This window comes from Pezoporus occidentalis, unplaced genomic scaffold, assembly GCF_034315485.1.
Source record: "Pezoporus occidentalis ecotype Australia unplaced genomic scaffold, CSIRO_AGI_Poc_V1 ctg27, whole genome shotgun sequence".
Lineage (NCBI taxonomy): Eukaryota > Metazoa > Chordata > Aves > Psittaciformes > Psittacidae > Pezoporus > Pezoporus occidentalis.
The window spans coordinates 13,260,639-13,331,966 of NW_026914611.1; the positions used below are offsets into that span (position 1 = coordinate 13,260,639).

Genomic DNA, 71,328 nt, shown 5'->3' on the forward strand with positions numbered 1-71,328 from the left:
TTTTTTTTTTGTTGTTGTTGTTGTTTTGTTGTTTGTTGTTGGGGTTTTTGTTTTTTTTTTTTGTTTTTTTTTATGAGACAGGTCTTAACATGGAAAGCAAGCATTTTATCAGGAAACCCAAATGTGTGAGTGTGGTCAGGAAACTCCAGGTATGTCTGCTTGTCCTTATCAGTTGTTTAAAACCTCACCAGCAAAGGAAGCCTTCTTAATATGCTAAACAGGTTCAACTGAGATGGAAATCTGGCTTCTTAACTCAACCCTGTTAATGCTGATGTGGAGTATTGAGTATTGAATCCCATGAGAGCAAGTTAAAGCAATTCCCAAATAGAATTTAAGATTTAGGTTTGATTTAGTAAGACACAGCTGCAGTGGGAGTACCTGTGTCAAGGCAAAGCTTTTCTATGTATCTTACCCCTGTGACTGGTCAGCAAAGGCACTAAGTTAGATCCCTGTTTAAAAAATACAATATTTAGACATCAGCAAGTTACTTACTTCAGTTTTAGAACTTTCCAGGGTATTTTTATTTAGAAACATGTTTAAATCGGTTGTCTCCAGAACAGGCTGTACTTTTCACTTATTAACCATATCTTCTGGGTAGTAAAGACTGACAAGAGCAGGTGGGGAATTTGCTGTACCCTTCCATTATTTTCTTTATTTTTTTTTTCCCAAGATGAGGAGAAGCTGTTATTGCATTTCTTATAAGATGCACTTGTTATTCATGGTTAAAAGGCAAAAGACTGAAAAATGTGCTAAAACTTTTGGAGATGAGGCCCACCTCCAGCATGTTTTTCTTGGGCTACAGTGCTATATCTTCACCCACTTGATATCTACTGCGAGGAATGCCCTTTTGAAAGTGGGTATCTATTTTGAGAGAATAGCCATGGTTACAAAAGCAGGCCAGAAATTTAGCATTCAGCACAGTAAAATGGTCTTCCTTCAACAGGAGAGATGCACAGCGACCCTCCTCCTGGAATACCACCTAGTCTTCTGGTTCAAACACTTTTTAAAAATGACAGTAGGTACTTCAAAAGGTGTCAAGCTATGGAGATTTTGTATCTCAAATTACCTGCTTATTCATATGGTGCAAATACACAAATTGTGCCAAAAAGGAGATTTCCTCTCAGTTTTGTTTATATTTAGATAAAGAATCAGCTTTATGAAATGAAGATGCCTACTGTGAAGTTCTGAATCAGGGACGTAGGTTTCTGTATAAGAAATACTGAACCCTTTTACAGAAATCCTTTACTGTTTACATAGTGAAGAACAAGTGCCTTGCTCAGACATGTGAAAGCAGTTTTCCCTCTCTCCCCACTGTTTTGAAAGCCTAGGCACTTCACCTTGACTTAGCTTGTTATGGCGAAGAGCCTTACCTTCAGTCCATTGCCACCCTTGCTTTAGGGGCCCAAAATATGTTCACAGATTCTGATCTTGAACATTTTCCCTCAGACAGCTTTCACACTAAAGATAATGTCTCTGTCAGCATTACAATCTTCATTACCCATCTGAAACCCATCTGAGTTTTTTGACTTTCTACAGGCTACAGCCCCCCCCCCCCCCCGTTTAATTCAGTATCTCTAGCATTTGTCTTACACTCCCTGCTTTTAATTTTAAGGCATTTGGTACTAAGAGATAAGCCTGTGGCAGATGTAATTATCCAGCAGGGTATTAGTCACTTGTTACTGCCTGCCTACCTGCCTTTGTCATACCAGAGTGTTTTGGCTAGGAAGGGAGAGCTTGGAAAGCCTTTCACCTTCCTTACAATTGTTTCTTCATAATAAATAGATAGACATACAAATCAGAAGTTTAAACCTTAAACTTGAGACTCATCAGTCCTGTAAATCCATAGATCTGACTTGCAGAACTTACCACATGCTTTATCTCTATTGCTGGCATCACCATGTTGACTTTTTAAACTGAAAAGAACAAATATGACTATCTAGTTTGTCCTTTGGTGTCTACTGTTTCTTTCAGACCTGTACCTTCAGACAGACCCTGGCATGTCTTTCACAAAAATGATCCACCTTGAAGTTAAAGCTTCAAAAAGTGGCAAATAACTGAAGTGTAAGCTTTATTGTGATATTTTTGCATCAGTTTTCCTAGTTTCACTTTGCAGCCTTGAGAGCTCTTTCGAAGGCTTGTTATCATCCTGCTGTAGGTGAAACTCACATTGAGTTTGGACAAATAGATGATGCACCTGAGAACCATACAGCTTTTCCATACAGGGTAATGGAATGGAGTAGGACAGACGTGTAAGCAAGCAGGTGAACCACCCCAGATCATAAGGATGCCAGGCAACATTGTACAGAAGCTTCCAAATAACTCTGTTTTATAAATTAAATAACTCAATTCACAATAATCACTGAATCACTGACTGGAAATGAAATTACTCTCACAGTGGCTTTCTTGCATCAGGCTTCAGGATTCACACAGGTTTACTAGGTCAAATACAGCAGTGCATCTCTGCTGGGCTCTATCCATTTTCCTCATTCTGCTCCTGAAATGGAAAATTCTTTTACCAAGACTGGTAGAGCCATACTTTACTGCTGAGAAGTGTTTCTTCAGAATTTTCCTCAGATACCTGGGACTTATTCATCCTGACCATACTGGATCTGCACTGGCTTTATGCATTATCACTTTGGGGCTCTGTGTCACTATCCTCCAAGCTGCCAGTAATGGAAATGAGTGTGGGGAAATCTGGGATTGGTTTGCATGCAGCAGTTCAAAAGCTCTTAAATGACACATTTACTGACTCAAGAGCCAAACTGTGCAGAAGTGACTACTTCTGGGCAAATATATCCAGATTCATAGGGGACTGCACTTGAGTTTAGAAGCCCAGCTTACGGAAATTGGGTCTGCACTGAGTTAGCTCACTGTCTTTGAAAGGATTAATGGAGTGATTAATCAGCAACTGGATAAACAACCCACAGATAATTCACAGTCAATTATAGTTTCTTTTATCTGACAGTGCTCCACGACTGAAATTTTATGTAATGCACAAGCCAAGAGTGTTTCAGCTAAATTTCTAGTGGGTATTTGCAATCGAGATACCACAACATGGCTTGATACAAATGCTAACTTTTGCTCAAGGGAGTATGGGAACGATGGGGTTATTGTAGGTCAGTATAAAATGAAAGGATGTCAGAGAAACAGCCCAGCTTCAGCCTAAGCTGACACTGACTCGTAAGATGTTGTTCAGTGAAGGAAAATCTTGCTCTTTTGGGGATTGCAGTTTGCAGAGGTTTGGTTTGTATTGGTTTGGTTTAAAAGGTTAGCCTTCAAAGGCAAAGAAGACAAAAATGTTTCTCCACTTTGCAATGGAAGCACATTGTCTGGGGAAGAAAGTTTCAGTTGTACAAAATTAATGGCACATAAGGATGGAGATGGCTTATGAAGAACCTTTGCTCTCAGGTGCCCCCACAACTCAGCTGCCTCTGCAGCTCTTGCTAGTTGGTACTCTGACACTAACTCAACCAAGAGGCCCTATGAGTCCTACCTTTGCCATGTTTGAGCAAAACTAGTAGCCAAAGATCATTTTGAGAATTCTAAAAATCTTAATTAGATGTTTCTGTTAAAAAAAAAAACCAACAAAACAACCCACAACCAAAACTTTCTTAAATTAACTGATTGTTTTGTGTATTTGCAATGACTATGTGGACTCCAAGAAGGTGGCTCAGTTAAAGACCCTGCTGTGCTGAACTAATATCACAAAGGGAACAACCTTTAGACATATTGTACTAAGGTAGTAAGAGAGGGCAAAAGGCCTTTACAGAATGAAAACTAACCCACAGAATTTCACAAAACAACTCAGGTTTTCAGCTGTGTGTTTGAGCTGCTCGACAACTACCTTTATTGCTTAATGACTCTTGTAGGTGGTAAGGTAGTAAGAGAGGGCAAAAGGCTTTAGAGACTGAAAACTGACCTACAAAATGTCACAAAATAACTCAGGTTTTCAGCTGTGTCTTTGAGCTGCTCAACAACTATCTTTATTGCTTAATGACTCTTGTAGGCATCCGAAATGCCATGGTAACTAAAATTTTATGGCTAAACTTACCCTACATATCTGCTACTAGCTTCACCCTGAATCAACTGCAACCTGAAAGCTGCTAGACATCTTGCTGATTCTAATTAGTCCTTAATCATACTGCCCCCCATCTTACCTCTAGAATCCAGTATGGAAGACTCTGTCAGAATTCACCTGCCCAATGGAATATAGAGTAGTTACACAGTGCGCATGGACACCCATGTGCAAAACCATACAAAACTAGGTCTGACAATGAAAGTGGGTATTTTGGTCCCTGTTTTTCATATATAGTCCCCATGACAGGAATTTGCAGTCCTGTGGTGGTTTCCTTCTTAAGGCGTAGGGAGAGAAAAACCCAAATCTGTCTGAAGTTGGTATATTCTGGATGCAGAGTATATATAAAGTGAAAGTGGAGACATACAGTGAATCCATCCCCAAACACCACAAGAAGGTATCTTTTCTACTCAGGATCCATACAGTTTCCTTTGTAAATATTTTCATCTTGTTGGCTGTATGAATTATGTGTACACACACACACACAATGGTTTAGGGATATTTCTGTAGGAACATTTAACAGGCCCAGTAGTTTTTGAATTTCAGCTTTGGGCAAGGTTAAGGCACAGCTCCATGTGTGCAGAAACATCACTCTCAGGCCTCTGCAACAGAGACTCCTGAGATTCAGCTCACCCCAGTCTCAGGCAGCAATGGAAAGAGGATTATCAGAATCACTAGTTTGTTTTTACCTACCCAAATTCCATTTATATCTTGTTCTAAAGTGCTTCATGTCTGTCTTTTATAAAGACAGACATGAGATTTATGGCTGAAAGAGATTTATGGCTGAAAACCACTCCGTAAGAGTTAGGATTATTTAAGTTATTTTGGGTAACACGTCTGTGTCTTGTCTATAACTGTCCCTGAAGATGTTAGTGCTTTAGTCATATGGCATAGAAATAGGAAGCTTTAAAAATAAAGAAGTAATACATACTCAATTTTCTAATCTACAGGCTTTCAACACATTTATAGCAGTAATTTTCTTGCCCATTCTACTCATGTTCTTATTAACTAAGCAGCAGTCTTGGAAGTAAATATTTTATTTTAATAGCACATACTACCACCTGCTGTAAGCAACTGAAATTGCCATTGCAGTTTCAAAGCTTTTAAAGCTGCAAAAGATAGCCAGCCTTAGATATAAAATACAGCTAGATTGTTGATCTCTCTCTCTGATGCTAGTTTAATTATATAGTAATTCAAATACTTTCTTACCTTAGTAGTTCATTAATTATATATGATTTGTAAGAGCTGGAGCTTGACTGTCTCTAAGATGCATGGAATTTTAGGAAACAGTTCTGTTGTAGATACGAAATTGATAGTATGATGATAGTATGATGAAAATTTAATTATTTTCAAATACAAAAAAAAAAATCATTTAAGAAATTAACAATTGCTCCAAGGTGAGCAGAAGCCTTTTAAATAAGTCAAGCCATGAGGGATAAAATATCAGAATATACAATCATAAACTCATAGAATGGTTAGGGTTGGAAAGGACCTTAAGATCATCAATCCCACTCCCCCTGCCATAGGCAGGGACACCACACACTAAACCATGTCACCCAAGACTCCATTCAACTTGGCCTTGAACACTGCGAGGGATGGAGCATTCACAAATTCCTTGGGCAACCTGTGCCAGTGCCCCAACACCCTCACAGTAAAGAACTTCTTCCTTATATCAATTATTAAAATAATTATTCTTTTAATCAGTTGCCCATTTGATGCAAAGGAAAGGTAAGAAATGGGAAATCTAGGCATCTCTTCATGACTTGTAGAACAAGAATACTGTAGGGGCAAGGGAAATGTTCTACATGGCTATTTTAATGTGTGCTTCTTTGTTTTCTTCCTGGTATGTTTGTCTGCCTCCAATTAAGAAGCTGAATTATGTGTAAACAACTCTTCTGCCAAATCCTCAGCAGGCATAAATTCATGCAAGTGTTATCAAGTCAGTGGCTTAGACTGTTTCTCACAATCTGGAAAATGGTCCTTATGTATACTCAAGATTTTGAAGGTAAAAAAGGGAATTGAGCTTAGGGGAGAAGAGAAATAAAGCAGGAAGAGATTTACGTTGTATTAATAAGTATGCTTGTGTATATGTAGTACTTACCACTGCATTAGAGAATAAAAGGACAAAAGGAGCTAATATGAAAAGGTAAGCTCATTGTCCTGCAGCAAATCCAGTTTCTGTTCTAGTTTATACAGGTTGCTTTTCATCAAGAAACCATCCCAAACATCTTGTCCCTGCTGCAATCTTTCCAGTACATGGCTGTCTTGCAGCGTCAATTTTCCGTCTTCTCAGTCCATGCAGGGAGCCTAACTTCACACCGGCCATGGGCTGCCAGGCAGTGATGCAGAACAGAGTTATCCCCTTGCTGAGCTGGACCTGGCTGAAGGCTTATTTTACTCTGATGTCTGGAGCTGAGAAAACACATTTCTGGTGTTTCCACAGTGTAGGAAACTGCTGTGGTGCAGCAGGAGCTAGCAGAGCCATAAGAACAAGAGAAGGCAATAGCAGCTCTCTCTAGACTCCCTTCTCCTCCTGCCCATGGCAGCAGCAGAGTAAAGCCCAGCAAGGAAAACTCTTTCCTAACAGATGATGTTTTTGGTGACATAACCACAGCTGAAGATTGGTAGGAACAGAGGAGCCTATGAAGTGAAGATCCAGCTACTTTCTCCTGTGCTGCTGGCCTTGCACCATACGTTTCACTGAGGTTTCATTGTAGGCCAGGCAGCAGGGAAATGGTTCTTCCACTCCAAGGATAGTCTGAGCATACCCACAAGGGAAATATGATTTTAACAGTAGTGCCAGGGCTGGGTACTTCCCTACATCTTCATCTCATCAATAAGGCAGCCCCACACAGCAGGACTAGGACACCAGTTCCCTCACAAGCCCATACAGGTATCCTGATAGGATGTTAACACTTGTTAGAGTGTAGCTAAGGCACAGCTAGCATTTGGCCAAAAACATGAAAAGGCTTTACCACCCTATTGCAACCAATCACTCAGGCCACTGTGTGCTTTTTCACAACCTATCCATGCAAACAACAGGAAAAATGTGTTTAGTTCTAAATGCTATTATCCACAACAACAATAAATAAATAAATCATAAAATTATTCATTTTCTTTGTTATTTATGACACTGGTCTTGCCACTTTACTTATTCTTTTCTTTAGCAACTTCAGTTGCTCACACTGTTTTACCCACTAACCCCATCAAAACTACTCCTCTCATTCTTTTCTCCATTTGTCCAGGCCAACATTTAAGGCAGCCTCTGGACATATTTTTTCTTGGTGACTTCAGGTGTCATTTCAGGCATAGCCTTTCCAGAATGCAATGCCTTTTCTTTTTCTCCTCTAATGTCTCTCTTCGTTTTTTCTTTTTTCTCCCACTGTATTTATAGACCAAATCTTTCATTCATAATCATTATCTTGCTAGACTTGATTGATTTCCTTATGGTTTAGTAACTCTCAAAGCTCCCCTTTTCTACTTGTTACAATGTCAAAACATTTTGCCATATGTTCATGCATTCTTTCAAAAGCTCCATTGCCTTCCTCCTTAGAGCAGAGCATCCCAAGCATTTTTGTCTGAGCATTACCACCACCAGTGGCAGTGCCAGCAGGTGTCATCCCTGGAAAGATGCTGGTACACAACTCACTTAGGACTTGTCTACCCTGAACATTGTAGGAAATGGTATGTGCTGCCTGGGATTCACTGCACCAGGAAATCTGGAGCTCTCTCCTTTCATCTGTTGGTGAATGAGGAAAGGAAAGGCTATCTGCTGGATTTACTTGCATACCCTCCTTAGTCAGGATTCCTTCAGTGTCACACTGTGAGTCACCTTTGAGTCAGAATTAGCTTAATAAACTGAAGAGAGATTCAAGAAAGACTACAAGCAAAGAGGTTGCTGGGGGACTCAAGTGATTTGTGCTCTTTGTCATTCTCTGAGATACTTCTGACAGTAAGACTTTTCTATGAGAGAAGAAATTATGGCTGAAAACTTTAGGTTACCAAACTGAGTAAAAGAAACTTCTTTGTAGCATACAAAGTAATGGAGCTGTTGGCCATGCCTCCTTTCCCTAGCCATTAATTACAGTAATTCTTACCTCAGTTTTTTCTGATCTTTTTGTGCAGTCTTTCCCCATTTCATTATTGATCTGTCTCTTCTCAATCTGTTGGTTCTACTGGTTTTGTCCCTAAATTGAGTTCCTTTCTTTGTCCACTCTGTCTTCCATATCTATTTTTAAAACAGTGATCCTTCTTATCTTAAACATGAACCCTAATACTGTCTGTTCACTTAAATACCTGTCCTATATTTTGACTACGATATATTTTTGGGAATACTGTGTTGTTCCATGATGCACAATGCTAGAAACTGCACTGCACTAAGAACAAACACAACAATTAGTTATTCACTCCTTTTGAACATGAAAAAGAAATATCCAGCTATTTTGGCGTAAGATGCTTCTTTTTCAGTTAAAAGAAAAAAGAAAAGAAAAGAAAAGAAAAGAAAAGAAAAGAAAAGAAAAGAAAAGAAAAGAAAAGAAAAGAAAAGAAAAGAAAAGAAAAGAAAAGAAAAGAAAAGAAAAGAAAAGAAAAGAAAAGAAAAGAAAAGAAAAGAAAAGAAAAGAGAAAGAAAAAAGGAAGAATGAAAGGAAGAATGACTGTAAAACAATGGCCCAGAAATACCAACATTTTCTTTGGGAGATGGAAGTTAAGCAAACTTCACTTCTACTTTAGTTCTACTTTTGTAATTGCCTCTGTCTTACTGTCTTACTCTTTGGATAGATGCCATATCTCTGAAATATCTAGGCCACTTTCTGTCATCTTGTTATCACTTAATAACCATAATGTTTGTTGAGACATGCCTCATCTTGAAGCATTTTCCTTCCCCTTCTATTCTCTCTATAGGTGTCTTATAATTTATGAAGCAGGTTTACATAGATGCCTCATAAATTAAATATTTTAATATTTATGAGTACATGTGTTTGATAGCACCTCTGTGGCAGTACATATTCTTTTAAAGCAAGTACACCTTCTTTCATTGTCAGACAAATATTAGTCAAGAGAATCTCTTTTAGTTAAAATCTTTCTATTTTTCCTTTTATTTTGCTTTGGTTTAGTCAAAACAGAGAGGAGAATAGATTACTTGCATTTCAGTTTTACTGCTGCTGTTTCTGTTCTGCTGAACTCTGCAGGTTGTCTCCAAAAATACTGCCTGACAAGGAAATTGTTTCCACACTGCTTTCTGCTTTTACCCACAAGGATCTGCCAACCAAATCCACCCAAATTTGACTGTGCCCTAAACTAAATAGTTTGATCACAGCTAGTGTGAGACAGTACCATTCAATCAAAGTCAATAGCCGGGCAAGCTTGACTGCTGTAAGTTAAAGGCTTGGTTTAAATATCGTGTGTGTGTATGGATGTCCAGAATAATATGTTCATAACAGATGTGAAAGCAAAATTTAAAATTTTAATCCTATATTACACATGCTTAATAACATGTTTTTTAAAAATGAATTTGAAAATACATGAATCAGTAGAACTGCTCCCACGCTAAAAATTGGCCACACGCTTAAGCAGTTGGCAGGATGAGAGCAACAAAAATGCTACAAGCCAAAGCACTGAATTCCTTTGCCTTTTTTGACAGCTTCTGATTTTTTATTACAAGGATGACACATATATGACATTGTTTGCTCCCAATGCACTAACTGACATGGGGTTATTTGCTTGTGTTGATTTGACTTAGCAAAATCAGAAAAGGCATTTTCAGCAATGAAAGAGCAATATATCTTCAAGCTCTCTGAAATGCAGAAAATAGAAAAGGTCAATTATTATTGCAGATGCACCGCTTCTTCACTGATGATACCATCAGAATATGTGATGCTCTTCTCAAAAGTCAGCATTCTGATGTAAACCAACATCTTTCTAATTTAAAAGCAATACTTATACAGATGTACAAAACATAAAGATGAGTATACAGATGTGTTTCCCTTATTTTTTATTTTCCTTTTATTAATATGTGATTTCTATAAACGCAATAACTTGGTTTTTTTTTCTATATGACAGCAAGGTCAATTTAGATTTTAACTCTTGATTTATATCACGAATATTTTGCAATTCTTTCTATACATTAGTCAGAAGTGACTTGTCTCTGAATACCTCTTGGAAGCTCTGAGAATCTTTAATGCTTTTCTTAGTATTTATAAAGGCATAAAGAAACAAAACTGTACACAGGTGCATGCAGACAAAGGATTGCTTTTTCTGCTTTGACTACTAAGGAGGCATCACCAAGTAAGCAAGGACGTAAGTGTGCCTGAGAGGTCACCTACCTCTAGGGCTTAGACACAGGACTCTAGGCTATCCAGAGGCATTTCCATCTAGTTAAAAACTTAAAAACTACAGCTGGGACCTCTTCTGTAGGAGGACATATGTGTGTACATACATACATACAAATAGATGTATATATATATTTACATATATATACATATATAGATGTATTGCATACATCTCTATATATATGTACAACATGTATATATGTGTACAATATGTATATACATATATGCATGTTATATATGTATATATAATATTTCTAAACAAAAATATATGCACAGTGGCAATTTAATCCATTAGATTTGTGATGGTTTAGAATGCAGAAGCTCTGCATTTGAATCCATTTGTGAAGGCTTATTTATACATTCTGCATTAAGCTGTTAATGCATGAAATGCATAAACAGCTCTTGAAGCAGAGCTGGCAACACAGTGGTCCTGAACAACTTCTTCAGGTAGGAAGTAGGAGGAATGCCCACAATAACACGTGGCCCCTTGCACAATCTGTGTTTCCTTGGAAAGCTGGAACAAGTGAGCCTGCAGCCTCTCAACCACAGGATATACAACACAGGTCACCCATATCCTGCATGCCAGTGTTTTGACAAGAACCAGCCTCACTTTAAAGAAACAGTGAATTTCATTCCATGTCAGGCTGAACTCACACCAGTACACTCACTGTGAAGTACTAACTGGGTTGAGCCATTGCAGAAGATGGGTATAGCATTTATAGATTCTTATCAGCCTTCATTAGCAGTACACAGTGCTGTGAAAACTGAGATGCTGAAGTCCATATTCAGTAGCAGGAGACAAAATGCTTTTTAAGATCATGTACCAAGGAACTCACAAAGCTTTAGTAGCTTTTGGTAGCAATTAAACAGGTCTTTCAGGTTTGCAGGGCTAATTAGCCTTGAAGTGAGCTTATAATAGCTGAACCCCATTTTGCAACTTTAACAAAATGAGGATAATAATGTCAAAGGACTTAGAAAATATGAATGATAGAATCATAGAATCACAAAATAGTTAGGGTTGGAAAGGAACTTAAGATCATCCAGTTTCAACCCCCTTGCCATGGGCATGGACACCTCACACTAAACCATCTCACCCAAGGCTCTGTCCAACCTGGCGTTGAACACTGACAGGGATGGAGCATTCACAAATTTCTTGGGCAACCCATTCCAGTGCCTCACCACCCTCACAGTAAAGAACTTCTTTCTTATATCCAATCTAAACTTCCCCGGTTTAACACGTTACCCCCTGTCCTATCACTACAGTCCCTAATGTATAGTCCCTTCCCAGCATCCCTATAGGCCCCTTTCAGATACTGGAAGGCTGCTATGAGGTCTCCACGCAGCCTTCTCTTCTCCAGGCTGAACAGCCCCAACTTCCTCAGCCTGACTTCATATGGGAGGTGCTCCAGTCCCCTGATCATCCTCATGGCCCTCCTCTGGACTTGTTCCAACACTTCCATGTCCTTTTTATGTTTAGGACACCAGAACTGCACACAATACTCCAAGTGAGGTCTCACGAGAGCAGAATAGAGGGGCAGGATCACCTCCTTCTACCTGCTGGTCACGCTCCTTTCAATGCAGCCCAAGATACGGTTGGCTTTCTGGGCTGCAAGCGCACACTGCTGGCTCATGTTCATTTTTTCATCAACCAACAGCCCCAAGTCCTTCTCCACAGGGCTGCTCTGAATCTCTTCTTTGCCCAACCTGTAGCTGTGCCTGGGATTGCTCTGACTCAGGTGTAGGACCTTGCACTTCCCATGGTTAAACTTCATGAGGTTGGCATTGGCCCACCTCCCAAGTGTGTCAGGGTCCCTCTCTATGGCATTCCTTCCCTCCAGCACATCAACCGAACCACATAGCTTGGTGTCATTGGCAAACTTGCTGAGGGCGCACTCAATCCCACTGTCCATGTCAGCGACAAAAATGTTGAACAAGACCAGTCCCAACACCGATCCCTGAGGGACACCACTCGTTACTGTTCTCCAGCTGGACATTGAGCCATTGACCACAACTCTTTGTGTGCAGCCATCCAGCCAGTTCTTTATCCACCGAGTGGTCCACCTATCAAATTGATATCTCTCCAGTTTAGAGACAAGGATGTCGTGTGGGACAGTGTTAAACGTTTTGCACAAGTCCAGGTAGATGACATTATCTGCTCTACCCCTGTCCATCAGTTCCGCAGCCCCATTATAGAAGGCTACTAAATTGGTCAGGCATGATTTCCCTTGGTGAAGTCATGCTGGCTGTCACCAACCACCTTGTTGTTTTCATGTGCCTTAGCATGCCTTCCAGGAGAATCTGCTCCAAGATTTTGCCAGGCACAGTGGTGACACTGACTGGTCTGTAATTCCCCAGGTCATCCATTTTCCCCTTCTTGAAAATGGGGATTATATTACCCTTTTTCCAGTCATCAGGAACTTCATGATGGACAGTGGCTTAGCAACTTCATTTGCCAGCTCCTTCAGGACCCATGGATGGATTTCATCTGTTCCCATGGACTTTTGTACGCTCAGGTTCTTAAGATGGCCTCGAACCAGATCCTCTCCTACAATGGGCCTAAGGTCTTCATTCTCACAGTCCCTGCATCTGCTTTCCAAGACTTGGGTGGTCTAGTCAGAGCATTTGCCAGTGAAGACTGCGGCAAAGAAGTCATTGAGAACCTCAGCCTTCTCCAAATCCAGGGTAGCCAGTTCTTCTGATAGCTTCTGGAGGGGGCCTACATTGTCCCTAGTCTGTCTTTTATTTGCAATATATCCATAAAATCCCTTCCTTTTATCTTTCACATCCCTTGCCGGATTTAATTCGAACTGGGCCTTAGCTTTCCTGACCTGGTCCCTAGCTTCCCAGACAACATCCCCATATTCTTCCCAGGCTGCCTGTCCTTGCTTCCACCTTTTATAAGGCTCTTTTTTCCTTCAAATTTTCCTCAGCAGGTCCTTATCCATCCAAGGAGGTCTCCTGACCCTCCTGCTCCACTTCCTTCTAGTTGGGATGCAGCACTTCTGAGCTTGTAGTAGGTGATCCTTGAATATCAACCAACAGCCTTGGGCCCCCCTGCCCTCTAGGGCTATATCCCATGGAACCTTACTAAGCAGGTTCCTGAAGAGGCCATAGTCTGCTCTCTCGAAGTCCAGGGCAGTGAGCTTGCTGCACGCTCTTCTCACTGTCCTGAGGATCTCGAATTCGACCATCTCGTGATCGCCGCAACCAAGGCTGCCCTGGAGCGTCACATTTCCAACCAATGATATAAAACATGCAAACTCACAGAGCATTAGACCTACTACAGATTCAGAGCTAGAGGCCAGCCTGTACAAGCTGATCAGTGTCTTTTAAACATGGATTTTCTGATTAAATGTTTCACTCCTGTAGTGCTTTAGTTCATACTCTGGTCTTGTTCAGTGCTGCACTTGGGAATGCTGACTGATGACTCAAGAACCATGGATTCAGTACTTCATTCATTTAATCTTTACAGATCCTAAGTAAGCATCATAATTTCAAAAACATAAAGAGTAGCAGTTTTGCTTTATTTTTGTGCTCCGGAAGTTAAAGTTATGTTACTCCAGTGCATTCTGTTATATGTCAGCTAAATTTTCATGTACAAATGTATTCCCTAATTTGATTTATCAGAAGACTTAGTCAACTCAGTATTCATAAGGAATCTTTTGTCTGCATTCAGAGCCAGCTGCTGTCAGTGATACTGGATTACGGAGCACAAGAACGCCCAGTCAAAAAAGAAAAAAGCAACCCCAAAGTAATTGTTTGATTTGATTGTTATTCATTTTTAAGTACTTTCATGCAACTCTGATTGCTGTAGAATTTGCTTTATGAGTGTCTTTAAAAAAAGACATTGATGTTTTATTCTAAGTGCTGACAATCATCACTGTTAATGAACATGTACTCATTAATGTTTAAATCATTCACAGCACAAGGGTGTTTCCTCTTGAGTTTGCTTCTCCTCTGACAATTAATTTTGGTATTAGCTACTACATCTGTTTCCAATACCATCAATAAATTTTAGCTTATTCTATGGATCACATCACCAAGTTTTGCACAGTAAAGTGGGCATTCTTTTATCAGGAGATGAGTTTGGGAACTGCTCTTTATCCATAGGAATATACCTTTTTATTTTTACTTTTGCATTCTCAAATCTATGCCCTATAGCTCTTTTAACTATTCCTTAAACAAAAGCTGCCATTATTAGTGTAAAAAAACATTACACTGTGAACCATGGAGAACACAGATATACCTCTTGAACACAGGAATATCAGAGCTGGCAGTACGACACTGTGACATTATCAAAATCATGTAGGAACAAGGTAAAGAAGGAATTATATTATCATACCTGCTTTTACATAAGTTTGGATCTTGAAGACTGATTTGTAAAAAAATGCTTTTCAGTGACATATTATTATGACCATTTCAAGAAAAGTACAGCAACACCAAAGTCTTGGGCTGAATCCCATGCCCTAAAGTTTATATGGAAGAAACTGCATCACCAACAAAAATATAAAATAGTTCTCCTGCAGGATTGAATGCTGCAGCAGCTCTTCATCCTGCTAAAATATCCAGTAACTTTAGTGAAGCACTGGAATACCATCTAAACGAAAATATAACTGAATCATACAGTTTCGATGGGGATGTCTGTTGATAAAATCATCCTTCCTATGCTGTGAGTTTGGCAATTATTTGATTTATTAAACTAAAAGGAACAATCTGTGGAACAGTTTTTGGTCTATCAGTCTACTTCTCTCATCCTTGTCTCTTTCTATCCAGGTGGAAATTGCCTTCTGATATGAGTACTCTTATTTCCACAGGATTTGAATTCACTGAATATTCATAAAAAGGATGTGAGAGCACTGCATTTTTAGTATCTTTCTTACTAAATAAAAATGACAAACAGCACCAGGTTACAGCAGATCATTACCTAGAAGGAGTCTGCCAGGTTCTGAGACCCTGCATAAACAGAGTAAATAAGAATTATAGCATTTGTGAGAGCGGTGCGCATCAGGATGCATCACACACTGCAGCAATGCTGAGCACACATAGTTCTCCAAGCAACAGGACCAGATAAAAGTGATTTCAAAGAGTTTTGTGGATTACTGATTAGATACTTTGATGCTTAATGAAGTATGAGATTTTTCCTGTGGCTGGGCATTCGTAGTTCTTTCTTCATGTGAACACTTAGCAGCAGACTGGAGCAGGGGAGTCAGTGTCACAATCAAAGAAACTTGTTTCTGTATTGCTGAGCCTTGGGTGGACCGCCTTCATGAGAAAACGAAAAAACAGGGGGGAGTTCTTTCAGCATCTGAAAAATTTGTATCATTTCTTCTTTCCAGGAAGGGTTAAGAAGCCCTTTCTCTCACAGAGGTCATTAATGCTTTCTCTTCTGCTCAGACCCTACCATACTGGAGCTTGGGCAGATGAGTGGGGAGAGAGAGGGATATCACTATTCCTTTGTGAAATTTGTTTAGACCTGGATGGTTGGTTCATAAATTATTAGATATGAATAGACACAGACACAGACATTCACACTTTGATTGCTCAATGCTCATTCTTTTCAGGCAACTTGATTAAAAATGTGAAGGGAGGCAGAGGCAGCAAGTGAATAACCTGTTTTCTGTGTGAAAATAATAAGTTGCAGCTCCGTTCAATTTCCACCTGATTTCTCCCTTTAACTTAATATTCTTCTAGTGAAGGAAAAAAGGAAATCTCCAGTAAACTGATTTTACTACACACAGCACTTAATGCATGTAGCTTTTCCCTGAATAAAAAAAATTGTTGCCTTTCAAGTGCCATTAAATATATATACATAAAAAATATATATATATGCTTTATGAATGTAGCCACTTTTTATCTTCTTCTTACAGCTTCTGCTCCCTCCTTGTAGGATTACTGATGTCTGTGTTTCAAGAATCCACGGCTTAGCTCTGGTAGGGAAACCTGGCTCAGACTTCTCAGGAAACTGCTAAGCTGTGAGAAAGAGCTGTGACAATATCCATAGAGTGGAGCCATGAGATATAAGGAAAGTAAAATTTCCCACAGAAGTAGGATTATTGAAACTGTGGCTGCTCGAGGATTCAGGATGAAAAGCCACCAACGTGGAAAAGAAAAAAAAAAAGGAAGAAGATGGAAGTGGAAGTGAACAACTCATAAGGAGCCACAGTCCATGCCTGGGCAGTAGCTCAGGCATTCAGCACCCCAACATAACCATGGAATTGTGTAAGTCCGACCAGAATTAGTAAACAAAGATGACCCACCGTAAAGCATGTGCATTCATGCATGTAGAGACAAATACCATGTAAATCTAAATGCACTTTACACTAAAAGATAGCGCACTATGGGAGAAAATGTAATCATGATTTTGGAAAGGTTGAATTGCCTGTGTCTGCCAAAAATACAGATCAGGAAGGCAAGTAATCCAAAACATGTACAGCAGAATATTTTTCCCATTATTTATTAAGACTCAGGTCTCTTCCTAGTGACATGTTCCTTTATATCCCCCAATCACTAAAAAAAAAAAAAGTTAAATATTTTGGTGTTAAATTTTTTACTATTACCTGTACCACACCTCATATGGCATTTATGGAGTGTCTGCCAGGAATTCATATGAGATCTGTATACAGTAGTTAGTGTGCTTCAAAAGCTCTTCATCAAGCATAAGAATTTAGATATATCAACACAGAAAAAAAAAAAAAAGCTTCTAGAGTTACCACGTAAGTCAGGAAAAAAAAAAAAAGGAGTAAAATTTTATTTTTTCTTTCTCTTATCTGTCTTTTATTTATTAACTTTGTTGATGCTGTTAACGCATGTGATCCCACTGCTCTGCCCTGGTTGCTGTGTCAGGCAGTCTATCCACAGCACCTGCTGTATTTCAGTTACAGCTAGATGGAATCAGCAAAACTGGCTATCCTGTTTATTACTATTTTGTTCATACAACCATGTTTAGAGACTTGAACAATGTGACACCTGTCACCTTCATATTAATTTTTGTCTTGGATAATATTTAATTTCTTATTATTTCATTATTATTAAAAAAAGACATAATTATTTATGGTATAATCATATATGAGCATGTTCATAGAATAGACTGAAGCATAACAGAGGTACACAAACCAGCTTTAAACTGGATGAATAAAATCATTCTGCTTTGGCAGCACAAGATCTGGTACTCAAAATCTATAATACACTACTCAAAAGAAGCTGAGGCTGGGGAGAAGCTGTGGGAGCACAGGGAGGAAAAAAACAACCACAAAAAGTAAACTGAAACTACCCGTTACACATCTGTTGCTTTTACTTGAATACATGTATCTATGCACAGACACACACACACACACGACCCAGTTATACACCTGCCTGTGAACAGACTGTTGGTTCATTAACTGCAGTATAAGCTGCGAAGGCTGAAAACATGTATTTGAAAGAACATGTTCCCCTGGTTGCTGCTGTAGCAAAGCCTGCAGAGGAAAGGCAGGCTGTAATGTATGGGCTGCACGAGGAAGCTGCCATGTGCAAGAGTGTGGAGAAATCCTACCTCCTCTTTAGAGACCCCTTGCCCACAGAGATTCAGACTGTTCTGGAATAGTGTTTATGTTTGCAAAGTCTACCACTGCAAGAAAGAAGCTGTTTCTTAAGCACCTCTGGATGAAGGAAGGTTAAATGTTTTCCTAGTCTTAAACAAAATTTCCCCCATTTCATTTTGTGCCCATTGCCTCTTGTCCTGTACCTGGGCTGCTGATGGCAGCTCTTCAAGCCTGGCAGTTCAGTTTTCAGTCCACCTCCTTGTTCAATTTTCTAGCCCATACGTCATCAGCTATGAGAATATTAGAGTAGATAGTGTCAAAAGCCTTCCTAAAGTTGAGATAAACCATATCTAGTGCTCTCCCCTTGTCCACCAAGCTAGTCCTGTAAGAAACTACATTATATAACCTACAAGAAATCATAATGCTGGATAAAAAAAAAAAAAAACAACAAAGGAAATAAATCAGAATCACAAGTGCTTCTATCAAGTCAAGTGCGTCAGAGCTTGTCATGCCAGGACTGTGTGCGTAACATAACATAGCTGTTCTGTTTTATTCTGCTCCATTCCATTCTCTTCTGTTCAATTCCATTCCCTGCACTCACAATGAGTTGTGTAATGATGAGACCATTATTTAACTGAAATGCCAAGGGGTTTTCAGCACCAAAAACACTCAAAGACATAAATCGGACAGGTTACAGGAGGAAAGAGTATATTATTTATTTATAAATAAAGTTATTTATCTTAGTTTAGTTAATTTTAGTCTAGTTTAGATTCTATTTTATCTAAATTTAATATTTAATCTAGTTTAGATTAAAACTCTCAGAGCTGATGCCCACAAGCATTAACACGATGCACACGCATAGCCTGCAGCATAACCATGGGCTGGTTATGCCTCTAAGGGGACACTGGCACTGCCTTTTCTGCCTCCACCTGGAGCCATCTCAGGGGCTTCCAGCAACAGCAAAATGCCGCTGCCCTGATCAACCCTAGGGGCAAGAATCTTTCCTGTGCCTGGCAGTGGGAGCTCCAAAGCACCGGGGGAGGGCACTGGGCCATCTGTCGATCCTATTTCTTATGGCTGCTGCCACTATCTCCCGAGAAGATGAGGATGGTGAGCTCCCCAAAGACTTCAGCAGAATTTCCACCTGTCCAATGAGCTGTGTGTGTGGCCCCTCCAGGGGCTGGAATTACAGAGCACCTCCAGCAGCTTCGGGCAGTCTTCCCCCCTCTGCCCCTCCAAGTAATTCCACTGGTACCTCGAGGAATTCCTATCGGGTGCCTTCAGGCTGCCAGCTCTGCCCTGGTGGCAAAGCTGGGCACTTCGGCACAGGAGGACACTGCCTTATACTGCCCCAGAGCACTGTGATGCTGCGTTGGTGAATGGTGGCACTATGACACAGGGGTGACAGGGCCCCCACAGCCCTGCCCTCTGCAGCCCTGCTGCTGCCCCTTTGCCCAGCATCCCTTGGAGAAAGGCCTTTGGGGTGCTGGCCCTGAGGCAGTGCCTGTGCCCAGGGGGATGTGTCTGCCCATGGAGGCCACACACTTGGCACCTCTGCTGGGTGTCCCTGTAAATTAATTTGTGTGTTCAGGCTGTATCAATAAAGGTGTTTATATCACGTACAGTCACTTGAGTGTGGTGATCCCAGAGGTGAAATAAATGGGTTTTGGTTCCCTCTACATGAACTTTGCAGAAACATAGACAGCATACAGGATTTCCTCACCATTCCTTATCAATACACCAAGTGGCATTTGCTGCTACGCTGCTTATGGTGAAGTCTTCTTGGAAAGAAGAATTATTTCAGAAATCTCTTCTGCATTTGTTACACAGGGTGTTTAGATATTTGCTTGTGTTTATTAACATTCATGTGTCTACTTTGGGGATTTACCTCTTGTAGTACTACTTGAATGCAACACTTAACTGACTGCTGCCTAGTTCCATGTTCTCGATAGCTCAAGTGTTTTGATCCCAGTTCAGTTTAACCGCGTGGAGTGAGCAGCTTTTCCCTGCAAAACTCAGGAAAAACAAGTAACTGACTTAGTTGTGTAGAACAGCTTAAAAACCCTCAGCTAAGTATCATGTAAGGGTACTGTAGAGAGGACAGAGATTTAGAGATTGGCAATAAATCCCCCCAGCACATTTGTTCAAATCCTTGAAATGCAGAATGACTGCTGGTCTCTCTGCCATGGGCTTATTTCCTGAGGTGTCTATTGAGGGGGGGAAGGGGAAAGTCACCGAGTTTGTTACTGGAGATGTTGCTGTAGGCTGCAGAAGACAGCCCCAGCTGCATTCCTGTCTGAAATGAGAAAGTTTTGTGGCTGTCTGAACAAACTTATTTCAGGCAAAACATCTGTTTTTCACATACAAAAGTAGAAAATGCTACTGCCTCTGCCCAGATCAGGTAGAAAGTGAGCACAATCATCTCTTGGAAATGAGAAGTTAAAAACAACACATACAAACAGAAACACACTCTTCTGTATCTATAGCTATATCATCTCTATGTCTCTACATCTCTATCTACATCTCTCTCTCTGTCCCTGTCTTCCCCGGTTAGTGCAAATAAATCCTCACAGCACAGCAGTACTGGTAAGTGCAATGGAGGGTGCATGCTGAGGACACCAGTTTGAAACATCAGAGCTGCAGCCAAGGCAAAGGGAGACAAGCTGGAGGGAACTGCAGCAGCAATGCTGTTGCAAAAGCTGTCATAACTGAAGGCTGGAAACAGGAGAAGCTGTGAAGGGTCAGCTTGATTCCAATCCAAGAGTGTCTTGAGTTGGTACCAAAAGGGAAGGGTGGCCTCTAGAAGGAAAGGATCAAGAAACTGACTTCCCTAGATGTCCTGCTGCAGCAGGTCCTGACAGTTGCACTCTTCTCCATCACTGGCAGCATTCTTGAAAAGTGCCACTTAAAAGCTAGTCAGTAGGAACACTATCAAACTTTTCTCTATTTCCCCAAAACTGCAAGGCCTACAGTCCCTTTTTCTCTTCATTTCCCACTTCTTCAGGAACATAATCTTTAAATAAATGTAAAACTTTATATTAAAATGGAAATTGAAAGGCTTGCTCTCAAGCCAAATGCCTATTAAAAACCACACAAAAAACCCCAAGACAGCTTTGCACAAAATGTGAATAACCTAAGAAATCTTCAACAAAACACCTACTGTCAAAGTTCTAAACATAATAAACAGGAGTATTTACAGCAGTAAAAAATACAATAAGCTGATACTGTCATCAGAGGAGGTCCTCTTAAAACATGAGGTGAATAATTCAGCATTTTGACTCCAGCTTTTCCTCTTTCTCAAACACTGTTTTAATGGATGATGACTGACTAATAATAAAAGCTAGTTTTATATTTTTTTTCATTAGACTGACCAAAACAAAGGCAACTTTTTGTTCTCACTTCCTTGGTCCACATCTGCTTTTACTGCTACCTACAAGTCAAGTCTTACATTCATCTTCAGACATCATGCCTGAAATTCTCTGCACACCTCCCTAATTAATTTGGCTTTTTAAGAAAAACTTTTGTGTCTGGACAACATATTCTTACTTTTGAAATAATTTTGTTCCTTCAGTACAAATCAAAATTTCCACAAACTTCTTCCCCACTTCTCCTATTTTTCCATCACTGCTTTCTTCCATGAGACTATCTTTCCTTAGAGGATCCAGGGATTCTCCTGTCCCATGGCTTCCATTCTAGATACTTACTTTAATAACAGCTGGGTCCAGTTTCATCCATAGAAACATGCAATCCATCCAAGTCACCATGTAAAAGAAACATTTCAAAAGAAAACCCGACCTACAATGCCTGTATTTTCACAGTGTTGTAGCAAGATTCTCTTTTTATGCTAATGTTATCAAGTACAGCATTTCCTATTCAACATTTTAAAGTAAATGGAAATTTGCCAAACAGTAACCAAAGAATAAATACACACCTAAGTTGCTTGACATTCTCCAGTATGCTAATTATAATGTCACGTACAAATATGCATGATTAACAATTAAATTATAGTTCTAAATAGAACTGAGGCAAAATACAAAATAAAACAAGCTAAGCCAGCATACTGCGTCTGCAAGGGTTTGGGTTTTATGGTGGTTTTTTGTTGTTTTTTTTTTTTGTGAAAAAGTAAACCTTCAGTTTAAATAAATATAAAAAAAAAAACCTTAAGTACACTGTGTACTGAGGAGCCAGTAAAAACAGTAACAATTTTGCTGGTAAGTTAATAGTTCTAGATTCCCCAGCCTGACATATCTTTGAGAGAACACAAAGACAACGTGGAATCAATACTTTTAAAATACTTCTCCGTAAATAGCATTTAGATCTCAATGCAAGATATTTGACAATGTCTCAAGAGTCAGCTATAATTCATATTTGTCTTTGTTTCTCTTAACTTTCCTAACCAAGATCACCTAAAATACATATTTTACTAAAACCCATTTAAGAGAAATCTGTGTGGGTATGAAGACTAACTCTCTTGTCATTATAAATCAGAATATATGACATTACACAGAAGCAGCCCAGTAAGTTAACACTGAAGTACTATACTTCACATATACCATTTTCTAACTTGAATTATCTGAGAAAAAATAATGCACTGCCTTTCAGTATATACTATTTCATATATACAAAAGATATTCTGCTTTTTAACTGTATTATAACTTGAGTGGTTAAGTGGTTATTAAAACTTAAGTGTTTAGTATATTTAAAACAATGACTCTCCTAATGTTTGCACTAACTGTAAGAAAATGAGATTAAACTTCCTTCCAGTTAGCCTTTCATATACCATTTCCCAATTCTTTTTACAGTACTTTTTTATATGACTAGAACCAAAAAAAACCCACTGAAACTGGTTCTGTGTAATCAGCCTAAGAGCAGTTTTGTTTAATACCAGGCAGACTTTAAAATAGATTTTTATTTAATAGTTGAAAAAAACCCAATACATTGAACAGGATATTTGGAAATTAATCCCCCATTACTAAAATAGCTTATGAAACATTATTTGAAAAATAAATTTATAATTAAGTATAAAAGCCTAGCTCTGCCACACTTCAGGGTTAAACTTTACCTGTAATGAGCATAGGTCACTACAGTTTTATGTAATTGATTTGCACTTTACAAACATATAGATTATTATTAATTAGCACCTCAGTCAAAAGTTCATGTTCTATTTAACAGTGGTTATTTACACAAAGAAACATGGGATCAATGCAATAGCTTAAAACTAAAGGCTTGTATGAGACTCAATGCTAAAACCAATGTAAACAAATTAAAATAAGTACAGACAAGGTTTATAAATTAATGAATTCTATAGCATATATAACACACAAAACTCCACAAAAACATGAATGTTACTGTAAACTGATAAATAAACAGTATGTTAAATACTAGAATCGCCATAAAATAGCAAATTATTGTCTCCATTTTGAATAACGGAGTCAAGCACTATTAATACCTAAGAATTCTCTTATATAAAATACTAGATCTCTTCTGAGACCAGTTTGTGAAGTAAAAGGCTTACATTATTTATCTTGTGGTCATTTTTTTCTCCTCCAGCATAGCTTGGCATTCTTTTGCTTCTGCAACAGTTTAATTAAAAGCCTTCCTCTGGTTTCAACAATACAGTGTCATTATTTAGCCAGGGCCAACTCTAAACAGGCATGAAAATACACAACAGATTTAAGACAACATCATAATATTAGAATCCAGTCACGCCAGCAAGAATGCTTTTGCTCCAAGGTTAAAAACTGGTTTATATTAAGTACTGACTTTCATTCTTTGGGACTTCTTCCTCCACTGACTCTGTTACCCACAGCTCAGATACAATTTTAAATTTTTTCCTAAATCTTCTCCTGAGTGTCTTAATTTCTTTTACCCGGGAATGATCTTCTCCTATAACAACATGAGAGACACCCTCTTCAAGGTGAGAGACTACTGTTGCACCATAGAAACGCAGCTCCAGAGCTCTAACTGATAGTGGTGTTCCATGGATTTTGGTTCTGGGCTCATTAACAACAGCGTAGCAATCCACATAAATAATGCTTCCCCTGAAAATACTGAGCTGACAGCTGTTCCATGAGTAACGTTCTTCTAACTCTGCAATCATGTCTAAAGGAATAATCTTATTGTCTTTCATTCGTGAGAACACTTCCTTGAGTTGTGTAACATCTGTGTCTGCTGTGTAGCTGTCTCCATAACAATCATACTCACGAGCAAAATGTTCTTTTGTGTCAGGTGACATATGAATCATAACCGCTGGCTGCCAAGGCACCAGCATTTTGGCTTGAAAACACTGCAGAAGCCACTCTGCCCTCACCACATCGTATTTGTTGGAAGCAATGATGTTTTTCACTCTGACATTCTCAGCTCCTACAATGACACAGTAAGTCTCTGGCCCTGGGTTCTGTACCACGCTGCCACCCCATTCAGCTATTCTGCTTTCCAGTTTAGGCTTTGAGTGGCTTTCTGTTCCAGTCATAACACAAAACTCAACATCTTCAAATACATTTGAAATCTTGTTTACACTAGAAAGATCAGGAGCTTTAAATTGCTCAGCTATTCCGATTATCTTTTTCACCTTTGATACAGTTTTCCTTTTTTTCTCTTGTGGCTCATAATCATCTATATAAAGGTGCTTGGATGCCAGCTTCCCTTCTGCTTTGCTCCTGAGATCCTCTAACATGTCTGAAGTCATGCACTCATACCATTCTTTATCCTCTCTTATCTTCTCAATTCGAGGGAATCTCAAAGTACAGTCAGTTTTGTACATATCACTGTTAACAATCTCAGCTGCCTTGATTTGAACTATGACAGAGTTGCAAGGTTCAATGTACATTTCAGGTTTTTCAGTTCCGCACAAAATGTTACAGGGAGGGTCCTTCCTATGGTAGGGCTTCCAGTGTTTAGCCAGTTTCAAACCTAGATCATACAATTCCTTCATAGTGTAGCCAGAGCCAACACGACAAATAGAGTGGAAAACAGTAGGTTTTTCATTCGGACGGGGCGTCTCTGCAATAGCACACAGAAAATGAGACATCATCCCACCACGTGACCCCTTCCCCCAGTAGCCACCAACAATTAACAGGTCCAGTTCATCCATCAGCCCATTGACATATTCTGGCTTGATTTTTAACCAGCCTTCCCCACGTTTGTCAGGCTTGTAGGTGGACATGGGATCTTTCACCATAATCCCTTCCTCTCTGTCATCTATTGCTTCGTTCAAAGCATGAATTACTTCCTTTCTTGTTCTGGCATTTCTTTTGTGGACAACATGTATCCTGCCTGTTACTGGCGTAAATACACTACTTAAGATTTCATACCTTTTGCTTAGTACTTCATGCCCCAACTTCTGATCATTAACCATCAACACATCGAATACACAGAAGCAAGTCTGCAGATCAGAGTCCTCCATCATTCTTTTTATGTCAAACCTGTTTCCTTTTTGCATAAAGGTTTGCGTCTCAGGATTGTAAGCCATCATTTCGCCATCAAGAATGCAATTTTGTATATTGCTCTTAAATGCATTATGAATAAATGGTGTTAATGAACCATCAAGGGGAGAAGCACCAAACTGCTGAGTATAGTCAAACCCATTTCGGGAAAAATATTTATATACATCTCCATCTTTGTGCATCTGCATACGTTCACCGTCCAGCTTAGTTTCTATGTAGAATGTCTGGTTATTCATTTGTTTCTCAATTTGCTGGACATCAGCAATAGCAGCAAGCATTGGCTTAAAGGCAGAAAACAACATGATAGAAACATCGGTAAGTGAGACAGAGGGATCATGCAACTGTCTGCAAACTTTTTCCAAATCAGTTGTGACATTGTGCAGTTCAACAGCATCAGGATGAAAAATGGAAAATATGGTTTGTTGACTGACACCAAGCTTTAGATCCTTTATAATCATCCGGATAAGCCACTTTTGTTCCAGTGCTGTGCTCTGGGTAATTAACTGAAGTAGACTTTTCTTTAAGAGACCCTTGTTTTTAGCAACATTATTGTTAGCTATTGCATCTAAGTGTTCATTGACTTGCTCTATTGTCAGTCTGCCCCGTTTTGGGCTTCTGGGTTTTAACACGAAGTATGCTATCATTGCAAAATCTCCAGCATCCCCACGTGAGCCAGCAGGTGTTCTGTAATTTAAAAGCTTTGCAGCATCTTTTCCATCTTTTGGTAAATGAAGCAGTTCAATATACAGCTTTGCAAGCATAGTTTCTTTAATTCCATAAGCCATCCTCTCTCTTTCCAACTGTGGAAGAATAAGTCGCATAGCTGGATAAAAAGAATCTGTGACATCTTTCTCTTTTTGATGAAGAGCATTGTGGAATTTCCTCCAGGAATCCAGAAACTCCTTGAAATACTTGGTTTTGTCTGGACGAGATTTACATGTCTGTATCCGCTCCAGAGTAGAACACAGATCTGCGAAAGGCACGTGAGAGGCCACCGTTCTTTTAGGAGAGGGCTGTGAAGCAGTCGCAGAAGCCATCAAGAGTCTGTTTTTCACTAAGAACAGCTACAACTACAACAAAAATATATTTGTAGAGGAAGAGCCAGAGTGTTATTCTGTCTTGAATAAAATATAGGTATATATGTATAGTTAGGATTTACCGATTTTCTCATTTTGCTAATTAGGATGTAACAGTATCTTTACATAGAGCTCATCAGCGGGTACCGCTATCCGTCCTTACGGGTGAAACTCAGCAGCTAAGCTACGGCGCTGCACATGGCATCACCCAGACAACAGGACCGCACGTCTGGAGAAAGCACCGCGCCCCCTTCCCGCTGCAGCGGCAGCCTTCACCGCTGAGACCCGTTCCCTTCGCTACTCTCCCTCCTCGCAGCGCATCCCTGACACCGCCCGCCCTCAGCTCCGCAGCCAGGGGGCTGAGGGGACTCGCCGGGCCCGCCCTGAGGTAGCGGAGTCCTGAAAGGGCGGATGCAGTTCTCGCTGGAAGCAGCGGCCGCGGCGCTCACGCCCCGCCCCTCACTGCTACGACGTTGCCATAGCCACGGAGAGGGGAAGAACGGACACCACCCGGGGGACACCCTCCTCTCGCCACCTCCTCCCCGGGGCGGACTATCGGAACGGTGGAGGAACAGCCACCCCCAAGACTTACGCGGAACCGGGGATACGCACGAAGCCAGGGGTAGTTGCATAACCCGGGTCACACCGACCGCCCTTCGCCCCGGAAGGCGAGAAGCGCCCCGCTTGTGCTCCTCCCCCGAGCGCAGTGGTTCCGGCTATGGCGGTGGCAGCGGCCGCGCCTGCGCAGTCACAGCTGCGGCGGGGAAACGTTGGCGGAGCTCGGGGCGGGAAGAGAAAGGCGAGCGGAGGAGCCTGGGCCCGGAAGCGGAAGTCTTGGGGGTGCGATTTCCCGAATCGTAAGGAGTGGTGGTGGAAGTTGTGCGTCGGATCTGTACCGGCCTGGGGCACTGCCAGAGGCAGCGCGGAAGGATGCGGCGGGTGGGTCTTGTTTCGTCCTGCTTCAGGTCGCTCCCCTGGCAGGAGGTGGGGTGATGGGCCCGGCCTGTTCCCGTCTGGCCGTGGTGGGGCGGGCGGGAACTGAAGGGAGCCGGTGTCGGTGGGGGGGGGAGGAGGGCAGCTGCCCGGTTGGTTTTAGTGTGGTTTTGGTGTGATGTCTGTCGTCTCGCCGTGACTAAATGCTGCTCCTCACCGGGCCGGAGTGTGTGGCGGGTGGGGTGCCGTGCCGTGGCGCCGGCCTTCCGGGACGTGTCTCCTGGGGAGCTGCTGCGTTGACAACGCCATTAGAAGTTCCTTCAGGTGCTTTCCTGCGGAGCCTCGGGAGACCTGTTGCATCCTCGCAGCATGGTCTTACTCTGGTGTTGCGTTTGCCCATGTGCAGCGGCCCGTGCAAACGGGGTGCTTGTCGAAGATGGGGTAAATGGTGAAAACTTAATGTTGCTAAGTGAATATGCTGAAAAGCCTGAGGGGAATATTTCTTTTAGGTAAAATCGGAAATAATTTAACGTGATTGGAGAAGTAATATGTTTCAGGAGCCCACACTCACTAGAAAATTAAGGCTCTAATATGATAACTGTCCGTGGCTTGTTGTTATTTGGGGCTTTTTTTTTACACAGTACCAGCATAAATCAAGTAAGGTTAATCAAGATCTGACAGTTGGGAGGGAAAGTTATTAAAGAGTTAAGGGAAAACCACTTTCAGTTATAAATATGTACCACTTGATGCCGAGCTGTGGAAGTTTTCTGTTTGAATTAAGTAGGAGAGGTGGCTTGCCAATTTTAAAAGCCAGAGCCCTTAAATGTCTGACACTTAGTTGTTCTTTCTGTGCTTATTCCTTGGTTAGGAGTAGCTACTCTGCTGGTTTAAGTGGGTTTTGATTGTTTTGTTTTTTTTTTCAATGTGAATTTGTAAGATTTTAACGATTTTAGTACTAAGAAACTGTATTTTCTTCCAGGCTACTTATGTTTCTACTTACAGTGACTTAATATTTCTACTTACGGGAGTCTTATGAATAAATATGAGTAAACATGAAGCTTGTGTAAGTCTTGTCTGCGTGTGGATGAGGCGGAGTGTAGGGGAAGGGTGTGCAGTAGAAAGAAATGGATGTCCTCAGATATTGCTATGTTCTTAAGGAATACCTTTGTTTTGAAACCTTGAAGTGGAAAGGATTGTAAGGAGTGTTAAAGCTAACTACTTTTTTTTTTTCAGTTCTTTAATGAGAAGGCAGCTGTAAACGCCTGAAAGCTCCTCTTAGGGCTAATTTTGATGGTGCTTATACTCTAAAAGTTAGCTTTGAGGAGGCAATGTAAATCTAGTATAACTTTGTTGTTATGCACTATGTATGTTTTATACTGTATGTTGTATGTATCATCCAGACCACTTTGACGTGATTCTGTAAATTCATTATAAGATGTTGTTTTCAAGTTTATCAGATGTTCCAGACAAGAGCTGAGCTTGACAGGAGCATGAACATGATATGCATTGTTTCATTCATAAAGCAAATGTAGCTTCTAGGATTATTGGCTGTTTGCACTTCTTAATTTTCTGTCAAGTAACTGAAGACAAACAGTAATTATGTGTGTAATTCAAAAGTAATTTTACTCAAAATTCATAAATGGAATTGTCTTTCAGGCAGAGATGAAGCCTGGGAAATCATCACATCCAAAGGTAAATGTTTTATATTGTGATTAGTGTATGGAAATAGCACTTCTAAATATTAAAAATACAGGCAGACAAAAAATACAACAGAATTTGTGGCAACTGCCATTCAAAAAGAAAGAAAAATTATCCCAAGTGCTGTAAGTATGCACTTGAGTTTGTGATCTTTAGTTGATAATGCCATTTACCATTTAAGACTAGCATTAGGACACTGCTATTAAAATTATGGGTTTTGTAGCTTATCTATCCCCCCACACAAGAGGGATGTGGAGCTGCTTGAGTGAGTCCAGAGGAGGGCCATGAAGATGATCAGAGGACTGGCGCAACTTTGTGAAGATAGGCTGAGAGAGGTGGGCTTGTTCAGCCTGGAGAAGAGAAGGTTTTGGGGAGACTTTAGAGCAGCCTTCCAGTACCTAAAGGGGGCTTACAAGAAATCTGGAGAAGGGCTTTTGAGAAGGGCATGTAGTGACAGGACAAGGGGGAATGGGTTTAAAGTGGAAGAGGGTGGATTTAGATTAGATACAAGCAAGAAGCTCTTTACTGTGAGGCTCTGGAGCAGGTTGCCCAGAGAAGCTGTGAATGCCCCATCCCTGGAAAGTGTTTAAGCCCAGGTTGGACAGGGCTTTGAGCAACCTGGTTTATTGGGAGGTGTCCCTGTCACAGCATGGGGATTAGAACTAAACGATCTTTAAGTTCCTTTTCAACCCAAACTATTCTAGGATTCTGTGAAATTAAAATAAAAGCAGTGCACAAATGAAACTAGCATGGCTTATAAAATCAACTGCATTAGTCTTCAAATAGCAATCTTTAGCATATATGGAATAGCCATCTGCAAAGCTTAATCACCTTAAGTAAGATTTTTATTACTGCTTTGCCTTTCAGTATTTCTTTTTAATGAGGGAGTCTCCTTTTTGTGAATGTCTTGTTGAGAAAGAAGTTTTGGAGTCTTTCATTTTGCAAGACAGCAAAATTTTGAATAGCATAGATAATGAGAGTGGTTTTTATTGTTTTGTTATAAATTTTTCTATGCAGAAAATGTTTGTCACCTTCATTAGGAAATTCTCTTACAAATTAGAGTAATTAGACTATGGGTCTCCTAATACAGACTTTGTATACAAATTAGACTTTATGGGTCTCCTGGTTACCATGACTTCTTTACTAAAGAAATGGATACAGGAATTAAATTTTCATATAGAAAATATTTGTGCATACTTGGATGTGGATATTGAATATTAGCTCATAAATAATATAAGAAAAAATAAAAAATGCTTTTTTAGACTATATTTCACCAATTTTATGTATTTGAAGTAGATGCACTATATAAATTCACATTGCCTTTGGTTAATATATGAATCTTAAGATGTAATAGTTTTATTTCTATTTCTAATTTATATCTAATTGTTGCATGAAATAGAGATGGCAGTTTTCCCTGGTCATATTTATGGAGTGTGGAGGCTGTGACCCTCTATCACTTGATCCTACAAAGATGGCTGGTGCAGTTGCAACCCTCCCCAGTAGCATTAGACTGTAGAGCTTATTTTGGTGTGGGTCTGTGACTTAATTGAATGCTTAGATGCATCTCTGCATGTCAGGCTCCTTTAGATTTAATTCAGCTTCTTACTGCACTGTTATTTTAGGAAGTTACAACTTTGAGTGTGCCTAAACTGTAATCATTATCTGCTGTATAACTTAGTGTTTTGAAACAAGTGAACCTGTGTTGTCACTTCCAGACAGTGTGCTTATTTAAGTCAGTGATATAGTGATTAGTTCTCACATATGTTTGGCAGTTTTTGTCTATTTCCGTATTACACTTGAAACCAGCAGTGAATAATGTGAAGAGATTATGTGTATGCTGTGAGATGTAACTTACCTCTTATGGCTGGAAAGAAGATTTAATCCATTGTCATTAACATTACCCTCATTTTATGCTGTGTGTATGTTTTTGTCATGAGTTTGTTCTCGTGTTTGGACTTTCAGCAGTTGTGCTTTCATTTTTCAGAGAATAATGTAGATAGCTGACTCTTTCCAGTGGTCTTGTATGATGATATAATCTTTCAGCTGAAGTTTTAGTACGGATTACTGATCTGATAGTGGAACACTGTCATTATAAATCAGAACCAATCCAAATTAGCAAAACAACTGGCATAAATGTAACTGTAATGTGGTATCTTACTATAAAGGAATCTCTTTCTTCTGACCAGTTGTTCCTTTGTCATTAGTTGATCCAGATTCTGAAAGGCAGACACGAAACGATAGCAGACCTGATACACAGTATGAGCCTCTACTGTTTGTAGAGTCAAGTGCATGGGTGTATTTAATGTTCTTCTTGGCCAGCAACTTAGAAAAAAGGGGTATTTTTGTTTGTGTTTTCTGGATTCTAGAATTACTTATATGAGAAGCTTTGAGAAACTGGTGATACAGTCTATATGGATGTTCTGTTGGTTGGTAGGGAAGACTGGTGGAAAGTGTAAGTTATTATGGTCCCAGTCAACCAATTTTCTAGTGCTCCTGATGGAACTTGCTCACTGAAGTAATGTAAATGGTATTTTGAAGATTTCTAAAGGCTTTTTCATTATAAATGGTTTTCTGCTTTATTTAAAGTTGAATGCTTTCCAAAAACTCAAGAGTTTGCCACCAAATTTGATGTTTATACTTCAATATATTGACTTGCCATTTATCTTGTGCAAGCATGAATGCTTAAATCACTTCCTTTTTCTTTCCCCTATATTTACGCATATATGTTTGGGGTTTTGTTTTTTCAGGATTTACTTGGAGTAAAAGATCACTGACTTCTACAATGGAAAAGTCATGGATGTTCTGGACCTTTGTTAAAAGATGGCTGCTAGCTTTGGCTTCCTGGTCTTGGAGTCTCTGCCGTATTTGTCTCTTACCCTTGATAGTAACTTTTCACTTATATGGAGGCATTATACTGCTTATATTAATATTTGTATCAATAGCAGGTATATTATATAAATTCCAGGATGTGCTGCTTTACTTTCCTGAACAGCCCTCTTCGTCACGCCTTTACGTTCCTATGCCTACTGGTATACCACATGAAAATATCTTCATCAAAACCAAAGATGGAGTTCTTCTTAATCTTATTCTACTGAGGTACACAGGGGACAATGCAGCTTATTCTCCAACCATCATTTACTTCCATGGGAATGCAGGCAACATTGGCCACAGGTTGCCCAATGCTTTGTTGATGCTGGTAAACCTGAAAGTAAACTTAATTCTTGTTGATTATAGAGGGTATGGAAAAAGTGAAGGAGAAGCAAGTGAAGAAGGTTTGTACTTAGATTCTGAGGCTGTTTTAGACTATGTGATGACTCGATCTGATCTTGACAAAACAAAAATTTTTCTTTTTGGCCGTTCCTTGGGGGGAGCAGTAGCTATTCACTTAGCTTCTGAAAATTCCCATAGGATTTCTGCTATCGTGGTGGAGAACACCTTTCTTAGTATCCCGTACATGGCCAGCACTTTGTTTTCTTTCTTTCCAATGAGGTATCTTCCTTTATGGTGCTACAAAAATAAATTTCTGTCCTACAGAAAAATCTCTCAGTGTAGAATGCCTTCTCTCTTCATCTCCGGGTTGTCTGATCAGTTAATTCCACCAGTTATGATGAAGCAACTTTATGAATTATCCCCAGCTCGGACTAAGAGATTGGCAATATTTCCTGATGGAACTCATAATGACACTTGGCAGTGCCAGGGTTATTTCACTGCACTTGAACAGTTCATCAAAGAAGTAATAAAGAGTCACTCCCCTGAAGAAATGGCGAAACCATCATCTAATGTAACAATAATATAACTGCTATTCTTTGGTGGGTTTGGGGCGGGGGGGGAGTACCTGCACTGTACCTTGATTTGTGAAAAGTGGTTAAAAAATGTCCATTTTTAAATGTATGTCATGTCTATACTTGCCTAAAGAGTGAAATTAATCTTGGAAAGATATGATGCTTTATTAAGGTGTTCCAGGTAACTTTTACACTTGCAGCATTGTAAATGAACCATTTTATGTCTTTCTCATACTTTTTTGGTATCTCTATCCATATATTCCATTTGTTTGATATGTACAACGGACGCTATTAAAGGAACTTGCTACAAAAGTAGTATGGGATGTGTTAGTTTAGGTCAACGGGAGGTTCTTCAGTATTCACTGCTGTATGTGTGACCTTTTTGGACAGTCATGGTCAGCACAATGATTTGTTGCTTCTCTTAGAGTTGATTTAAAGTGTGCTATGCATGAGATTAGTGTTTTATTGCTTGAGATTTTCTATTATGCAAAGTGGGAAGTCTTTATTGTGCTAAATAATATAACATTAATGGTAGAGTATACTTGCAGGTATGCTGTCCTGGGTTATTACTGTTTTTTATGGTTATGCATACATAAATATTTCAAACTGTAGATGAAAAGGAAAAGACAACTTTTCCTTGTTTTCATTTTACTATTTGTATTATAATAGTGCCCGGAAAGTTGTATGTGCCTAAACATCATGGCTTCAGGATTTTGCCAAGGTAACTTCTTCATAGGAAACAGAAGTAACCTTCAAAAAAAGAGCAGTGCAATCTAAGTTTCTTTCTAACCCATGCTCTCCTCACTAACATACAGGCAAACTACTTGGTCTTAGTCTGGTGTGCAACTCAGGTGGGATTTCCCAAGGCAGAGTGTGTGGTGTGATAGAAAGGAGTGTCATACAAGGTAAAAGTATGTTTTTGTGTTTGGGTCTTTATTAGTGTGTGGGTTTTTTTGTTTGGTTTTGGTTTTGTTTTTTTTTTGCTGGTGTAGTCACATGTTTGTGCCCTTTATTTATACCTCCAAAAGAAACAAATCCAAATAATTACCAGTGATCACTTGAGTAGAGATTAATGTATACCAGTTGTTACAGTAAAGATAATAAAAGTTAGCTGTGCATTAAATTTAGTAGACCTACACTTAGCTAGTCTGAAAGAGATGACTTTTATTTTGACACTTGCACCCATTTGCTTCCAGAAAATTTCTTAAGAGTTCTGTGATACCATGTGGAAGTATCCTGAGCATCACCAGAAGTGAGTTTTCTTTGGCTCTGCTGGGATTTTTGGAGCTAATACCATCATTTCAGAGCCAGCATTACTTAATTTGAGAGAGTTTGATTCTGACAATGTTGGGAGTTTTGGTTTTTAGGAGTCCTCCTAGGTAGTCATGAAAGTTGTATTCTGTTAGCTTAATCTGTATGGGAGTCAGACTGTTTGAACGTCTTCCGCAGGTTTGTTATTTGCTGCAGCTGATAGTTTGCCCCTTCCAAAAAATTTTCTCATGGGAAGAATGAACTGTGGAGACTCAAATTGTGGCGACACAATTTGTACAATTCCCCTTCTGATTGAAAATTTTAAGGAAACTTTTCTGCAGGTTGTCTTGATTCAGAAAAGCATCTCAGCACACACTTAAAATGTGTTTTCTGATGGTATTTTAAGCTTGTGCTTAAGTTTTCTGGTTGAATAAAACTGCTTTCCTGAGCTGGTGCCTTAATGGTTATGCCTCCTAAAATTTATTACATGAAAGTACAAGTCTTACGTACATGTGGGTAAGAGTTGTCAGCAATTTATAGATAGGGTGATGCATCTTTAAGTAACTGATTTATTTATTTTTTTTTAATATAAACTTACACATACCAGAAGTTGTTGCTTTCTCTGGTAAGTATATTTTGTCATACTATTATTAAAGTTTTCTTAGGGTCAGTTGAAAAGGGTATAGGTCTTTTTGGATATACAGGCCTACAGTCATTATAGGCAAGCACAGTTTTAAGTCTGAGTGAAACCAAAACTATCTCCTCAGCCTTCCAGTGGTGGCATTTTTTTTTGAGGGGGGTAGGAGGGTGGGAAAGGTTATTGGTGAAGTTTGGCTGTGTGTGTGCGTGTGTGTGTTTATATAGCAGAAGGGAGTTAATGGACATAGCAGCCCCTTTCCCTGATGTGGTCTAAATGTAAGCTGCTTGCATAGGTTGTTTCAGCTGGTCTACATTGCTTTAGAATTATGATGGAAGGAGTCAAGGAAAATAAGTGGGCAAATACCGCTTTTCTAAGAATAAGTTGATAAAGCCAAAATAATTAGATTACTTGTTGGCGATAGAATGAAAAAGTAAATAATGGTTTCAGAAGTTGTCATAATTTGCCATTAAATACCTTGTTTTCATTAAATGTGGATTTCTAAAGTAACACGATTTTTTACACTACTTTGTGCCAATTGAAGAAAATGTGGCACTTAGATACAAATGAAGTATTCTAATTTGGGCACACAGTTGGCTAAGTCAGTCAAATGTGTGGCATTACATTATGGCAATATGGAGCTGTTCAAAGTGGAGTGTTTCTAAATGTTACTTTTGATTATCAAGCCAGATCTTTTCACTCTGTTGTCTGGAGAATGTAAAGATGAACCTTTGTTGGATTTTGCAGGTGTTTGGTACGCGAAGACACAATTGTCTTATATGTATCCTTTACACTTAATCTGGTTTCTTCCGCCTTCCACATGCACATTTTTACTTCTCATGTGACGGGTTGGCTGCATACACTTATGAATGAATTTCTGTTATCATGCTGGTTTTCATTGCATTGGCTATTAAATCCATGGAAAGAAAATAGGAAGGAAATGGCTAATGCAACTATTCTACTGCTCTATGTACTCTCTTTTAAGGGAGAGATAAGGGGGAAGAAACTTGTTCTGACAAGTGAAGACTTGTTTTTCTTTTATAGTCTGTGTGATGGAAACCCACAATTATCTGCTGCTAAAAAGTGAACTGCAAACAGTTTAGTAACTTTAAAATTGCCAAAAAGTGTATTATGATACTGTTACATTTATTCCACTTAATACTGTTTTCTCTTAACAGTTCTCCATTTGTGTATAGATGTTTCCCAAGTATTTGTCATGTATATATAAATTTCTAGTTTGGGAAGAGGAAGTTAAGTTATTTTCATGAGTTTGTGAGAAAGCCTCTTGGTTTAAATATGCTCACTAAAGGCATTGTCTCTTTATAAGAGGAAATTCAAGTTAAAGAAAAAAAAGGTGGGTGGGGAAATAGGGGTCAGGAGTTGAACAGCTGTAGCAGTAGAGTCCTTGTAAGGAAGCATCCAGCACACATTTATGTGTGTGGTTTTAATTAGTGGAAATACTTGCAGCTTCTCAAGTTTACATTCCCAATACTTGTTTGTGAAATGCAGAGAGATAAGTGATGCTTTCATCCAAAAAAATGTTAACTGGTATAGCTGCCCTCATGTCCATTTCTCAGGTAAAATTAGAAATAGAGCACAAATACGTTTGGTAGGCTACGGACAATCTCAGTTGAAGGGCAGATGGATTAAGGACTTACACAAAATATGCATATCGGCATCTCTTAAACTAATCATTTGCATCATGTCAGATGTTCACAGTGAAGAATGCAAGGCTGAATTGAGAGTCCAAGGTATGGTCTCTTGGTTAAAAGATGCAGACATACCTCTGTTTGTATTTCATAATTCAAATTTGAAATGCATTTTTATTTTTGTTAATGACAGGTGATTTTGCTAGGGGCACTTCTGCCAAATATAAAATCAGTGCCTCTTGCATGTCATGTAGTGGGATCAGCCTGATGTATCCCATTCAGGATAATTTACAATGCCATCCTGCTTGTATAATTTAGAGTAGAATGCTACAGAAGTGTAAATAGCAATAACATATTGAAGTTCTAAATAACACTTGTGTTTTGAATTCAGAAACAGTCATTGAAAATATGATGCAGATATTTGTTTGGTTTTTTTCTTTAATACATAGGTAAAGCAAAAAAGTCTTATTCTTAAGTTTTGCAGACAAAGCATCAATGTTACTGTATATGTGCTAATTGTGGCAAAGTTTTACATTCTCATTCTAGTCTGGTTTTTACAATAACATTAATTTTACAAAAACACTTTTCTATTTTTATGTACTGACATATGCAATAAATTGATAAATTGAAACTGCTGTTAATGCCTTGTTCTAGTTTGTGGCCTGTCTTCAGTGCATGTACAGGGGTATTTTTGTATGTGTGGTAACTGATTAACCTCAAAGTACCATTTTCAGTTACTTAATAAAACCAAAGCATGTGAATTAAGACATCTGCATTGTTCAGTGCAGTGTTTGTGGAAAGTTGTTACAGCAGGGAAAAACTTTATTGCAAATACCTGTTTTGAGTTTTATCACATATCCTCACTTTCAGGAAGTGTTAATAAATAAGACTGATACGTGGTAATTCTCCATCCCTTTGAACACAATCTGCTTTTCAAAATTTCTCTGTTATCTGGGGGACTGAGAGCCTAAATATTATGTCAATTAGGAAATATTTTTAAGTGTTTCTGACTAGTTTTGCCATCTATTGCTGGTAATACTTTAAGTATCAGTTTTAAATGCTGTAATGATACTCTAGCAGGTTTATAGTTAAGTCATGTAGCTGCAGTGGGCTACTTCAGCTGGAGCAACTCTACTTTCTTTACAAAAATGCATAGCTAAGCTTAAGGCACCTCTGCTCCCATCCTGCATGGTTAATGTGCAGTACACAGAAAATAACGATTTGCTGCTGGCTTTTCTAAAGCTGTAAAATGTGTGTCCTCTCCTGGATTACTTTAAAATAGAACTATCAGTTCAATTTTAACCCAGTACCTATGAAACTGAGGTAGGGGGTGAGTGGTACATTTTAATAACTTTATTCAACATCTCTATTATTTTAATAGAAAAAAAGAACAATTTCTAATTTGTGAAAAGGAAGCCATGAAAGGAGCAGCTCAGATTTGATACCTCATGTGAATACTGCCCTTGAATGAAAAGCAGTTTGCTGTCTTGTGAATTATGTCACTAAAAAACTTACTTGTGCAGTGCTATACTGAAGAATACAAGTCTTGTATGTGCCTTTTCTTGTTTGGAAATTGATAAGCAGCTGAGCTATGAAGGAACTGTGGGCTACAGAGGAATTGTGTTCTGTAATGTCTTGTGATGTATGCAGTTTGTTAGTAGATATGTGCAGGCCTTCGGTAGACAAAATACAGTATTTGAATTTCTGAGTGAGTGCTGCTTAAACATAGTAGATTCATAAGGGTATATAAGCATCTACATTAAAATGATATAAATGAAACTTAAACCAAAAGCAGGGGACTCACTGTCTTTTTAGAAATATCAAGTATAGGTAGATAAGGTTTTGCGAAAATACTGAACCATTAGCTAAACAGTAATTACTTGCTCTGAACTTAAAATCCTTTGTTGGACCCTATTCAGGGTCTTAGTTCTGTCTCTGTAAGTAGTTAAGGAAGAGACACTGAATATTTTCTAGAAATGTTTTGAAAATGTTAATGTGATTAATTTGTTATGCTTCAGCTGGGGCGGGGGCAGAATAATTCTCCTATGCCTTGAGAAAGCAGAAATTTTACTTTCTCTGGAAGAGGCAGTACAGCTTAAGAGTAGACCTGGTTTTAATGCATTACAGAACACAGTTCCACTCATAATTGTTGAAAGTACATCTTTAATAATCTTAAGCAATGAGCTGAATAACTCAAAACTGCAAGGTTGCTGATGTCAAGTGTCATCAGAGAGCTGTTGCTGCTAGTTTTGATGAGCAACTAAGCAACAGATTTGCTGCTTGAAGACAGAAAGAAAGGAAGTTCTACAGCTGTTTTGTGTTATGCTAATTATTTATAAAAGTTCAAAGGGAAAAATCAGGCAGAGGCTGTTCCCTTCTAATAGTGTAGCAATTAGATACAGCTATGAAGAAATAATGCTATGATTTGAAAAGACTTGGATCCCTGTGCTGTGCCCTCTGTGGTCCATAGACTGTAGCAACAGCAGAGTAGCCACTCCCACGAAGGGCCATGTCTCCTTGTTTATTTTGCTACCATACAAATACACTTTTAGCCCATCTGTGCAAAATCTGTCAAGTTGCATAGTGTGGAAGAGGTGGAAAAGCGGAATACTCCGTGTAGCTGGACTGTTACTAGAAGTGAGCTACAGCTGTATGACAGAGCTCCTTTTCCTCTGTGCAGTAAGAAGGAATGGCTTCTAGCGTAACATCATGGTGGGGGGAGGGAAGAGGGGGCAAAGGGAGGAGGCTGGCATTGAACTGCTGTAGTACATAAATCTTGTGGTTTTTTGTATTTTTGTTTCTGAAATTGTATTTCTTTTATATTCTCTGTATTTTTATATTCCTGCTGCATACTTTAAGTGACACCTATAATAATTGCTTTTCCTTCCTCTGCCATTTTCTATTCTCTTTGAAAGCACTGTAATAACCATATAAAAAGTAATGATGACTGCAAGTCAGCTGCATGTTTACTTTGCATAGTATACATGCCAATTTTGGTCCAAAGTTGCCTGGATGTCTAGAGAAATAAAGTCTTAGGCAAGGAGTAAATCAAGCATGGTGTATCTACAGTGTGCAGAGACACTTTTGTTATCCTAGGCAATTTTGAAATTGGGAGGCAAAGAGAAAAGAATACTTTTTTTGCTTCAGAAAAATCTGAAGGATTGTTTTTTCTTCCTTTTAATAAGGTAATGTATCAAATAAGGCTTTAACTGTTTGTATAACACATCCTTTACTTGCAAAGTATTCGACAGCTTTAAATTTAAGGTTATGGTAAGATATACAACCACAGGAACACAGTATCCACAAATCGAATGATTTTTGGATCCGTGTGGAAGGCAGGAACTTACCTGGTTTTGCTACTTTGTAAATTGCAGTTAATGGCTGAAAGATCTAATTAAGTGTCCTTGAGGGGAGTGTGTACTGTTTCAGAGGGACATCTATGAATACTTCTAATACAGATGTATGTAATAGCAGAAAATTGTCATACAGGGTAATCATCCATCCATGTTGTCCATCTTCAGAAAGGACTTGAAATTCAGTGTGTTTAAAATGGAGCCTTCATTTATTCTTTGATTCTCTATCTGTTCTGCACTGTCTCGTGTGCTAAGGCAAGTTACTGTGGCCTTTTTGTGTCTCTAATAACCACAGGGACCAGTTCGATTTTGTGGCTACTTCAGAAGTATGTGAAGTTGGACCTTTGCCACTGGAGGCGTACTTTCAGTATGGCTATTTGCGTGGATCTCTGGGTTGTAGCATCTGCACAACCTCCCTTTTGAAAACAGAACATTTGTTCTTAAGTAAACTTTACACTTTGGGTTTTTACACAAGCCTTCATATTTGAATCATCTGCTTCTCTTTTGTACATTAAACTTCATTATGGAATTTTCCTCCCCCTCAAAGAGGATGCTTTTGTGGTTTAAAGACAGTACTGGATTTCAGGAAATCAAGAGTTCAGTTTCTGGTTCAACCACAAATTTCCTGTGTGATTGCTTACTATCTCTGCCTTGGTTCCCCACAGATGTAGAGATGCTGTCTTATAAATTTACAAGTTACCAGGGCCCATCGTGGTCATGTAATCTGATACTCTGCAAACAGAAATTAAAACAATTACTTGCTTTCAAAAATTACAGGATTTGTTTCTGCTCTAACATCCTGGAAGGTTAGCCAGCCTTGATTTTGTTCAGGAATCCATTTCCCCTAGCAAAACACTCTTACCATTAAGAGTCTTCGTGGTAATGGAAATAAATATGATTAAGTAACATTCTTAGACTAGCCAAAGCATGTCTTAATAGTTTTTCTTGGCTAAACTAAAGAGGTCTCTTAGCCAGTCACCTTGAATGTTCAACATAAGTTATACTTTGTGTTAAGGAGCTGCTAAATGGTTGGATTCACTGTGTGTGCATACATCAACTGTGCTGTTCATACAAAATGGGACCACATTTTCAGAACACCTTTAGGTATTTATTAAACTTTAGGGTTTATACGTATTTGCTTCCAGAGTTAGATACCAGGACTAGGTGTTTACTGCAGTTTCATGCAGTAGCATTTTCTTTTCTAGAAATAGTTTGGAAAACACTGCTTTCAACTGGGCTCAAGGTCGCCCTAAGGTTTTACTGCATGCATGCATGTGTAGCACAGCATGTGCATCTTGAGCCAAAACCAGTTAACATGGTACAAACTTTTGCAAAAGAGTTTTCAGGGAAGCTGGCCAGTAGAAGGAGACTGCTAACTACAATCTGAATACCTTGTTTGTGATAAGTTCTTTAGGCCTCTTATATTCATTCTGGATTTTTTATTCTGAACCCTTTTCACCGTTTGGTTCAAACAGTCATAACTATATGTAAACAGTTTTGACGATACAAAAGCACAATTACTGCTACCCCTTATTTTTACTTTATATTCTGCTCCAGTGTATATATCCAAATGTTACACTTCGTTTTCAACAAGAATGTTACACTGAGAGCTTGTGTTCATTTGGAGTCAACATTTTCCCATGCCTGCTAACAGGAGGCTAATCTGAGCACTGTCTAGTCCTCTTGAGTCATACATTAGTTTAAAATGCAAAAAAAAAAAATACCTGCTTGTGTGTTACTCTTACTGATTTTGCTTTAAGCAGGTTAAGGACTACTTTGCAGCTTTGCTGACAAGAGGAATCATATGGGCAGCATGTTGTGAAAAGACGTAGTGGCAAGCATCGAGGCACTGGCTCTAGGCTTTGCAGAAGGTTTTTTTTGTTTTGTTTTTAATTAGTTCAAGTCATTTTTCTGAGTTTTTATTTTAATGCAATTAATAGCCTGCAATTTACTGAAGCTTCATTTGAATGTGTTAAAATGAAAGTTATTCAACTATGTATATTTCTGGGCAATTCATGTGTTTTTTCATGATTGATCTCTCACTGTTACTGGTTATTGTTTCATTATGGTTTTTGTCATCACAAAAATTGACTGAAATTGTATTTTCTTTCAACTAATTTAACTACTTAGGAAACTATACAACAAAACAAAGTTGCAAACAGAGTGATCCCCTTTTGATATTCAACTAGAAATACCTGTTGGATTTAACAATTTGCCATGTGTGGGCTGTTCTGATTTTTCTCATCTCCCTTTGAAATTCTCATTTATCAGAATTGTATGGGGTTTTTTTGGTGTTTTTTTTATCAGCATGTTACCAGCGTTTATTCTCAGACTAAAGTAGCACTGTACCAGTTACTAGGAGGAAAACTCTATCCCAGCAAAACCAGGGCAAGAATGATAAGATAAAACCAGGCATCTTACAGAAGTCCTCTGTGTCACCACAAGTGTTTTGTCAGCCCAAATAATAACCCCATTTAAAGAAGGTGTAGCAGATGGGAAGAGCCTGTTTTCTTCAGAAGTGACTAAAGCGATGCTAATTATATACCTGTCTGTTATTATATGTTAATGACCACAAAGACTTCATGAGCCAATTGTTTCTCAGTATTCCTGGATGGCTAGTTACAACTTTCATTTTCTCACTTGGCTTCATTTTCTTAAATAGCACTTTTTTTCCAAATGTCATATTATTTTATTTTTGGAATGCAGTCAGTACTGGGCTGGTAATGTCCTAATGTCTAGTGATGGCATGTCTCCAGGTCATGTCTGCTTAGTTCTAATAATTGCTCATTCTGTTCCAAAAAAACCGTTACCTAAGTTAATTTTAAATTTCCTTCAAAGTGCAACCCCATTTACACCTTAAATTAGCCTTGAAAATAGGTGAAGAAGCAGTATGGTAATCTGCACTGATTTCTGCATCATTTCTCACAGTTATGTATGTGCCTTCTAGGGGCATCTTAAGATATGCAGTGTATTTTTTTTTTCCTCTACATTTAGGCAAGAAGTCACTTGTCTGTGCAGGATATTGGGCAGTTGCTAGAAGCGTCAAAGTAAGGAAACGAGTAGTTTGTATCATAGTGAAAGATGATAAAGCTTTTATAATAACTCTCAATTTCTCATAGTCTTAAGAAATAGAAGTTGGAAAGGCTATGAAAGTTGTTGGCCTGTGGTTGCTCCGTCTTCCCAACAAAATCAGCTTGATATGAACTACTCTGATCGGTGTTGCCATCAGGATTCATTACACAGCATTCAGACTGACCTGTAAAATTCTCTCTTGCAAACATAAAGTTTACTTACATGGTGCAAAACATCTTGATTCCAGTGGGGGGAGGGGGCTGGTCTGTTCATTTTAGCCCTAATTGTGATGCTTTAGATCTTTTTTCATCCCAGACCACTGAAACTTTTTTTAAAAAGGAGTAAAACTTTCATTTTCTGTGAGAAGACAATGCAAAAAGCATATGAGCGTGTTTAGGATCTTTAGGTAGCCTTGCTGCTGCAGAAAAGCAAAGCATTCCTAATGCAGAGGTTTAAGATGAAGGAACTAGGAATATATTAAGAAGATGAGCTTAAGTCACACTTAGGATTCACCTGAAAAATTAAAGCATGCATGTGTAAAGGTTGTTTGGATTCTGGTTTTTTATTTTGTTTGGATTTTTTTTTATTCTCTAAATGTTGTTTTCCTTCAATACCCCTCTGCCCCTCTTCTTATTTCCCCCTCTCCTATTCTTTCTCATCCTCTAGTTTTCACCCCTTTGAGCCCCCCTTCCCCAAGTTTCCTCTCCCCACTTCTCTGTGTCCCCATCTGCATTAACCTAGGTCCTCAAATCCTGTAGAGAAACTATATATATTAGATAAGTTTAATAAAAAATCATCCCTTTTCAGGTTAACATGATGAACTGAGCTGCAGAATCTGCAGCTTTACACAGCTGAGAGACCAGTAATTTGTTACTCATACCTGTGAATATTTTTCACTGTGTGCTTAGGAAACCACAAGTATTTTAGTTTTAATAGGTTGTCCCCTCTGTAGGCACACAGGCACTTTAGATATGAATATATATTAAAATATATATGATATAAACTATGAACATCTTACACACACACAGAGGCACACACGTTGTCAGATGTGTGTCTTAAGTACACTGGATGATATGCCGCCAGGAAACTTTACATTGCTTCTGCACTTCTAGGTATCACCAGTGGTACTGGCTGTGCCTAAATTTAAAGATAATGGGAAATGGTAATATCAAGCTGCCACATAAATAGTTGAAAGTGAAAGGAGGAAGGTAGCTTGAACAAGCAACTCATGAGAAAGCATTCGCTTCCAAAATGCAGCACAGAAAGAAGAGAACTAAACAGAGACTGAATCTTAGATGTTCACTCTGTACATTAAGTTTAATCGTTGTATCAACGGCTTCATATGACAGGAAATGATCTGGGCGTTTTGTTCACTTATTCAGGATGCCCTTAGTTGCAGAGAGCAACTGGTAACATGGAATGCACCTCGGAAGGGGACAGCTGAACTCTCCCTCTGGCTTTAGTGAGAGAAAGAGCAGCGATGAAATCCATGGACTGTGTGCATGTCACCCAACAGAAGGATACCGCCTCCTCTGCCCTCCCTGGCACTGCTTCAGGCACTACAGTACTTTTTTCTGTCACATTCCTGTGGTTTGCAATGCTCCTGTCCTCTTGCCTTGCAGCAGTGTCTCTTTACCATGTTGTCACCCTGAAAACAGAACTAGAAGCTCTGCGCAGTGAGCTGATCTACAGGGTCGAGGCAAGGTCTCCGCTAGACTTGCCACCCATGTCCCCTGATGAAAATAAAACGAGTACCCCTGTTTCTTCCTTCCTGCAAGTGTCTGCAGCTGGCACCAGGCAGGTAAGCTGGAGGGGTGGTTTTCAGCTTGCAGGGGGTGGGCAAATGTGAGGCTGCTTTCACTGCCTGTCTCTTCTCCCCATTAGGAGATGAGGCTTCCTGGTCCTGGACCAGCTGAAAGCTTCCAAAAGGAAATCTGGACTGGGAGCAGAAACAGGTGGAGAAGGTCTGTTGTCCACACAGAAGAAACAGGTAAATAGCATCCAGTGGAGTGGGATGGGATGAAGCAGTTTGATTCTGTCTTGAGAAAAGCAGCAGTGCTTGACTTGTGTCTTCTCCTGTCAGCCCATCTGTGCTCCCAGAACCCATTACAGTCTCTACAGTTACTGCTGAATGAATGGTGTTAACTGTAGGCATATTCTCTTAATGGTCTCCATACAGAATCACAGAATGGTTTGGGTTAGAAGGGACCTTTGAAGGCCATTTAGTCCAAGTTCCCTGCAATGAGCAGGGACATAACTATTTAAGGTATCAGATATTCATACTATCTGCAGGTTGAACTTTGAATATTAAATCCTAAACCTGCTTTTTGTAATGGAGGTATTTCTTGATGATGTGGTAAAGTTGAGTAAAGCTACTTCAAATCGTTCAGGTTGTAAATTGCTCAGTTCTAAGTCCATCAGTCTTAACTCAGGGTAATGCCTAACTTGTTTCTCTCTGATCAATAATAAGGAGGGAAGGCTATTATTAAAAATGCCAAGTCATTTTTCTGGGAAAACACGCTCATCTTGAAAGAGAGAAGTAACAAGAAATATCCTTAATTTAGGGAAGTAGGAGCTTTCAAAGAGAAAGGCTGACTTGCACCTGTCAAAAAAAGGCAGACTACAAGAAAATCAGAAGTTTAGCATAATTTCTGCATTAAATCAATCTATTAATGTAATTAGAAAGTTAATAAAGGCATGCCTATCCAGTAAGATTTTTTCTGTCATGGCCTTTCTAAAAGGTGCTGCAGAGAACATTGAAGACTGTGCTTCATAGAAGACCTCTGTTGGTCTTAATTCTGTTGGAATATTAATGAAATATATTTTTCTTTGGAGATAAAATGCCTACATTTTTTTTTTAATTTTTTTTTTCCTTTCCCAACACAATGAGGCCTGATAGGATGAAATACAGAATTTCATTAAAACAGTTTGCATGCATATTCTAATTGCACTGAGTAATCAAAAATGTTCTTGTATTGCTAAATCAGTTCAGAACTTTTACAGATAGTTTCAGATTGTTTTAACGGATAAAAGCTGTTAAATTATTAATAGATGAAGTTGAAATGGACTCATTTATAGGTAAAGACTAAACCAAACTTTGCTTAAAATATGTTTTTGAGGGACTAATCAATGTGAAATGTATTTTGCTTAATCTTCAGCAAGCTAAATGAAATTTAAGTTCTAGTGTATAATCACTCTACTTACCTCCAATATTCTCAAAAGACAATATTCATTTAAGACATTACCCAAAATGCATCGGTTTAAATGGGTTTTATTCTATTCTATAAGTAGTCTTTGGCTCAGGGTCTTGCTAAGAGTGATTTCACAAACAGGACTGAGGACAAGATTGCTTAAATTGTATTTCTTGCTTTTTATCATGGGAAGGTTCCCTGCTCTCCCCACTCCAGCAACTCCCAAATAAAAAATAGTGATCTAAAGCACAAGCATCATCAAAAATAAGGAGGCATGTCTTTTTTAAAATTAATGTTATAGTATCAGTACTCTGCAAATTATCCAGTTTCTTTCACAGCAGCTTTCATCTTTATTCTTATTCCTGTTTGAGGGTGTATGGGGGAGAGGGTTATGGGCTCCTTAGCTGTGCTTCTGGCAGGCTTAAAATTCTTCTCATGAAGTAGCCACCGTTAATTATTCCTATTTACCTTTATTCACATAAAATTCTATATAAGCTACTTATTTCTGTAAAGGGTTTTTTCTGGTTTTTATTTTTTCCTAAAAAAAAAACCCCAACCAAACCCAAACAAACAAACAAAACCCCCAAAAACAAACAAACAACACAGCTGGCTTAAAAATTGTTCAGATTGGGTGACAGAAAGCACAGAATGTGGACATTTATTTAAAAGAGGAAAAGCTACATACTACTACAGAACTGTTTTCTAACATGCCAATCATATTTTTGTATATAAAAAGGAAAAAAGTAAGTTAAAAGTCATGTATTGATATGAAAGGTCATGTGTTAGTGTTAACTTTCTGCTTGCTCTAATTACAGCAGGTTAAGTTTGTCAGAGTTCAGTAAGATGTTACGTTTTCTCAGATCAGATTCCACCGATGACCATGAACCTACTAGTCAATGTTAAATTTTGTTTCATCAGAGTGAGTGAAATAGGAGAGCATGGTGGTGTTCATGGTGCTGAATCCTGTCTGTTACTTGGTCATGTATGCAGAATTACTGGCCCTGCATTTTGATCTTCTCGCATGCATTTCTCAGTACCAGAATCCTGGCAGCCTCCAAATAGTCCTGCAGATGTGCTGCACTCATTTTGGTACAGTGGAAGATAAGTTAGGATGTTGAGTGAGGCACTTTGTTCTTGTCCTATTTCTGTTTGCTTCAACAAGCTCTCAAAGTAGAGTTTGGCCTGATAATTAATCGTTGACCCATAATTTCACTTTAACACAGACGATTCCTTAGAAAGTGAATACTTGAAAGTGTCATTGATACACAATTGCTTCTCTTGTGCTTCAACAGAGAGCAGAAGTAAAATACAGAACCATTATTTTAATTATAAGTAAAGTTGTGGTTTGATTCTGTTAGGGTCTTTTAAATTTTAATTATTGAATTCCGGAAATAGATGCCTCATGATTCTTTTTAAGTCCAGCAGAGCGCTTCTTGAACACATGGAGTTCCCATATTTTATTTTTTTTTATTTGTTTGATGTTGTGCACATCAAAGAGGCCACAAATAATAATTTTAATTAAAACGTGAAGTGAATGAAATTGGATCTAACACAATGTTGTTCTTTCATATATTTATAGGCTATATATTTGACTGTGTTCATGCACACAATTATTAGTCACCAGTTGCTGCACATTTTGTGTCTTGAGAAAATTTCCAGCTCAAGTAAGTTGAAGAGATGGGTTACAAACATCAATTCCAAATAAAGCTGTCAGAACCAGAGTTCTTGATGCAATGAGTAGGAGTTAATGAGTGATTTTGAAAGGTACACATTATTGATATGCAGGCAGATATACGATCTAACCACTTCTGGCAAATGTCATATCAAGACACATAAGAATAGATGTAATCAGCCCTGTCTTTTTTTTTAAATAGATTTTGCCTGTAGACGAAAACTGCTGCACAGCAAAATCCTCTTCTGAATTTTGTACCCTGTTCACAATTACTGATTTCCTTGTCTGCGTGTTTGTCTCTAAGCTGTATGTGCACTTTAGTCCAGAAACAAGATATAGGTTCAATTACCTAAGCCAGTTCAATTAATGTAAGCCAGTTCAGTGTATGAATATCAGGTTACATTTACATGCTCTCTTTGTGCCTCGTTCTGATAATTATTGTGGGATTCTGATCCCTGTGGCCAACTAGTGAGGTGAGCATCAAGTCTTCTCTAAACTCCAATCAGGTGACATTTGCTTTGGCAGATTGGTACATTCATTGGTTAGAAGTGTTTTGACTCTGTAGGTTATTGGTTTAGGTCACTGTGACAGAGAGATAGCAAGACTTTTCACAAATAGAATTTGATTTTAGTGATCATAAAATCAAGAAACCTAACTATTTGTTGCTAGTCTAAACAACACATAAAATTCCCTCACCAAATATTCAAAATACCTCTTATTTTATTGTTTGAAGAGGGGAAATATGAGTTCTCTTACTTTAAAAAAGGCCTACTTCTTGAAAAGATATGTTATTCTTTTTTGTTTCTACTCACAACAGTCTTACCCTTCTGTGTCAAAGGATAGAAAATTACTTGATAAAATGCGTGCAATTTTACACGGATAATTCCATTTACTGAATGAATGAATTGGTGCTGTGTATTATGCAGAAAACTGTGCAATCAAAAATACACAAAATAGGCTCTGATTTTTAAGAACAATATTCTGCTTTATACTGTATAACAGAAGCTACAAAAACTATTCTTGTTATTAAATTATTTTATTATTCTAATTGTAACGTTACTTGTAATTCTGTTAAGGTCAAAATAATGCTACTAGTATTTTGCAGGTATTTGTTAGATCTGAGTCATACCTTTAGCTATGACCAAACCATTTGAGTGCAGAGATTGGCTTAATCCATGATTAATGCCATATAAAGACTTTTTATTAAAAAGCACCAAATTAAACAGTTTATAAAAATGCCCAAGCAAAAAATAAAAGATCTCTTGTGGTAAGGAAGAAGTTAAGGGAAGAACAATTGCAAATCGTTCAAGAACATGCACATCATTTATACATCGAATTATCTAGTGTTTAAGTATCTTTTCAGAAGTCTACAGAGAACAGTTATAGACCAAAGAAAGAACCTAAACATGTAGGTCTTTTTTTTTTTTTTATTTTAAAGTTCAGAGGTTTTGCCTGTTTTAATTTTGGCAAAAATTGAGACAGGTAACATGGGCCTCAGGTAGCAAAACTTAAAAATTTATGCATGAGTTCACAGATAATAAACTTGAAATTTTGTTTGTTTGGATTGTGAAGTTAGATTGCAAAGTATTGAAATGATTATGCAAGTTCAGTAATACAAAAACTTGCATGGGAGGATGAATCTGATTTTACGGATACCATGCAGATGTGCTGAAGGCTGCATTCTTACCCTGCTGCAAAGGCTAACTTTTCCTTTTTTTTTTTTTAAACTGGTGGTTTCATTGCTCAACACATAGAGAACACATCCCTTCATGTGCTGTCTGTGGTTTATAAAGGCATCTGGAGTCACTGACTTCTTCAGAATTGGCTGTTCTGTTCATGGAAGAAGATAGATTCTGAAATGTTCTTCTTCCCACTCACAGCCTGCAGAGCGGTTAAAATCAAGAAAAGAAAAAGTGCTCGTCAAAGCAAAGCTGTAAAGTCAAAAGAGGATGGGGCATATTTCATCATTCTTGACACAGTTTTGTACAGCTAGACCTTATGGTGACAGTCTTGATATTTTTACGCATTTTAAGAATATATTTTATGAACCTTGCCTTCTGCTTGCGTTATTAATTATTAACAAATTCTTTAGACTACAAAACTGATGCTCAGGTTTGATTTACACTGCACTGAAGGGCATTCAGGTTGAGCTTTTGATTTATTCTGCTCAGTACTGATAGTAACTATTCAACCCATATTTTGTAATGCATATATTCTTGATACTGTACTTCAGGTAAGATATGGGTTCTTCTTGGAGTAGAATTGCTAACATTTCAATGTTAACTTTTTACTGGAAATCCATGTTAATTATCCAGAAAATATACTCTGTATATGCGTATTTTCTCCTTAATAGTAGTGTTGTTTACTTTTAATTTGTTTCAAATAATTACTTAATTTTAAGCACGTATGTAGTTTCACTGAGGTAAAAATGAAGTACTTGTATGTACTGGAAATAGTTATGTGTCTGTCTTGACTTCTGAATATAGTTTTGAAGCATGTTGTACAATTTGTCAAACTCTTCTTTAGATATTATTTGGCCTTTGTATCTTTAGATAAAATGGACACTGTGCCAATTTCTGTTCTCTTTATTGGCATGAATGACACTGTTGTGTCCATATTTTTCCATGAAAAACTAGCTTACTATATTCCATAGGACCTTATTTCTATCTGCATACACTAAAAAAAACAGCTAGTGAGATTTTTTTTTTTTTAGAGGATATGCGTAGATTTGCTATCTGTAGAATAAAGCAGAGTTGATATGTGTTTTAAAAATATAGAAAACATCTTCGATGGTACGAACTTGCTGATTTTAATTACTGTGTAGCTGTTTGCAGCAATGATGACTAGTATTTCAATGCTGCAAACAACTGAAACATGAATCCAGACTTGCAGTCTGTAAATGAGGGTAGTTTCAATAATGCCAATCGAGTTTGAAGAGCAGGTTTAACAAGAGTTGCTAAAGTAGCCATAACTTTCACTGTCTGTAGACACTACTCATTTGTACCCCGCTGGATAGCAGCTGGTTAGTGTGAATCACAACCAATCCTCTCTTGTTTGGTTAGTGGAAAATCCAGCGGCCACATTAATAAGTTCTTTTAAAAGCAGGAATCAAAACTTTTATTTAGCTTACTGAAATACCCAGGAATCAGCAAATTCCATTCAGTAGGAAGACACTTCACTCCAAAAAAAGAGTGCATTAGTACCTTGTGAAATAAATCACCCGATGAGCTTTGTTGTATGATTCCAGAAATCCACATTTTTATTTTATTTGGTAGTTTCTTTTTCAGAAAAATCTGTTGCTCACAAGTGTGATAGAAAAATGTCTGAAGTATAATACCTTTTTTGATTTTGTGTTGGCTTGGTTTTTCTATTCCTTATCAGAAGGCAGGGAATTCAGATGCCTTTAAATTCTTGATTTGAAAATCTATAGATTTTGGCACATTTTTTTTATGAGAAGTGGTAGAACTTAAGGAAATGTTCTAGTGTAGATGATGGGAGCTTGCAGGATAGGGTTCCTCTTACTGTAAGAAGGCTCACAGGTTGTGTGATTATTGTGACATTGAAGCATTCCCAGATGCCAGCTGGTACCACTGAGTGTTGCTGAGCATCCAGCCCCCTTCTGGTAATTTCAGGCAGGCCCCTGTGGAAAGGAGACTTAGACTGCTTTCTAGTCAAATTCTCTCACCACCTGCTGTGCAGTGAGAGGTTTGTGCTGCTGAGCACTTGCTTGCACATGTGAATGCTGCTGGTACATGTAGAAACAACATCGAGTTAGGGCACTGCCCATTATAGTAAGAGTGGCCAAATCTGACCCACAGCCTTCTTACCCAAAGGGAGGTAGACAAAAAGAGGGATTCAGCAGTCCATAGCTCTTGACTCTTGATAAATGCATTTGATCTCTATCAAGTGCAGTAAGTGTTCCTACTCTGTTTTTCACCCTTCAAAGTAGCACTAGAACCAGATGTTTTTTATTAAAATCTGATCTAAGCAAATGCAACTATCCTTTTATTATTTTTATCCTTTTAGCAGATTTTTTTTCACAAGGTCTTTGTTTCACTTGGAGCCTATGTTTTAACATACTGCCATATTTTTCTTTGATAAAACTCCTAGTTTCTCGTTAGTGTCACCGGTTTCTATAGTTTTGAGCAACACATTAGTTTTGACAGATACTAAGCTATTTGTTATGTGTGCATTAATTAGCTAACAGTCATCTCAGTATCTTCCCTCTTAGCCTCAGTACAAGTTGACTGAGTGTCGGTGTCTGAAAACATACTGGAAGTACACAGACATGAGAATTTATTTTGCAAGTATCACGTAACCAGTATATATGACTAATATTTTACAGCAACTATGACTGGAAACTAATTTCTTTAAAGCGTATACTAAACATCATTTGTAAATCTGATATGTGTCATAGTTGTCAGGGTTGGGTTGTGGGTTTGTTGGTTTGTTTTTTTTTTTAGCTTTTGCTTGCACAAGGCAATGATCCTAGCTCATTTGAGTTATTGTTTCATATTTCAATTATATTAGGACCAGAGATTAAAACAAGCAAGTATTACTTGTGCTATTACCTGAAGACTCCTACTTAGCTGCATGGTCTCTGAAGGTTATCTAATACATGTTGTGGTATGAATTTTGTTTTTGTACATTTGAGTAAGATCTGCATTAAAATCAACAGGTTATGTTTTCAAATAAGTGGTGAGACCATGAGAAATTTTTTTAATGCTTTTTTTTTTTTTTAAAGTTGTTTCAAAAGCTCATTCTATTCTACTACTGGTTTCTATTTATTTGATTTCAAAATACTTTCACTTCACAGTGCTGCAGGCCTGCTTGCAACTGATCGCTGACAGCAAAAGTGATATTCAACAGAAAGGTAAGAATATGTTCCATGATTCATAGCTAACTATTCCATGTATTAACTCTTCCATCTATCTTGTCTAACTTCAAAGCAGTGACTGAGTTATGTCACCTAATTAAAAATAATTAAAAAGTCCCTCCATCTGGATAGCTCTTGCAAATATCCTCTTTTCAGTGGGGAAATCCAGTTAGTGGGACTGGAAGCCTTGACTAGAAGTCAGCTTTGTTAATTTTTGGCAGATGAAAATGAAGAAAGTGACTTTTCTTTTTGATTACCCAAAAATTACTGTTTCTTTTAGATGATTCAAGCATTGTCCCTTGGCTTCTGAGCTTTAAACGTGGAACAGCTCTGGAAGAACAAGGAAATAAAATAGTGATCAAAGAAACAGGATATTTTTTCATTTATGGCCAGGTGAGAAAGTTCAATTCCCCTCAGCATCTTGACTTTTTAAAAGATTTTTTTATGTCTCCATACAGTATGTTTGAAGTCTGCATCTTTTCATTTTGTAGGTTTTATATACGGATACAACATTTGCTATGGGACACCTTATACAGAGGAAGAAGGCCCATGTGTTCGGTGATGATCTCAGCTTGGTGACATTGTTTCGTTGCATCCAAAATATGCCACAGTCTTATCCAAATAATTCTTGCTATACTGCTGGTAAACATCTAAGTTTTCCTTTTCTATGTTTGCAAATAAACTGTATCAGATAGAATCTGCAGTGTTGGGTGATTAAATGTTGTGGTAGTTGTAAAGAAAATGGACTGCATTTGTAGATCTGATTAATTGTAAAATTACAGATTATTTTCAAAAATACTTTTTATATAAAGTATTGGCAGTTGGAGGGTATGCATCTAACTTAAGTGATCTGAACAATTCCCCTCTCTCCATTAACTGTATAACGTAGTTAGATACTTTAGTGTTGTCTACTTCAGGCATCTAACTAAAGTATCTAAAAGTACATACTATCCTTAATGAAGAAAAGTTTAACTTAGGTGTTGAGTCCCACATTTAGTTATATCAATAAAATATTTAGGAGTGATGTTCTACCTTAAAACATCATATATTACTTTTAGCCACCCAATTTTTGTCTACCTTACTCCAGGATTTCAAAAGATATTTCCAATCAGCTTAGTTCTCCTTACAATGGCTGCTGCTGTTTTACTCTTTGGTTAGGTGAAAAATAGTTAATTCCCATAAGGAGCTCTTTCTGACTGCACAAATTAGAAACACCACAAGAAACACCAATTAAAATATTTAATGCAAGTCCAGTAAGCTCGGTGCTCACTATATACGTATATTCCTGCAGTAGCATTTAGGAATTATTGTCAAAGCCTATTAAACCTTGTTTGGTTGCTCCTATTCATCTGTCTTTCTCCCTTAATGGTGGATTTGAGGGTTTTCTCTTTCAATTTACACAGATCTTGCTGGAAAATAAAAATCTTTTCTTTCAATGCTTTATTAAACAATGGGTGACATTGAATGGGTGAGTTGACTGTTGGCAAGTAGTGGCATTAAACAAATGGGATCGGGAAGGAAGCTTTTTTTTTACAAATAAACATAAATTAGCTACTTCCTCCTGGCAGTTGAGGCTGTCCAGTCATTTTCTTTAATTTCCTATCCCTCTACCCACACATTCTGGAACCATAACCATCTTCAATTGCATCTGTCATCATACCCTTGTATTACTTCTCAACTATATCTGCTCCATCCTGCCACTTCACAGTTCCTGCTTCCCAAATTCCCACCCTTCTGCTTTCAGCTGGAAAAAACAAATCCCACTGCAATATCTCATGCTGCTAATCATGTGTCGCAGCAGATGTTAGATGTGCTCTCAGCTCAGTCACTGCAACTTGAAGGTGAGGTGCTTTCAGTTATCGCATCAGCTGATGTGCAGCTGGCTGGAAGCGAACTTTTGTGCTCTGCAGTTGCATCAATCAGCTGATGTCTGATAACTTCATTTGGTTGGTAAAGCTCATAAGACCTCCTCCAGAAGTGTGGGAACAGAGTGGTCTAGGACCAGCAACACCCAATGCTGACCTTGACTGTCACGTAACCATAAAGTGAGGGATCTGGGTACACCACTATTATGAATTTTTGCAGTGGCTGCATAAGTGAACTTTGGTATGCTGACTGCAGAGTGGAAAGCAGGTCTAGATCTACAGAGGATGTTAAGTGTCAGTTTTGGGTAGCTGACAGGCACAGTTTCTAAGATTGTGCCTAGAAGATGAAAAAGCACTTGGCACAAGTAAGATGTTTATATTTTTTAAATGATGTGTAATGACTTTTTGAATATGGTTTATGAAAAGAATGTATTTGAAATATTAACTTAAAAATATTCCAAATCTTTTGCCAGGCATTGCAAAATTAGAAGAAGGGGATGAACTTCAACTTACAATACCACGGAGAAGGGCCAAAATATCCTTGGATGGAGATGGTACTTTTTTTGGTGCAGTTAGACTCCTCTGAAGCCCTTCAGTTTTGTTATTATGCTTAATGCAGTTTTCTTCTTTTCCTATGCCTTTATCAGAGAAATATTGTAGTAAAGCTGCCAGTTCAGACTCTTCCCATCCACCACCAGCTTCTGAGAACTTTTCTTCGGTTTAATAAGAGAACCCAAAACAGGAAACACACCAGACAGTTGTGAGATATAACCATCATGTGATTACCAGAAAGAAAATTTATTTTAGGCAATGGGAGACTCTAAAAAACAATTAAAACAATGGGTTTGGGGCTTTGAAACAATATCTTGTCCATAAGGCAAACCAAAGAAGGAGCTGACCAAAAAGTATAGCATAAACAGGACCACTAACTATTAAACTATTATCTGTAACTGAAAAGGAAAACAAGGAAATTGTAGTTTTGCTTTGTTTCATTAATAAAATATCTGAAGTATGAAGTATATGGAAGAAACATCGAACAGTTGATTCCTTATCATAAAATGGAGGTGTCAAGTGGGTTCTGGGTTCTTCGTTTTTTCTTTGACACCGTGATTTGGGTAAGGAAAGTCTTAATGTATGGGATAATGGAAACAAACACTTCAGAAATATACAGAATAGTAGCCACTGGATGGCTTGCTTCCCTGTGAACAAAAGGGGTATAAATTACTAAAATCTATTAGTAGTTAGTAATTAGAATTAATTTTACTGGAAAAAGGACACATGATATGCTTCAACAGTTCACTCTTCAAAGCATTGCTACTCATCAAGGTGTATGCATAAACTTACATAAGCAAGGCAAGGATAGAAACAGTGAGATTAGTAGGTGGAACTTGATTTCTGGCTTCACAATTTCTGCAGTCATATATAGATGTGTATATATATGTATATATATGAAAGTATGTGCACACATACTTTTGAATAGCTTATCCTACATACAAATTTTTGTATTTCTCTTGCTTTTTCATATGATCCATTCTATGCAATATACTAAAAAGAAAAATCCAATAAACCTGGAACCAGTCTTATAACTGAGAAAATACTGTTGTATGCAGAAGTCTGGGCTTAATCCTTAGGTTAACTATAGGCTTTTTTCTGCAGTTTTGGATAGATAGATTAACTCTGTTTTATAAAAAAAATCAGACCTGTAGAAAGACTATAAATAGTGGTGTTTGGTTTTTTTTTCTCTGTATGCTTAGTTTAGTAGGTAAGATTTATGTCTATTTTTATCCCAATAATTCATGTGTATTGCATGGTCAAGGTAATAGCATGGTAATAGTGCGGTGGTCTAGGAACTATTGCAAGGCAAACATAGGATACTTATTCCACTGATCTTCAAAGAAGTATTGAAGTGCTGTTGGAATAGATAAAATAATAAAACTCACGGTAATGAACTGTAATTAATTTGAAAATATTTTTAGGGGTTGAGACTTATGTCATATAAGCTCATTAAGTAAAGAAATAAGCTTTCTATATTGCAATCCCCTTGTCTGTTTTCATAAATCATGCTGATTTGATTGAGTTCTCAAAGTGATAGACAGCAAGTAAGAGATTTGGAACTATGAATTACAGACCATGGTAAACTAATGAAACAATTAATTCAGCTTCTCTGGGCTTCAAGAAGACATTTCAGCAATAAGCATACGTGCATTTGATTACCACACTGCGATTTTTATGTAACTTAACTACAGTTTCAAAATCTCTGCAAGTCTTCCTTATACAAATTCATTTATTTATGTGTTCTGGAGCTGAAGCTGCTGCTACTAATGATGATCATTGTTATTATTTAACTTTGATGTGCTAAGTTTGCAAAAAAAAAATTTAAAATCCTCTACAGGAACCCTCAGTTTAGCCAAAGGTTGTGTGACACTACATGTAGATAAAATAATTATTTTTGAGTTGTCTGTCATTACTGACATACATTAAAGAGATGCCCAGAATCTCTAACAGAAGCCTGTTGATTTTAGTGTTGTCTGATTAGAAAATAGAAGTTTCCCAGAGACTTGATGGCTAAACTTACAAATTTTACTTTTGCTATGTAACTTTCCCCAGTGGTTTCAGTGAAATTGTGGGTGCTTAGCTTAAGGCAGTTCTGAAGGTGCTTGTGTTCTTAGGTGCAGCTTTGACTGCTGCACAGTCACAGTGTAGCATTTTAAACACACAGAACACAGCAAAAATGATGTGAAGCTAAATCGTCATCACTGCCCTCTTCTTCACCATGTTTCTTCCTTCTACTGCTGGTGAATGTGGACAGAGCAGAAGTTTGGGAAGTGTTTGGGGTATGGTATTGCTTGGAGGAAACATTTCTCATTGGAGCACAAAGGATTTCAATAAGCGTTCCTTTCCTTTAGTAGGGAAAATCTGAACCTCCAGTTTCTTCACAAAAAAATGTGAACTGCGAGAACCTCCACCAGTGTGCAGAGAGTGGAAGCCAACAGACTTCAGATATTTCTACTGACAAAGCTGGTAATTTTGTTGTTGCTGGATTAGTTTTCTGGTGGCTTTTGAGAAAACTTGTCTTCTCGAAATTAATCTGCTTCTGCACAAAGTTGAGTTTTAACAGATCAGCAGTTTCTAACCAAAGCAGGAAGAAAAGGCGAATACCTCATTCTTGATAATTCTGCTAACAAACTGGTGATGCATGAGATAGCAAAGTGCATCCAGACCACAGTGATGCTTGTGCTTGTGTTAGCGGGAGTTACTAAAACTTTCTGCATTTGATAGATGTTATTTAAATAAGTGTGATAGCTAAAAAGTAGTATCAAGTTGGTTCATACCATATTTCACATTCTTATCAAGGGTATCAAGCATTTAAGATATGTTTTTGCAAATGCAACAATCTGTGCCAGTACTCTTGTTCTTTTTCATGTTGAGTTAAGCAGCATCTTGGCAAACGAAAGGGACTTGAGCATTTTCTTTCCAGTACGTTTTCACAGGAACTGTGAGCTTGTATTGTTCTTTCCTTTTTAATAATGTGCAGTTGGCAGGTATATAGCTGCTTTGCAACATGAAATTTGAATCGTAAAAATGAAAATGTTTGTTATATAGTGTGCAGTTGCCCTGCCAACATACAGACTATACTCATTTATATGGCTCTCCCACCTCTGTGTTTTGAATTGCTCAGCATTTGCCATTATAAGATGTTAATTTTGGTTGTCCTGTACTTTTGCCAAGGTTACACTGCTGGAGTTGAGATTTTCTGTATTTCTGGTTTATCTCTTAGGTTGAACTGTCTTGAATAACTTCAGCCCCCAAAAGTTCTACTCTTCCAAAGATGAAGGTCAGGAAAATGCAGTGTTTGGATATTTTTTTTAGTAATTTGGCTACTTCTTTGGAAAGGTCTAGAGACTCTTTCACTCTTTGAAGACTGTGCTTTGAAAGAAGAAATGTGTGTAATGTGGGTTTTGCTTCGTTTTAATTGGGGTTTTCTTTTTTCCTTTCTTTTTTGTGCACTTGTATTTGGACAAGGTGTATGCTTTGGGAGAATATTTTATGCTTTCTCTAGTTATAAGCACATTCTAGATGTATAAAAAAGGGAGAGGAAAATGTTCCCAGTGGTTTTGTCTCCTGGCTGAGTCCACGGATTACCATCAACAGTAAGATCTAAGTTGTTTTTCAGGGTCAGTCCAAGCAGCAGTGAGAAGTTAGTTGATGCAAACACAGGTAATAGGAAAGCTAAGTATCTGCTCTAGAAAGGGTCTCATGGAGTTCGCAGGTTATGTAGAGCTTAGGGGTGATACAGGAAGCAAAACAGATTTGGAGCTGGGCTGCAGAAATGGGAGAGACCATAACGGGATTTGATTGCTTGTGAGGTGGAGAGAAAAGCAAGGGCATGAAATGGACTTGGTGTGAAAAGCCTGGAACTAAGTGAGGTTAGGCAAAGATAGCAGCTTTGTGGAAAAGGGCCAAAGGTTCCTAGGGTAAAGCAAGCTAAACATAAGCCTACAGTGAGTCTTGTCAGAGATGGAAGTTAAGAATATCTTAACAGGAGTGTCACCAGCAGGTTAAGGGAAGAGGTACTGGCACCTTTCAGAGTGTATTTGGGATACTGCATCCAGGTTGGATGCACTACACCCCAAATGCAAGAAGGGCAGTGAGGAACTTGAAATCTATTTGTAGTACAACGGGGTGGTCAAATTTGAGTACATGCCTGCCCTGCAGTAAGGGGCTGAGAGAAATAGGTTTGTATAATCAGAAGAGGCTTGGACGTCCTAATAGCAGCCTTCCAATACCAATTAGAAGGTTGTTAAGCAAACAGCATCACACCCTTTGAGAGGTCCATGGTAGTGTGAGAAGAGGCAAAATGCACAAATCAAACTGGGAAGTCTGAACTTGACATAAGGAAAACAATTACCATGATGTCATGGTCCAGTTGGATCTCTTAGATTGACAGGTCAACATACTCTGTAAATTAAACTTAATTTTATGAGCTTATTGGGAAAGAAAGATGACAAACAAGGATTCAGTCCCTTTTGTAAAGACTAGTCTAAAGTGAATTCACTGATTAATCACTTAAGTCATGAGGTTTCTAACTCCCAAGCTCTCTAATTCGTAACTCATAGCTTGAAACTTGTGCACCTATGAGCAGAGCAGTTACCTAGCTTCCGGTGAGAGCAGCTTCATCCTTTCTCCACATGGTGCAGGTGTCTCCTGCATCACACTAAGCATGAAAGCTTCAGGAGTCCAGCTGCTGTTCGATCTACTTCAAAACCTTTTGGGGAAGCTGACATATTTATACCCCCCAGCTTGGAAGTTTGGTCTACGCTATTTCTGTGAGTTAGCAATTTATGAAAAAACAGCCAGACAAGAAATGCACAATGTCTGCAAGAATCAGCAAGCTGCAGGTGATAAGGGCTGTATAATGACCTTTAGCCCTTTCTGGGCACTGTGTCCTGCCTATATCTTGTCTTTGCTTTGACTTAATGGTGCTTATCCTAGCATACATCAGACCTTAGCATGAGCTATGTGTTAGCCAAAATCTGAGCAAGTAATGAGTGAAGGGACACCATGGGGACAGTCAGCCACTGAAGCAGGTTACCCAGAGGGGCTGTGAAGAATCTGTTCCTACAGATTTCCAACACCTTAATAAATAAAACCCTGAGCAATGTGGTCTGAATTCAGTGTTGATCCTGTTTTGAGCAGGCTGGAGTGCAGACGTCTCAAACGATCCCTTTCTCCTGGCTGTTTTTATGATAAGAAAACGGGGGGGGGGGGGAATGCAAGGGGGTAGAGAAAGGGCTGAGACTGGTGACAACAGGTCAGAAATGGTCCTGCTGGGGAAGGAAGGGTGCTTATTTTCTGAGTACAAATGAAACTTGGGTTCCTCATGTGTGCTTCAACAATATCAGCAAACATTTATGTAATGCACAGGGCAGGTTCCAGTTAAGCACAGCAAGCTGCTAGCACTCATGGGGTACTGCATAACCCAAACCTCAAGAGTGTAAATGGAATCAAACCATGTGGCCAAGCAGTGATCTTCATTCACTCACTTGCAAATTTCCTTTGGCTTTTAGGTTCTTCCACCATTCCATCCTCCCCACTTCACTCAGTGAACAGGAGGCACTTACTTTCTGGTGGAAAGTGGGATATCAATGGAAAGTATTTGAAGATGGGGCCCAGATTAATTTTCAGAAATATCAGAAGGAAGTAGTAAATGAGGCAGAACATGCAAGAAGAGAAATGATAATGACCTATTTAAAACAGAATTGTATTCCTGCTCTCTCTGTGAGAACTGGCTGAAACGTATGTTTACTTTCTGCAGGTTTTGATTTTCTTCTTCCTTTAAATTCTGACTTAAAATAATTTCTCCCATTTTTTTTTGTCAAATTTAAGCTTTTCAGATGCTACCTCTAATCCTGATGAATGTTAGTTATTGCAGTGGCTGCAGGAAATCCTGTATCTCCGCATATATGTGAGTTCTCCTTCCAGACTAAGCTCAGGGTACTTGCCTTCCAGAGCATCTTGGCCTAGGGAAGAGTCTTGACAAGCTCCTTTGAATCTGAAGACTGCCACTTTCAGTTTCCCTGGCTTAGTACCCAATGGCCCTTTTGGAAGTCTATGCTGAGTTCCCCCAGACATCATTTTCAACTTGGTAACGGTTCCTTTGGTCTGAAATATTTTAAGTAGAATATGCTGGGCTCCACAAAAAGGTGGTTTTGGCAAAGTTCTATTTTGTCTGAAAATTTCCAAGTTGCCCTAGTCTTTACCGCATAGTTCCTTAAACCAGATTTTTCACAGGTGGTCAGTGATTGAATGTTCCTCATTTTCTGGCTGACTGTCTGATATCCTTGTGGTCTCATTTGCAGAAGTGTTGAAACTCACAGCTGCAGCTGAAATTAGCAGGAGCTGTATGGAGGGCTGTATAATTCTGCTTAGAAATACTACAGCAACAAATATTCTGGAAGAATCCTGGGGAAAATAAATTCTGATCTAAAGGCAAACTTAGTTAAGAGTGTGCAGTCAGCCAAGAGCTGCACTTTGGAAAAGTAGGAGGATAAGTTCTCGAATGATTGCTTGGATGCTGGACATTGTATGCATTCAGTGTGATAGGGATCTTAATGGGAAGGGCAATATGAGATTATACAAAGTAACTTCTGTTACAGGTGCAAGGAAGTAGAACTGGGATTCCAAAGACAATTTTGGTCCATCCTCATTGTGAGCATTTAACTTCATTGGAAGACTTGGTGGGGGTTGGAGACAGAGGCCCTCCAGAGGCCTGTTCCTATTTTTGCACTGAAAGATGGGTTCCAGTCCACACAAACTTCACAAAAACTACTACATGTAGGTGTGGAAGGGGTGGTGACAGTGCTTAGACCTGTGCTTAGACAGTGTTTGCCTCCCCATTAAGGGAACTAGAAAGCAACTGCTTCATAATTCATGACACCACTGGAGAGCAAACCTAGCACTTTTGAAGCAGGAAGAGTAAAGGGAAAGTTTTACCAGAGGACAGCAGAGAAGCAGTGTCCGGTGGCAGACTGCTGGCTTAGGATTTCTTACCTAGCTTTGTTTTTCATCTGAATGAGAAGGTCACAAGGATGAGAATTTTTTTAAGCTATACAAGTCTGTTTCACAATAATCAGTTTATCGTTTTGTTTTTTTGTCTCAAAGAGGAGATTTGCCACCTCCCCTCACACCATGATGGGGACAGTAAGAGCAAAGGGAGCTGATGGGGAGAAGGGTCATGTCAGATGCTATGACAGGTGGAGTAAGTAGATGAGAAGTAGCTGTGTGGGAGAGGGGCATAAATCCAAGGCAGGAGCAGAAGACTGCCGTGATGCTGCTGCTGCTGCCTGTCTTCCCCCACCATCTCAGTTGTTCCATGCAACTTTTCAGTCCTGTGCTAGTCTGGCATTCATCACAACTGATAATTTTTTCATGAGTGAGTTCATGATAGGTCATACTTATGCTTATATTTCATTATCAGTTAAAATTCCCAGCCAAAATCACCAGTCCCAGTGCTGAACCTGTAGAAGAATACTGATGATGCTCTAGTAAGGTGCTACACTGGAAATGTGAGTCGGGGCTGATGGAAACAAGCTAAGCAGGCTGATGAGAAATGAGGTTGAGTCTGGCATGCTTTATCTATAAAATTGTGACAGTACACTTCCCTACCTCTTAGGTGTGGGATGCTGTAGGATGGGTTGACCTGAGCCAGCAGCCAACCACCCACCTGTTCTCAAAATGGAAAAATGGTCAAGACTAAACAGCACTAGATGCACAAAACTAAGTTTTGAGTCATTGTCATGCTAATACAAAAGGAATATATATTCCTTATGTATATTCCTTTTAAATTCACTATTAAACACATAGTGCACAGCTGCATTATATCTATACAGTATTTTCTTGTAAGCTCTGCTATGGAACCACAGATGACCTTGAATATAGCAAAAGGATGTGTTTTTTTTCCATTAGAAGTAAAAATAAAGCTTGTTGTAAAAGTGAAATCAGAGTTATAACCAGTGTTTAATCTTCCATTTGGGTTTTCATTCCCTGCAGTTCTACAGTGTTCAATGGAAATAAGCATGTTTGCCACATTCAAGTGTAGACACATTCAGGTGTTTACAGATATAAATTGATATGGCATAAGAGCCGCTGATAATTAAACTCTCATTCCTTAATCTCTGTATAGTTATAAACAGAACTATTTGAGTGATTACTAGTATCTACAGTAATGTCATCTCCAACTATCAAACCACAAAGGGTTTCTCAAGTGCAGGGTGCCAGGAGAAGGAGGAAGAGGATGAAGGGGAAGCGACAGGAGGAGGAGGCTCCCCACACTGCCATGGTTCTCATCACCTCAACCGTCCACCTGCCTTGCACTTTCCAGGCCACGAGTGCTGACTGGCATTTCCGAAGCTAGACACAGAATAAGGCAGGATACGTATATGTGACATCGCAGAGCCCTCGCGTGTCGTGACAGGTATCCTGTGTCACGGGGCACCTCTGTCAGGGCATGGAGGGCCTTGCAGATGCCTGTGTGCTCACCCTCCATCTGTGCTTTGGGGACAGCATCTACACAGAGCCAGGGATGCTTGGCAAGGACGCTGTCTCCTGCCTGCCAAGTCATCTGGTGTGTTCTCTGATCTCATACTGTGGGATGGGTTAGGGTTAGGGTTAGGGTCACCATACAAAGTGAATAAGGAGTGACTACTTACCACTAGGAATCTCTTTACGCTGCAGAATGTGGTATCGGTGGGAATCTTGACCGGTACGCACAGCTGTAAGCAAACAGAGATGAGAAAGATTTTTCTTCCAGTCTGCACAACACTTCTCCATAAAAGAGACACAGAGACTGGACACGGATCATGGACCATTGTGAGAGCCAGACGGAGGTCCAGATTCTGCCAGGATCAAAGGAAAAGCTCCCTGCTCTGATGCTACTCATCCCACCACTTACTCACTAAGTGGGTCCACAGAAGCTGTGTTACCTCCATGCCTCCCCACAGGGCTTCTGCCTCCCACCCGCCCTGAAGATGTTGCCTCTGTTGTTGTCCGCCCTACCTGGACGTCGTGCTGCCCATGGAACAGCCTGGCAACCCTCAAAATGCAGGGTTGCCAGGAGAAGGAGGAAGAGGCTCCCCACACTGCCCCCATGGTTCTCATCACCTCAACCGTCCACCTGCCTTGCACTTTCCAGGCCACGAGTGCTGACTGGCATTTCCGAAGCCAGACACAGAATAAGGCAGGATACGTATATGTGACCTCACAGAGCCCTTGTGTGTCATGACAGGTATCCTGTGTCACGGGGCACCTCTGTCAGGGCATGGAGGGCCTTGCAGATGCCTGTGTGCTCACCCTCCACCTGTGCTTTGGGGACACCATCTACACAGAGCCAGAGATGCTTGGCAAGGACGCTGTCTCCTGCCTGCCAAGTCATCTGGTGTGTCCTCTGATCTCATACTGTGGGATGGGTTAGGGTTAGGGTTAGGGTCACCATACAAAGTGAATAAGGAGTGACTACTTACCACTAGGAATCTCTTTACTCTGCAGAATGTGGTATCGGTTGGAATCTTGACCGGTACGCACAGCTGTAAGCAAACAGAGATGAGAAAGATTTTTCTTCCAGTCTGCACAACACTTCTCCATAAAAGAGACACAGAGACTGGACACGGATCATGGACCATTGTGAGAGCCAGACGGAGGTCCAGATTCTGCCAGGATCAAAGGAAAAGCTCCCTGCTCTGATGCTACTCATCCCACCACTTACTCACTAAGTGGGTCCACAGAAGCTGTGTTACCTCCATGCCTCCCCACAGGGCTTCTGCCTCCCACCCGCCCTGAAGATGTTGCCTCTGTTGTTGTCCGCCCTACCTGGACGTCGTGCTGCCCATGGAACAGCCTGGCAACCCTCAAAATGCAGGGTTGCCAGGAGAAGGAGGAAGAGGAGGAAGGGGAAGCGACGGGAGGAGGACGCTGCCCACACTGCCCCCATGGTTCTCATCACCTCAACCGTCCACCTGCCTTGCACTTTCCAGGCCACGAGTGCTGACTGGCATTTCCGAAGCCAGACACAGAATAAGGCAGGATACGTATATGTGACCTCACAGAGCCCTTGCGTGTCATGACAGATATCCTGTGTCACGGGGCACCTCTGTCAGGGCATGGAGGGCCTTGCAGATGCCTGTGTGCTCACCCTCCATCTGTGCTTTGGGGACACCATCTACACAGAGCCAGAGATGCTTGGCAAGGACGCTGTCTCCTGCCTGCCAAGTCATCTGGTGTGTCCTCTGATCTCATACTGTGGGATGGGTTGACCTCAGCCGGCAGCCCACCACCCACCTGTTCTCAAACTAGAAAAATGGTCAAGACTTACCAGTGCCAGATGCTGTCCGACCCTGGTCACCTTGAAGACCTTTAGAGGAAATGTGTCATTGAATTGCACCTGACTAAAATACTAAAAAGTACATGTTTATTCCTTCTGGCACACAGACCTGAAGAACGTACCCGTGGGAAGTCCCCTGCCACCCTCTTGCCACTCCCAACCTGCAAGCCTTTGGATGGGGGATGGATGGAGAAGAAGCCTTGATGCTGGTCAAGCACTGCTCAGCAATAGCCAAGGCTGTTGTAGCTCCAAATGCAAGGCAGAGCGGCACAGCGGCCACGAGGAAGAAAAGTAGAGCCACGCTAGCCAGACCCTTTGCATAACAACCCCAAGGATGTCAACACACGATCAAAGTGCACCTGATCTGGGATGCCCAAAGTTGTGGGGAGCCTGCAGCGAAAGTTTTGGAGCCCTCAGGATTTAGAGGGCTGCTGGTTGCTGATGCCTTTCCTCTGCACTGTGTTCTGTGTCAGGTCTGGCTCCTGCTCCTTCTGCTCAGACATCCCCATGTCAGCAAGCTAAAATAACACCAAATATCTCTGCCACTGCCCAAAAGGGAAGAGACAGCCCTAGGTGCGAGGTAGATTACTCCACGTCTGGACCTGTTCAGGGTTTGGTTGGACTGGGCGCTGAGCAACCTGACAAGGGGAGAGATGGCCCTGCCCCTGGCAGCGGGGTTGCCCTAGACGATCTCTAAAGGTCCCTGCCACACCAACCAACTCTACGCTTCTACGATCCCGAATGAATGACATGCTAATGGTGCTGCCCGTGAGACCTGCACTCCAGGATGCTGCCACTGGAAAAGAAAGATGTGTTGTGTCTTGAAACAGAGATGAGAACATGAGAGCCAATGATTCTAGCTACAGACTGTTACGCCCATGGAAAACACTGATTTTCACTGTTTGAAACATATAGAAGGGGCTAGCTTGCAGACTGGAGGTGTGCCAGCTTTGTGGAACTGTCCCCTCACACCCACCTGTGTGCAAATATGAATTAAACACTATCTGTACCCTGTGTCTGAGATTGGCTTATTGCACGCCGGGTGAACGAGCCCACATTTGGGAAAACCAAGGTAATTTTGAAGGTACTTTTCATGGATACCACAGGTCTCCATACCTAAGAAAGATGACTGTAAGAGGGCTGCAAGGCACCTGAAGCTCTCATGGCCAGTACTGATGACCTGGCCATCTGGGATTTTGTAGCTCTTCTCCAGGGAAGAGCTAGAGGCAGCCGTGTCCATCTCCTGCTCAAAATCCAGGGCAACCTAACAGCTTCTCTTTCATGTGGCACTTAATGTCGCTTTCAGCTGTAGTGGTGAAGCTGTAGCCTCTCTCTCAGGACCTTCATGAGGTATTCTGCCAGGTCACAGCCAGCCAGATGCAGAGGGAGGATGCCATGGGGGTGGACACAAGCTTCCATACACAGGGACAGCGTGGGTAAGACCATCTCCAGAGTCCATCGTAGTAACAGTGGTACAATGAGGAGCGTACAGGGACAACACAGCCTGGATGCCTGTATACATGGCTGAGGTATTGCAGGTCTTGAATATCACAGAATCATAGAACAGCAGTTTGGATGGGACCTCAAGGATCATCTGGTCCAAGCTTTCTAGGAAAAGCATGACCTAGAGTAGATGTCTCAGCAAAATCCTAAAGTGTCCAGTGCTAGGGAATCCACTGCTTTCGTGGGGAGATTATTCCAGTAGCTGATTGTTCCCAGTGTCTGCCTGTTCTCATTAATATGATCTATATCATCTTCTCTCTTTTGGCTTTGGGCTTCAGCGTGGGGTGTTTCTCAGGGGCCACTCTCAGCTTGTGGTAGAAAGCGTGGTGCCAGTGTTCTCCATGTCATCCCAGTTGGTGACGATGCTGCATTCAGTGGGGTACTTACTTCATGTTAAAGAAATTTCCCCACCCTAGGTATCCCCTAGCAGAGTCTCAGGCTTTAAGTCCAGTAAGGCAGTTTGTTTGAGTAGTAGAGTGTTAGAAACAGCTTAAGCTGGGTGCCTGTGGCAAGGGACCTAGAACACAGAAATCCCTGGCCCTTTACACCCTTAACATTTAGGTACCCACTCTTGCCACACTCTTCATGTGCCTTCCACACACCTTTTGGATCCCAAGGTGTCTTTTTCTTCTTTAGTGGATTCTTTCTCTGTCTCCAGATGTTTCTTACCAGGATGGATTGCATCTTCTGCTGCTAGTCGGGGCTTCCTTATCTTCCAGTTTGCACTGGCCTCAGGGCATTCCTTTGCCAACCAGGAAGTTAAAGAGAAGTTCATTTCAAGAGAAGCATCTTGTGGCCTAAGCTCCAGCAGCTTTAGTTATTCGTGCTAAGAAAAACTATTGAGACCAACGTACGGTGAGAAGAATTCAGATAATTTTATTTACAACAGTCCTCTCCTTGTTATTATTAAGCATTCCTGCTAATATGTCCAAGAGAATTGAAGAAGGCTTTGAAGGTGTTTAACTGCCATCCTTAGTCTCACATATAGTCTACTGCTAGCAACAGGCATAATATAATCAGAGGTAACAAGATTACCACTGGGTGGAACACACGATTATAGATCCCCAAAGCTATTGGTCACCACTATTTGAGTGATTACTAGTATCTACAGTAATGTCATCTCCGACTATCAAACCACAAAGGGTTTCTCATGTGCCAGTAGGATTCCAAACTAGTTTCACAGCATGTAGCTATCTCATTAATTTCCCCTTCCTGGCGAGTTCTTCTATTTCCAGGGCAATTTCAGTGAGTTTGCGTTCTTTTTCTAGGTTATAATCTCCTTCCCTTGTAGCTGCATCTTTCTTCAATGCACTGTTGGCAGCAGGAAGCAGTTGTTCTCTGCAACACAAAGAACGGGTTTTGGAAAGGAGTCCTCATGAGTAGGAATGAAAAGGACAGGTGGCAAAACCTCACAACTGAAACAGCCACCCCAGCAGTGGGGGTTGTTCTACCTGGAGAAGGCTCCGGGGAGTACTTACTGTGGCATTTCAGTGTATTAATGGGGGATAATAACCAAGATGGGAATGATACTTCTTCCCAAGCCCTGTAGTGACAGGGCTAGCGGCAGCAGTTTTAAATGGGAAGAGGGTAGATTTAGATTGGACAGGAGGAGGGCATTTGTTACAACGAGGGTTCTGAGGCGCTGGAGCTGGTTGCCCATGGAAGCTGTAGTTACCCCACGTCTGGCCCTGTTCAAGGTTTGGCTGGATTGGGCGCTGAGCAACCTGACAAGGGGAAAAGATGGCCCTGCCCCTGGCAGCGGGGTTGCTCGAGACGATCTCTAAAGGTCCCTGCCACACCAACCAACTCTACGCTTCTACGATCCCGAATGTATGACATGCTAATGGTGCTGCCCGTGAGACCTGCACTCCAGGATGCTGCCACTGGAGGGGCTTCATTGCGCAGGGCAGCCATCCAACGAAGAATGCTGGAAAAAACAACTCACTGTTTCCTTTGCTGCCACTTCAATTTCAGCAGGTAACCCAAAGCCACCAGAAGGAGTATGGACGCAAGGATGGCCATTGCCACAGCTGCAGTGAACACCTGCATGCCTTTCGATTCTTCAGCCTGTGCTGCTTCCTCACCACCATGACCAGCACCTGTTGGAGAAGAGACGGTCCCACATATTTCTGTATTCTGCACTGCTGACAATGCCGTAGCGTGTTTTGTGTTGGAGAGGCTGAACTCCCGCTGCTCCAGAGAGGAGCCTTCAGCCCCGGATCGAGGGGAAACCCCGTGTCCGCCAGCCTCAGCTCTGAGCGGCGGGAGCCACCGAGGGACCCTCAAGACCTCTCCAGGCCTTGCCCAGGAGCCTGGGGCTCCGCTGAGGCGAGCAGGGACTCACAGGAGCCGGCGCCCGGTGGGACGGGCGCACCCTGAGCAGGGAAAACCCGCCCCGGGGAGAGCGGCAACAGCGCGTGGCGCGGCAGCTGGCGCCGGTGGGCAGCGCGAGCAAGGGAGAGCGCTCGCCTCAGGGCCAGGGCCCGCTCTGGGAGCTCTGGTTTGGCTGCCCCGGCGGTGGCAGCGTCGGCACCAGACAGAGCCGATGAGAGGGGAGGCTGCAGTGCAGAGCTCGGAGTGTACAGAGGGCCTGCACTGGTCTCGGGAGGCGAGGGCGCACAATGGGCAGGGCTGCACTCGGTGCGCCCTGGTGGAGGCCCTCCTGCAGCAGGGAGCTGAGCTGCGGGATACTGTCAGTAGCTGAAAGATGCCAGGGAAGTAGGGAGGGAGCAGTGTTGCTTGCTCCGGGCCCAGACTGTGCAGGGGTCACAAGCGTCCACTGTAGCCCACAGAGAAAAGGAGGAAGGCATTAATCCAGGAAGCTGGGAGTTAGTAAGAAAAAAAAAAAAAAAAAAGAAAGGAAACAAAGGAAAAGAGGAAGAGGACAATTAAAAAGCAAGGGTCTTCCTCCAAAATCCAACATTCCCACCCAGAACTGCTTCGCAGTTCTGCAGGGGGCTAAAGAGGAAACGCACGCTGCACCAGATGAACAACCAGCTGATGCCACAGTAAAGAGGGTCACTACTAGTGCCTCCAGGAAAAAGCAGCAGGTCACAGTATTAAGGGACTCTGCTTTGAAAGGAACAGAGGCACCCATCCATTGGCCTCAGTCTCAAGGGAGGTGTTTTGCCTGCCAGGGGCTCGGATCAGGGACGTCGCTGAGAGGTTGCCTGGCCTAGGAAGTCCTGCTGACTACTACCCACTTCTAATGGTCAATGTGGGTGCTAGTGATACTGACAGCAGCAGCCTGGGAATCTTTAAGAAGGTCTAGAGAGCCCTGGGAAAAGTGGTTAGGGGCTTTTTGGTTCAGATAGCTTTTTCCTCAATCCTCCAGGTCAAAGGGGAGGACCTTGATAAGGCCAGGTGGATTTGGCAGGTTACTAAGTGGTTAGAATGGTGATACCATAGTCAGGGGTTTGGTTATGTAGAAGATGGGACTTGATTGCACTGGAATGGGTTGTGCAGGGAAGCTGTGAATGCTCCATCCCTGGCAGTGTACAAGGCCAGGTTGGACACAGCCTTGGGTGACATGGTTTAGTGTGAGGTGTCCCTGCCCGTGGCAGGGAGGTTGGAACTAGATCATCTTCAGGTCCTTTCCAACCCTAACTATTCTATGATTCTATGATTCTGTGATTTGGGAGGCCACGTTTACTGGAGGCTGGTGGAGCTGGTGTGATAAAGAAGGGGAAACGCTGATTTGGTAGGCTTGCCAGGCTGGTCAAAGCAGCTTTAAACTAGATGTGTTGGAGGGAGGCATCGATTCATCCCAACACTCCCAGTCACTTGTCAGCACCGGTAATAAACACTTGGAGCAATGCAGAGCTGTTTCAGAGCTGCTCCAGCCAATGAGCTGGCTTCATTTGGAGCTTGGCTCAGATGCCTCTATACGAACTCCTGCAATATGGCGAATAAATGAAAGGAATTAGAGATGTCTACACAGCTGCAGGGGTATGATATCATTGGCATCACAGAAACGTGGTGGGATGGCTCCTATGACTGGAGTGTTGGAAAGGAAGGTTATAGGCTCTTTAGGGAAGACAGGCCAGGCAGGTGGGGAAGGGGAGTGGCTATTTATGTCAGTGGTAGGCTGGAGTGTATGGAACTCTGGGGACAGATGATGAGTCAAAGGAGACCTTGTGGGTCAGGGTCAAAGGAAGAACACCGATGGGATATTACTGTGGGGATCTAAACTGGGAAGGGGTTCATCCATTGTTTAAAACACGGGTCTAGTAGTTGATACAGCTCACCGCTGTTTAGTACTTTCCTCACTAGTGCAAGCTGCATTGCGAAAGGGGTAGGCAGTAAATCTTGACTCAAGTGCATAAGATTGTAACAATTGATAAGGCATAAGAGTTGCTGCATAATTAAAGTCGCATCCCTTAATCTGTCTGAAGTTATAAACACAACTATTTGATTACTAGTATCTGCAGCAATGTCATCTATGAATATCAAACCACAAAATGTTCACTAAGAGGGACCACAGAAGCTGTGTTACCTCCATGCCTCCCCACAGGGCTTCTGCCTC

General features: G+C 40.1%; 3 protein-coding genes and 1 pseudogene across 6 annotated transcripts; 2 read left to right on the forward strand and 2 right to left on the reverse strand.

The window, feature by feature from the left end:
- Window positions 1-22,818: 22,818 nt before the first annotated feature.
- LIG4 (DNA ligase 4) lies at window positions 22,819-27,130 on the reverse strand. Its single transcript, XM_062624730.1, has 2 exons — window positions 27,045-27,130; window positions 22,819-26,439 (listed from the first exon to the last, which is right to left on the reverse strand). Exon 2 carries the CDS (start codon window positions 26,404-26,406, stop codon window positions 23,671-23,673), a length of 2,736 nt encoding a protein of 911 aa, XP_062480714.1. The 5' UTR covers window positions 26,407-26,439; window positions 27,045-27,130; the 3' UTR covers window positions 22,819-23,670.
- Window positions 27,131-27,145: 15 nt separating this feature from the next.
- ABHD13 (abhydrolase domain containing 13) lies at window positions 27,146-34,557 on the forward strand. 3 transcript variants are annotated; one of them, XM_062624731.1, is made up of 3 exons: window positions 27,146-27,384; window positions 29,039-29,070; window positions 31,824-34,557. In XM_062624731.1, the coding sequence occupies exons 1-3, from the start codon at window positions 27,164-27,166 to the stop codon at window positions 32,870-32,872; spliced, it is 1,302 nt and encodes a 433-aa protein (XP_062480715.1). In that variant the 5' UTR covers window positions 27,146-27,163; the 3' UTR covers window positions 32,873-34,557. The 3 variants fall into 3 exon arrangements, with proteins under 3 accessions (XP_062480715.1, XP_062480716.1, XP_062480717.1); XM_062624732.1 differs by having other exon boundaries at window positions 27,250-27,384; window positions 29,035-29,070; XM_062624733.1 differs by lacking the exon at window positions 29,039-29,070 and having other exon boundaries at window positions 27,252-27,384.
- Window positions 34,558-37,773: 3,216 nt separating this feature from the next.
- TNFSF13B (TNF superfamily member 13b) lies at window positions 37,774-55,109 on the forward strand. 2 transcript variants are annotated; one of them, XM_062624735.1, is made up of 7 exons: window positions 37,774-39,074; window positions 44,203-44,621; window positions 44,705-44,810; window positions 52,500-52,556; window positions 52,840-52,952; window positions 53,051-53,201; window positions 54,898-55,109. In XM_062624735.1, the coding sequence occupies exons 2-7, from the start codon at window positions 44,301-44,303 to the stop codon at window positions 55,008-55,010; spliced, it is 861 nt and encodes a 286-aa protein (XP_062480719.1). In that variant the 5' UTR covers window positions 37,774-39,074; window positions 44,203-44,300; the 3' UTR covers window positions 55,011-55,109. The 2 variants fall into 2 exon arrangements, with proteins under 2 accessions (XP_062480719.1, XP_062480718.1); XM_062624734.1 differs by lacking the exon at window positions 37,774-39,074 and having other exon boundaries at window positions 43,864-44,621.
- Window positions 55,110-66,254: 11,145 nt separating this feature from the next.
- On the reverse strand, window positions 66,255-67,578 carry LOC134166671 (actin, cytoplasmic 1-like; annotated as a pseudogene).
- Between the last annotated feature and the right edge of the window lie 3,750 nt (window positions 67,579-71,328).

What these genes read in the sequence shown, in the direction of transcription:
- LIG4 (XM_062624730.1), bottom strand. Translation starts at nt 26,406, where the DNA reads ATGGCTTCTGCGACTGCTTCACAGCCCTCTCCTAAAAGAACGGTGGCC.
- ABHD13 (XM_062624731.1), top strand. Translation starts at nt 27,164, where the DNA reads ATGGCGGTGGCAGCGGCCGCGCCTGCGCAGTCACAGCTGCGGCGGGGA. An exon ending in AGCGCGGAAGGATGCGGCGG is followed by an intron (nt 27,385 to 29,038) that starts GTGGGTCTTGTT and finishes TCTTTCAGGCAG; the next exon opens with AGATGAAGCCTGGGAAATCA. An exon ending in GGAAATCATCACATCCAAAG is followed by an intron (nt 29,071 to 31,823) that starts GTAAATGTTTTA and finishes TTGTTTTTTCAG; the next exon opens with GATTTACTTGGAGTAAAAGA.
- TNFSF13B (XM_062624735.1), top strand. Translation starts at nt 44,301, where the DNA reads ATGAAATCCATGGACTGTGTGCATGTCACCCAACAGAAGGATACCGCC. An exon ending in AAGTGATATTCAACAGAAAG is followed by an intron (nt 52,557 to 52,839) that starts GTAAGAATATGT and finishes TGTTTCTTTTAG; the next exon opens with ATGATTCAAGCATTGTCCCT. An exon ending in ATTTTTTCATTTATGGCCAG is followed by an intron (nt 52,953 to 53,050) that starts GTGAGAAAGTTC and finishes TTCATTTTGTAG; the next exon opens with GTTTTATATACGGATACAAC.